The 72,089-nt window shown below is 38.3% G+C and overlaps 1 protein-coding gene across 1 annotated transcript; it reads right to left on the reverse strand.

Annotated features, from left to right (window-relative positions):
• Positions 1-19,794: 19,794 nt before the first annotated feature.
• Positions 19,795-41,482, reverse strand: LOC118995195 (oral-facial-digital syndrome 1 protein-like). The gene is made up of 3 exons (XM_037058132.1): positions 41,477-41,482; positions 22,848-22,853; positions 19,795-22,787 (listed from the first exon to the last, which is right to left on the reverse strand). Exon 3 carries the CDS (start codon positions 22,776-22,778, stop codon positions 19,806-19,808), a length of 2,973 nt encoding a protein of 990 aa, XP_036914027.1. The 5' UTR covers positions 22,779-22,787; positions 22,848-22,853; positions 41,477-41,482; the 3' UTR covers positions 19,795-19,805.
• Positions 41,483-72,089: the final 30,607 nt, after the last annotated feature.

Genomic DNA, 72,089 nt, shown 5'->3' on the forward strand with positions numbered 1-72,089 from the left:
AGTGGATTAGAACCCAGTCACCTTGTTAATACACTCCCTGGTTACTAAACTAGAGTTATCTAAATAAAATACTAATGAGGTGACCCAGTCCTAACCTGATTTTGGCCCCCACTACAGGAATTAATGAGGTGACCAGGTTTTAGCCTGCTCTTGGCCTCATGTAGATGTTGGGTTTCAAAGCAAGTGAGAACCTGTTTTTAAAAGGCTATTAAAACATCAAATCATGAGCCTACTTGTTTTTTTTCTTTCTTTTTAAAGGAACATGAGTGAGAGATTTGTGGTAAAGAATAAACTAGACAGAGTTAATTAGAAACCCCTAATATTAATCTTCCACATTGTTCCAGTGAATTATTTTCAATTTAGCACAATATTTTAAATCCATAGTTTCTAAATTGAATCCAGCAACAAGTTTTCATGGAAAAACTAACACTAACCACAATAAATTAAGTACCATGAAAATACTAAAACAATTCAGAATGTAGTCCTTCATGTAAGCACTTACAGTGTGCTTAATGGAAGCTGTTTAGAAGACAGTGCATTTGTAGAAACTTTGAGGTATAGTTAGACCAAAAGATCGAGAGACAAATAAAGTTTTCAAAGATAGCCTTTTACTCACAGTTCTGAAGTGGAGGAGACACGTCACGCTAGAAGGATCCCCGCAGGGAGACATCGGCAAGGAGACGGGTGAAGGATGACTGTGGGCAGGAGCTTTTTCACTGTTTGCTCGAGAAGGAGCAGGTGAGGCAGGGTAAGTGGATTTAGGATAGTTTAAGTAATTTTAGCATATTTAAGACATAACAGCTGTGCCTTGTTGTCTGGTACCTTGCCCAGGGGTGATTAGGGCAAGTGGATAGTGGCCAGAGCATGGCAGCCTGATAAAGCGGGGGGCTGGGCGCGCACTCTGAACTGGTTGAGGTGTATTTGAAAAGCACTCTTGGTGGCAACCCCTTTACCTACAAGAAACTGGCTGAATCTGGGAGGAGTGATCCCGCCAGAGTCAGCAAGGGCCCCCTAGATGTCAGCACATCGTTAAACAGAAAATAAAAGACAGAGTTAATGCAGAAACAGTGACAAACCTGGTAAATGTTAACAACACAATTTGCCACTAATATCTGTATAATACCAAAAAAACTGAAAAATTTGGAGAGATGACTCTCAACTGCGGCTATACATTGGGATCACCTGGGGAATTATAAGTACTGCTCTGAGTCCCCACCCCAGATTTTGGCTTTGTGGAGAGGCAGCTAAGCATCAGGGTTTTGAAACCAGGTGATTTTCATGTGTAGCCCAAGTTAGAAACCACTGATTTAGAGCAAGAGTAAACAGGACAGGGGGACACAGGCACATCTGGACCTTGAATGCCCAAGAGCTAGCCAGCTTGTTCCCGTCCTTTGCAGTGAGGGGTGGGGGGAGAAGAGGGGAAGAAAACGAGTAAAGAATAACGGATCGAATACACACTGAGTATCTGCTATGTGCCACATCCATTATAGGCACTCCTAAATATGTCAAATATGTCATCTAATTTTCTCCCTAGAACTATGAAAGAAAAATGTAACATAAAATTCTTTAACTTTACTGCAAGGAAAATGAAATACAGAAAGGATAAATGATATACTTACAACTCACTAATATGTTGAAAAATACAACTCTCTTCCAAATTAGAATTTAATTATTTTTTTAAAGGAGAGAGGGAGAAAAACATCAATGTATGGTTGCCTCTCGTGCATCCCCTGCTGGGAACTGGCCTGCAACTCAGGCATGTGCCCTGACTGGGAATCGAACCATGATCCTTTGGTTTGCCAGCCTGTGCTCAATCCACTGAGCTACACCAGCCAGGACTGAATTTAATTATTTTTAAAGAACAAATACTATTTTCTTCCTAAGTAACCAATATTTTTTTAATCTGATAACCCAAACATAACATTTTTGTATCTAACTTTAAATATTTCTTACCTTGACCAAATACTAATTTACTATCATTGCAGAGAAATCTGTGAAAACTCCCATAGTTATATTTATAATCATTTTCTACCCAATATCTCAGTATCTGTTAGGCTTTTACGTCACCCCACAGTCTGGTTATGGCTACCCTGGGATGACAGCTGTGGGCATTGGACTGGGGATGGGCCACCCTGGAATGCTAACATTTTGTCTATAATGATTGGTCTAAGGAATGATCACATGAACTAGGATGGGCCAATCAGAGGACTTCCACTGAGATTCCAGATGCAGATGATAGAGAGAGTGTCTGTTCCTCGTGGACTGAAGGCTGCAAGCATTAGGAACCTGGGCTTCCTTGAAATCTTAAGGCATGAGAGAATGAGGCCAACAGGAAGAGAGATGAGAACACAAATAGATGTTTAGAGAGATCCAAAAGATGGATAAGCTTCTATTATTGTTTGAGCTTCTGGATTTAATTAGGCTTAAAAGCAAACATCTCCACCCATGGGTTTAACAATTGCATGCGCCAATAAATTTCTCTTTTGCTTAAGATGTTTTGAGTTTCTGTCACTTGCAACTATAGCTTACACAGTAAGATGCCTACAAAAAGTACGCATTCTTTGGGGCACAGGCATGTCCAATTTAATGAGGGTATTACTGAAGAAGAATTTTAACTAGAGTGTACTTTTCTTCTTATAAAGATAGCTATTGCCTTGCAGTGCATAGGTTTTCTAGATCAAAGAGTAAAATAAGGCTGTATGGCAAGTTCTAAGCCAATGATACATTATTTTGGAATGGTCCTTTAGAGAATAAGACTGAGGTCCCAATGACAAATCAGTTAATCAGTCAAAACCAATTACTACTCATCTGCTGTGTGTTAAGAATTACAACAGGTACAGGAAGGCTCAGAGAGAAAATGGACATGACTGCTACCGTCTTGGAGCTCACTGCTTATTGGGAAAATATGGGCCCCAGATAAGCCCTGGTAATGAATACAGGGTAAGCTGCCAAATGAGCAGTATGAAAATATTTTAGGGCTATGTATGTTCAAAGGAATGAACAATAGCTCCTGGACGGAGGTGGGCAGGTATACTGGGGTTTTCTTTTGTTATTTTTTTTTTCTTTTAGAGGAGGGATAATCTGACCTGTAACTTGAAAAATGGAAAGATTTAGCAGAGAGATAATCTTTGCCTACAAAGAGAAAATTCCATATAACATACTCAGCCTATAACAGGCAATACTAGACTGAAGGAAGTAGAATTTAATTTAATGCAGCAGAAAATACCGTTTTCACTCAAATATCAAGCAGATACATTAAAAACATAAGTTCTATACACACTCATGGTTCTTGTCCATTTGGAGTTTTAGTCTATTTCGAAATTTCAGGGAAGTAAACAAGCTGTGGTTTTGAGCAATACCTACAGGGCAGGGCACCTAATGCCGATTAAGGAAAGTCAGAAAAACTAGCATCTAAACTAAAACTTTACTAAAGGCTGCGTGGAAGTTAGCCAAAAATTCTGAAACAAGAAGTGGACATAATGTTCCGAATTGAAGGAAGATCAAAGAGTATAAGGGGCAACAGATGAGATTAAACCATGTAGAGAAAAAAATAAACGAAAGCACAGAGCATCTGTTCTCCAAGAGACGGACCGGCGCGGGGGTCCCTGAGATCCTTTCAGAGAGTCTAAGAATCCAGTACTTTTTGTGATAATGCTCATATATTACTTGCCTATGAAAGCTCATTTTCTCACAAGTGTGCAATGGAGTACTCCATTGTACATTTGGAAGATCTACATTTTAAAAAATGAGCCAATATCTTCTAAATAATAAACCTTGATGTGGCAAATATCATGCATTGATTTTAAAAACTTATTCAGGGTGTATGATAGGCCCATGTAACAGACTACAAAAAAGTTCACGGACGTGGATTCAGGTTCCATATAAAAACTTATCTTTAAGAAACTACCACTTTTTGAATTTTGATGTAGTATAAAAGCAGCACAATCATAATTATGTAAATGGCTATTAAAATATTCTTCCCTTTTCCCAATGTATGTGTGAGACTAGGTTTTCTTCACATACTTCAACCAAAATAACACATCACAACCAACCGAATGCAGAAGCAGACACGACAATCCAGCTAACTTTGTTCAGCCAAACCCTTAAAGGATGTTCAGAACTGTAACGCAATTCCATTCTTACAGCTAATTTTTTTTGAGAGCATAGAGTTATTTTGCATAAGAAAATGTTTATTGCTGTTATTTTAAAACTAGATTAATAAGTGTTTTAATGTTTCTCAGTGTTATTTTCCAATGTGGTAAATATAGACAGATATAGCCCATACATAGCTCTTTAGTGTCCTTCTAGCTTTTATGGTTATAAAGGGATTTGGAGGCCAAACATTGGAGAAGCATGGGCACAAAAAGTAATACAGGTTTTCTGTTTCCTATCTCCTCAAGGTTTCTTCTTTTCTTGACCTTGTGTGACAGGTGAATCTTCAGCAAGCTCTCTCGATAAATGAATGGCCAGTCGCCTCCACTTCTCTTCACTCACTGTCTCCTGCCGTCCATTGTTGCAGGCTTGAATGAGTAAGTGATGTTTCACATCACTCCCATCTTTCTGTCATGGATCCTCATTTCCCATTGATAAAGTGTCAGAAGTAATAGCTGTTATCATGCCAATTTAAGAGAATTGTGTAAAGATCAATGAGCGACAAAACCAAACTCACAAATGTATCTGCATCTCTGCAGAGCGCTGTGTCTTGATAAACACTGAAATGGGCTGGGAGCCGGTGCCGTTTCCCTGTGGTTTTGAGAGCTTTACATTATAAAAGGTAAATCTTTAAGAAGATAAAAACGTTCAAATATTTGAAGGCAGCAAAAGTTTCGACTTATTCTCCAATTCTGAACCAAATACTTGTGGAAAAGATTGTAATAAATAACCCCTTATCTTTAGAAGAAACAAAAATGTCTGATTTCTTTCTTTGCTTTGAAGCTTCTGATTACTTCTGGCTGTTTGCCCCTCGTTTTGATCTTTGGATAAGGACGCTGTTTCCCGGGCTCCTTTCCTTCTGAGTTCCACCAGGAATATCTTCCTAAAGGCTCTTTACTGGGATTTTATATTTAATCCTTGGCAGCTTAAGGATTCCAGGAAATGTGTAAGCATCCCCTAAGAAGCAAACTCTGTGACCCTCTTCAAGAAGAGGGTCTGGACATGAAATAGAATGGCAGTGGTGGTGAGAAGTAACAGCTACAGCAAGGGCACGGAGCAGGCTCCGCTTCTCACCTCCCTCCTGACCTGCAGCATCTTGGGTCTTCCAGGCCCCAGCCGCCCCTGGGCTGGTTCAAAGAAGGCATAGGTTGCCTGCCCTCTGGAATGGGCGCAGTCCTCTCCTGGAAACAGAGTTGAGATGACCTTATTTTTTTCCACTATAAATGCTAGCAATTTTGATTCCAAGTTATCAGTTTGAGAACATTCTTTTCAAGTCAAAATATAGCTTCTGCCAAATTTTGATTTTAAAAAAGTTCCTTATTCTTTTCAAATGGTATTATTTTTAAGTGCTTGTTTTTTTTCAATTGAATTAAAATCAAGCTGAGTTTTTGTTTGTTCTTACTTGAATTTGCTTGTCAAACCTCTTTAAAGTGATATATAAAGTGTACATAGTTATCTTCCAAAAATTCTCTTTCTCTGCTTGCTTGATAAAAATGGTATGTTTGTATCAATGTTTCTATTAATTTTACATTTTAAAAATATTTTAATCCCCTTTTAAATGCATTAAGGATTTTTAAAATCAATTATTTAACAGCTGAAAAGAATGATGCACAGCTATGTATACAATCCATGCGTGTCCTTACGTCCATCTGGTGTCTCTAATCAAAGCCTTTTCTTTCTGTAGCAGAAAGCAAAGTCAGTCACTTCTAATATAAACTATCTGTCCTCCTTCTCTGAATATATGGTGTATAAATACATAAGATTTCACTACGAAGAGAGGAATTTACTGGAAGAAAATAAATTTTAAAATGACCACAGCTTCGTTTATAAGAAGTTAAAATGATAGCCTGTTATAATACAACATTCATACTAGCCATATTATTTTCTTAATCTAGGAGGGTACATTAAGTAAACCTGGCTTTTAAAATGTGTTTCATTTTTATTTGGACTGAAATGACTGCACTGTAAACAAATTCTAACTTCCCAGAGAGCTAAATCTATAAATAATAATATTCTGATTTTTACTTTTTTCAACAATTGAAAGAAAACCAACAAATATGCCTGCTGTTTGGAGCAATTTCTCCCGTTGCTGCTCAGTGATGGAACTGCACTGAAGGACGTACTGACGTCCTTTGTCTAGCCCTGTGAGTTCCCTCTGGAGGTCACAGCTGGACAAAATGCACACAGGTCTTTGTGCTAGGTTTGAAAGCCAGTGGGGATTTCAGGTGGGTCAGAAGAACTTCAGTGAAGAGTACCATCCCTCATATTGCACTTGGGGGGGGGGATGGTGAGCAACACTCTGCTTTGGTTTCAGAAATCTTTGGCCATTTCAATTTAACTTCCTTTAAAGTTTTAGTAAAAATGCACTGGACCCTGCGTAGTTGCCTCCTGGAATCTCAAACGAGGTGCTTTTCATCATAGGTCTTTTACCTCCTGTGAAAAAAACATTTCCTGAATACACTAGGGGAACTTGCATTTATTAGAGGGATTTTTCAGAAGAGCAGCCTAGGTTTCTAAGCATCAACACTAGACACACCACTCCCCTCCACCCCAGCGCCCATCATCACCAGAGTTTTATATTCTTGTCAAGTGTGCCAGTTGCCAAATGAAGTATTTCTGTGCTACTATGGCTGCAAATGTTGTAATGGCTTCCACCAGGTGATAGAAATACTGCTAACGATTAGATCTGTCCACACTGTGTGTAGGGAGGGAGTCCCTCAAAGGGGCCTGCGGCTGTTTGCAGAGTCTGGAATCACATATTCAGAAATGATTTGATGTTCATTTCCTTCTAGGATATGCTATTAGTGATATTCTCTGAATAATTTCAGTATTCCGTTTCATAAAAAAGGTCAGCCAAGTATTGTAAAAGCAAGATCTCCAGTTGGGAGAGGTGAACCTCATATTGTTCTTTCACCAGGAAAATCCATGCAGTGACTACGGTGATCTTCACAACTATGCTGTAAAGCAGAACCTATTGTCATCTTCATTTCCCCAGGACTAGTTAAGTAACTTCAGCCATGGCAAATGGCTAGGTTGAGGAGATAAAGCTACAGTTTGACCGAAGGTGTCCAGCTCCAGAGTCTAGGCTATACCTTGTTGGAGCCTCCTCACCATGTACCTGTTCTTCAAGGCTTTGTTTGTAAACTCTTGATGCTCTGGGCCAATTGTAATCTCTTTTCTGAAATCTCGTAACACCACCTTTAATCTTTCTCCAATGCCAACTCGCTACTCTGGTTTTTACTCTTTCTGCAGTTGTCTTTTTTCTCCGTCTACGCTGAAAGGTCATCAGGCTATTAGTCACATCTAATGCATTGTTGTAGAAAAGGGCACTTACAAATCTGGTGGCAATTCACAAAACAGCATTCATTTTAAAGTTATTAGACTGACACGTTCTCATTCTGCTAATATTTATTAAGATCCAATGACATTCCAGACCTGTTTTTAGGAGTTACGGTGATAAATCGAACTTCAGACAAATTTTTGTCATATAACTAAAGGATTAAATGTTATGAGAGTTGTAGTCATGAGTCTTCCATTAATGCACATCTTATTATTAATGGTCAGCTATTAATAGAAAAGTATGTTGCTGTTCTCCTTTACATCGTTACTGACAGAGTAACTCGGTCAATGTATGTGAGGAGCTTTCTGGGGAGCATTTTAGTATGAAATTTAGAGGCATTATAGATGGAAAAAACCCCAAATCATTGTACAAGAGCAGTGGACCAGCAGTGCAAAGAATATAGAATTTTCTGGTTTGAATATGGGTAACCACTTGGAATGAGCTTCAGATAATATTGCGAACCATGGCAGGAAGCACATGGAGACACGGAGTTCTTAAGAAAAGCGAACCAGAATCCCAGTTCTGTTTCATTCATCCAGGAGATCAAATATCCTCCCTCATGGGTTCAACTTGACAGGGAAAGGTGAAACTTATTTAACATCATTACTTTCTGAGTTAAGATTTGTTTTTCCCGAGGAACTCTCTTTAAGGTGCTGTCCAGACGAGACCCTGCTTAGCAGATAAAATTAAACTAAATAGCCTCAAGTCGTTTTGACTGCTGATGCATGAGCTTTGGAAATGACAGTCTGGCGTCATGAGAAACGGCAGTTCCATCGGGGTGACTGTGACCGTGTGGGGTGCACCGCTCTGATATCTTCCACTTGGCCCATCTCAGCGGAGAATGTGTAGCCCATTCAAATTTGCCAAACAAATAAAATAATCTGACAGCTTGTGAGGGTGGGAAAGGATGTTGGTTCATTTCCCTAAAGACTTATCTCATAGAAAGGCCATATATTATATGAAAAAGAAATATACTGTAATTCAACATTTCTCTGCCAGAAAAGGCAGCCAAATTTTTATATTGTTCTGGGAAGAAAATGTTCTTTCTGCATTTTCCATTTACTCCTTCCTTACCAAGCCTAGGACTTCACTCTTGGAGATGGAAATGATATTGCGACATTTTCAGAGAATGAAGCTTTAAAGTACAAAGAAGTCTGACTGCATAAGCCACCAGCTTCCCCCCTTTACTCAGATGAGAGCCATTGCTGTCTGTAGCTTCTCTGCTCTCGGTTCTGGCTCCTTGGTTCCTACATCATCTGTTTCTGTCTCGTCTGACCCTTCCCCACACGTTGGTATTCATTATAATAACATGTGGGCTAAAATGAGCTCACACTGATTAACATCGTGTGTGTAACTCCATAGGAATTTTATTATAATTGAGCAATAATTCTTGTATACCTACTTAAAAATTTTATCCGGAAAGCAAATTATAGTAGAATATTTCCCCAAGGCTCTTAATAACTATCTATTTTTAGGAATTTTCTCTCTATGCTGGTACTCTAAACTAATTAGCTCAGTAGTCTTGACAAGAAAAAGAATGAAAGCTGTAGAGCTTGTTAAATAAAAGTCATTTTCACTCCAGACCCGGGTTTGTTAGTAGCACTGTTTTCCTATTGTGCCACCAAGGGCATCAGAATCATCAGAGTGGAACAGATAAGACATTCAACTGAAAACCAACAATCTGCTAAATACATATTTCTCCGTTATTTCACCATACCCCACACTCTTTATACATTCAGGTGGAGGGTGAATAAGCGTTAGTTCTATTCAGTAGGTTCCTCTGGATTATTTTCTTGTTTATTTTGTCCTGGATAGGTTGCAGAAGGGGATGGTTATTCACAGCAGATCTCAGGACAGAGAGGTAAAAAAGGAATTAGTATGTACTTGTTCCTATATAGATAATAAAAAGTGCTTTACATATACCCTCTCATCCATGAAATAGTTCATATCGCCCCTTATAGATGAACAAACTGAGTCTTCAAGAGGATACCGCATCCCGGTCCACTGCTGACAGTTCGTACCTGTCTAAATGCTACAGTTCCAAACGGTGACTTTTGAAATAGAAACTGCTTTCTTCTCCACTCTACCCGCTCTTCAAATCACCCCCTAAACATTCCCCCAAGAGACACAAACGTGTGCATGCACACACTTAGTGAGTTGCACACCTGCAACACAAAGCTCAGGGAAACCCTCCACCTTGAGATGGAAATACATTTGAACATCCCAACTAGCGACTCTCAATAGAATAGTTTAGCTACCAATGTGATTCATCAATTATCTCCCCCAAATGGTATTTCTCCACCCTCTAAAGCTGGTGTTGTCCCTAAGATTCCTCACAGCTCCATCTAACCATCTCTACCTCTCTCACACCACCAACTCTGTGACTGAATTCTCATGGCCACATTGGACAATATTCCTAGGGATTCTAACATGCAATAAGTCAATTAGAGCAGGTCTGGGGGAAAATGACCTTGGCAACTCCCCCTGCATAGTATGAGCCCAACTGATGACCGAACAGAACGTTTGCTTTCTTTGTTCATTGTATTATTTTCCCTGCAATCCAATGAACTCTTTTTCTCCTATTTAGTTTTCTGCCGAGTGGTGTATCACCTTTGTCTTTTTTCAAACTAAATAGATCAAACAACTCTAGATTGTTGTCAAAAGACAACAAAGTTAAATCATTTGGGGGGAGGGTAAACATAGCTCTAACTAAATCTCTACTGGGCTTTGGGGAAAACGAAAATATGTTCCTTCTTCTTTCAAATTGGCTGGCTGGCTTTATTCTTTCCTCCTTGCATGACAGTAAAACTGCATTTAAAAAAAAAAAATCAACAGTGTGGCAGAGTTTAGATAAAGCAAGGCAATCCTGGTCAGGTTTTTCCTCTCCTGGATGAAGACAAGCAAAACAGTACGTTTNTAAACATAGCTCTAACTAAATCTCTACTGGGCTTTGGGGAAAACTAAAATATGTTCCTTCTTTCAAATTGGCTGGCTGGCTTTATTCTTTCCTCCTTGCATGACAGTAAAACTGCATTAAAAAAAAAAATCAACAGTGTGGCAGAGTTTAGATAAAGCAAGGCAATCCTGGTCAGGTTTTTCCTCTCCTGGATGAAGACAAGCAAAACAGTACGTTTTGTGTGGATTTTTCTCCACCAAGATGGTCACTGGCTCTGCTCTACATAAATGTTATTAAACTCCACATTAAACAGCCTGTCTATGTGGGTACTGAGCCCAGAAGTGTCTGACAGCTAATGAATAAACATATACTTTATTTCTAGCAGGGCTTTTGAAAGAGTACGGTGCCTGAATACTTTGTGGGAAAAAAAGACCCATTTATTTTGTTTAAAAAACATATATGCTCAAGTGGAAACATAAGAAAGCCAGGCAGTATGTCACTCCAATTCCTGAGTTTAGGAATAGGTGAGTCTGACGATTCTGCCTGAAGAATGTCAGAGGGACTTGGCCCCGTTTGGCTCAGAGAAGATGTTCCTGCCCCATTTCCAGGTGCGAACTCACTCTCGCGAGCCTCACTGGTATCACTGTCCATCTCAGGCACTCTCCTGAGCATTTCTCTCTTTTTCAAAACATAGGCATTTGTGAACACAGAATTCAAAGAGCTTTTTCCAAAGCACAGCCAGTTTAGTCCTTATTTGAAAACAGAAACATGGTTTTTAAAAAAATCTAACAAAGATAGCAGGTATACCCAATATTCAGTTTGGAGCTAGAATTCTCATTCTGTGTGTGTGTGTGTATAAATATCCTTATTTTATATTTGTAGGATTACATTGTTTTACTGTTTTATGAAACATTTACATGCTTAGGTTAAACCACTTACCTTCTTTAAGCATCACTGGGAAATAATGAAGGGTTACTTACTACTTTTTCATTTCACAATTAACAATTTTATTATCCACATTTTCAGAATTTATCTGGGACATCTGAGGCCATCGATAGCCAAGGATATTAGCACAGAAAACTACTGACTCTAAAAGTACAGCCCCAAATTATATACTCAAATAGTGTATATGGAAATAAACTAATAAAGTAAGTGCCATACAAACATATACATACTATATGCGGAAACAAAACAAAACGCTGCTTCGAACCCTGGTTCGAAGAGTAGGATGGTAAACTCTGCTGGTTTACCAGAGTAGGATGAACTTGTTCTGAAACTACTATTTAGTGGATGGCCGAAACTGGCGTCACCCACCAAGTACAACGAAGCGTTGAAAGCTGACCCCCTGTAACAGCGTGGACCTGCTCGGAGGAAGGCCAGAGCAGTCACGGTTGATGACTGTGCTGTGGACAACATCCTGGGCTCGTCCTTGCATCATCACCTTGGCACTGGGCCTGCGGTTAACAACTGGTCAGCCCGGACTGCGAGCCTCTTGATGAACTCTGTGCTTTAGAACAAAGCCATCATTCTAAGGAGCAGTTTAGTGTGTTATAATGAAGTGGACGAAGGCAGAAAGTAAAGGGAGATACAGGCGCTCTGCTGGAAAGCAAAGTCATTAAAAATAATGAGCAGTCTTTCACTTCCTTCTTTTTATTAACTTTCTGCAAAGGACAACCCGGCAGTTTATTTTTTAGCACAGTCTCCACTTTTATAATATCCGTTAGCAGATGGCTGAAACTTTCCCACAACATGCTCCGTAATACCACCCTGGAAACCTCTCAGGACCCTGTCCTTTCCCCCTTCTTTCTCTGTGCATCTTAGAATTGGATTTTTCAATAACTGCCCCTAAACTAAACAAAAATTTGCCATCTCTCCCCACCTCTTAAATATACAAAGGTGGCATTTCAGGGGAGAGTTGAAAGCACAGGGAAGGGCAAAGAAAACAACTTTAAACCCTCATCCTAAAGTGCTATCCGTTCCAAAGTTCTCCCTTAAAATGCCCCTGCTATACTAATTCACGTCTAGGAATCTCTAGGAATGGTTTAGGCACTTAATTGTTGGCACTGTTCTGCTATTCAGAATTCTGATAGGAGGAGAGAAGGCTGAATGAACCATGTGGTTGGTAAAAAGCCAGGATTTTAGTCTTGAAGAGATTTCTAGAATGAATGATGAAACGAACTGCTCTGAGTTAGTACTTTGTTCCCTCGGAGCACTGCTGCCAAATAGCAGAACTGAACTCTGATAATTTTCCCTGTAGTTAACAACTTAAGCCAAGCCTTTGATCAAAGGGAAGGAAATGCAAGGGCTAAAACCTAGGGAAATTGTCAGCTTGACCAGAAGTCTCTGTGACCTGTGGATCCAAGTGACCCAGGCCTCTATTCATCAAAGGCCAAGAGAGGAAGTAGACACTCAAGCACTATTTTATGTCAGGCATGTGTTGGTTACGTCATTTACACTATTTAATTTAATCCTCACACTAAGTTCAAAAATTTGGCATTTCTATCCATGAGTGAGATATAGAAAGTCAGGATTTATTCATATAGTCAGTCATTCATTTAACAACTATTTCTTGAATAGTGTCTATGTTCTGGGCATGGTACTACATCCTGGGGAAACAATGACAAGGAAACTGCTGGCCTTCACAGAGCTCGCAGTTTCACGGGAATGATGACATCATGCATTAGGTAGCCCGATGAGCATTACGGACAGGCAGCTTTAGGTGCTTGAGCAGGTAGAGGAAATGAAGAGTTTACTTACCATACCATTCAGCACATGATAACTGGAAGTCCACAGGTTAGACTAACTTTGAAGTCCACTGAAAGTGTTTTGTTCAGGAAACCAAGTAGGCTCTTATGGAAATATTCTATATCTGTGTTACTACATGGACAGGTAGCTTTTGGGCATCATGTAACTGAGGGACTGAATGTTTAATTTCAACTCATTAAAATTTAATTTTAATAGCAACACAGGATTGGGAGCTACCATATCTGACAACACAGTTACAGGTAATTTCCACATGGCCAAAAGCATTCCGAAATGTGCCACCTCCACCACCAACTTCGGGGAGATTTGGGCATGAACCAGTCTAGGAAGCTTAAAGGAATGTGTTTCCGCTGGAGTCATGCCGACACCCCTCTGATCTAAGAGGAGTCTTATATTTCTGTGTTGGCTCCAAGGAAGATACAGGAGTTTTGAGAAACCAAGTCTAGCCCTGGCCCGGGGGCTCAGTTGGTTGGAGTATTATCCCGTAAACTAAAGGATCGCAGGTTCCATTCCCAGTCGGGGCACATGCCTGCATTGCGGGTTCAGTGCCCAGACCGGGAGCACATGGGAGAGGCAACCAATCAGTATCTCTCTCTCACATTGATGTTTCTCTTCCCCCTCCCTCCTTTCCACTCTCTCTAAAATCAATAAGCATGTCCTCAGGTGGGGGGAAAGGAAGGACGGAAGGAAGGGAGGGAGGGAGGGAAACTAAATTCAGTTTAGACTCTGAATAGATTCAACTCCACACAGACCTGGATTAGGTCTTAAACCAAACTATTCTACTGGGGTTACTCAACCTAGACAAGAGCGAATTCCAGCTTTCCCTGTAACCCCTCATATATGCTGGGTCCCAAGCCCTGCTATATCTCAGTTAGAGCAAGAGATGGAAGGGCAGATTAACCTCTGGTTATGTCAGTTGCCTAAAGAGGAAGCGGATTCAAATCCTCAGCTCCCAAAGGTAGAACAGTGGCTACAGAGCACATCACAGTCACAGGCCCATGCAGGCGGGCATCTACACACAAATACACACACACACGGGCATCTATACACAAATAAATACCTGTGGGTGTCGGTGTCTCTATTACACTTGGTGACTAACATGTGCATGATATACTTATTTTGTTAATATTCCTCATCAGGGAATCGAGTAAAATAGGTGATTTAAGCCCAAATAAAAAATGTAACGGAAATTACTTTAGATCCATTTGCAAAGCACCTAACGCATTAACTGAGCTTGTTTTAAAATAAGAAAATGCTATCTACCAAGCAATAAATAAAATTAGTCCTGTCAGACTTGTTAAAATTATTCACAAGAAAATTTATTACATTTCTGCCAACTTAGGTGCTCATATTTGGTACGTCTCTTGACCTCAGAGACATATTCTTTTAGCTCCAGACTATTAATACCACACAGACAGATGTACTTCATATTTTCTCTCAGATAAACTTTGGGTTTCTCTCCCTCTACTTTGGACCTACTGAATGCTGCTTCCTTAGCCGGCCACTTGACCTCACATCCTCTCCCTGAACGAGGATGCAATGCTTCTCACGCTACTGCCCTGTATTACTCACTCAGCCATCACCCACAGACCACTGCCTCCGCACCCACCGCGGGGTCTGGCAGCCACATCAGGAAGCAAAGGGAATCAGTCACAATGATGTCTTCTCTTATTTTTAAGGATAGGAAAAGAATCAGACTATTAAAATTATAATACATATTGTATTTTAATATGCTAGGTAGTTGGCAATTATCCCCTAAAAATTGGTCTTACGCAAACACTATTCAAAAGAAAATTGGCTTGGGGCATGACTAACTTCAGATCGTTTCATGAGATAATAGTAATAAAAGCTTCCGTGTTTAAAAGCCTATGATGTGCTAAGATATTTATCATACACGGTCATTGTTATATACAGTTTTAACAACAAGCAATAAAATATAAGCAATAATTCCTGTTTTTCAAGTGAAGAAACATAATAACCTCTATGAGCCTAAACAGCTAGTCTAAGATCATGTAGTTTGGAAATCAAAAACCCATCTAACTGCTAGAGTCCTTGCTATTTCCGTTTCACTGCTCTCTCTCTCTTCTGCCATTCTCTCTCTCTTTCTGTGAGTAAGTTTCCTGGGAGGACAGAGAGAGAAAGAGAAAGGGAGTCGGGGCGGGGAGAAGAAGGAGGGAGGGGGAGAGGGAGGGAGAGAGACAGAGAGAAGAACAAGAGTGGAGGAAGAATGCCAAGTTGTCTAACTTTATTGGGTTACTAGAAAGTGATAAAATGTTTGCCTTTCAATATATGTCCTCTTACCTTCACTTAGTACAATACTAAAAAACAAATGAGTTTACTGAATGAAATTTAAAAAAAATCTGTTCTCAAAATATTCATTAGACATATAGTTTTGAGTGGATATTATGAGCAAACATTGTGTAAGTGCTGGAACACTGGGAAGAACAAGAAAAAAAGTTGCTTGCCTTTGAGAGCTCATACTGTGGTGGAGAACATGCAATGAACAATGTAAGTCCAGGCAGTGCTGAGAGATAAAAAGCGAGTAAAACACAGTAACGTGATCTAATGCTCCAGGCCAGGGCTGTCAAACTTCTTTCCACCTGGGGTCACATCAGCCTCGCAGTTGCCTTCAAAGGGCTGAAATAATTTTAGGACTGTATACATGTAACTACTCCTTAAGCAGAAATTACGTTTGGCCCTTTGAAGGCAACCGTAAGACTGATGTGGCCCCTGGTGAAAGTGAGTTTGGCAGCCCTGCTCAAGGGTGCCTGAGAGATCAGGAAGGACTTGCTGGGGAGATGGTCTTTGACTGAAGAGGAAAATGCTACGAAGGGACCATCAAGATCCGTGAGGAGAGTGTGCCAAGCAAAGGGCACATCATGCTGCATGAGCCGTCAAGAAAGGGAGGGATCAAAGATGTTTCTTGGAGTGTGGTTTTGACTATTTACTGAGATTGCAAGACTCAGAAAAAGCAAATTGTGTGATGGGAAATCAAGTTATATTTAATTTCCAAAAGGCATTGCTATGATGCTTACTTTTACCAAGTTGACTTGAAATAAAATATCTTAATTCTGGTAGTTTTATATAAAGACTTTATACAGTCAGTGAACCCATCAACTATTTTCATTTTGAAACAAAACTACAACAAATGTTTATAATTTTTTCTTTTAAAGTTAGCTCTATTGTACTAATTTTAATTAAGGAAAACAGAAATCTTTGGAAATGTCATTTTTACTTTTTCAGACTCTCCACACTATTTCTGAACTACTCAATCATATTTGAACACATTTTTAAAATAAATTTTGTGTTCAATAAGAAATTCAGTTTTCTGTTGGATCTACTCAAAAAGGTACATAAAAGGTCATAATAAATCCCCCCCCCCCCAAGGGCCTATGATTTTTGGATTTGGGGAAGATTATGAATTAGTAAAATCTGTCTTTTAAAAATGCAGTGACTTATAAAGTCAGTTCTGGAACAAATAATTACATTACTATAAAGCAAAAATTGCTACAAAGGTAGCAAGATGAATCAGCTATCCTTTGTGGAGAAAGAAGTAAAATCTCTTAACTCACTTTTGGAAGGAAAAGAGTTTCTTTAGCAGGCNCCCCCCCCCCGCCCAAGGGCCTATGGTTTTTGGATTTGGAGAAGATTATGAGTTAGTAAAATCTGTCTTTTAAAAATGCAGTGACTTATAAAGTCAGTTCTGGAACAAATAATTACATTACTATAAAGCAAAAATTGCTACAAAGGTAGCAAGATGAATCAGCTATCCTTTGTGGAGAAAGAAGTAAAATCTCTTAACTCACTTTTGGAAGGAAAGGAGTTTCTTTAGCAGGCCAACTTTAGGGAGGTGGGAAGGACATTCTGGGACAACACAGGCACAAAAGCTTGGCTGGCGATGATGATGGGGATAATTACTTCGAGAACTTAATCTGCCACGTGACTGGACATGACTGGACAATTTAACATTCCCAAGTGTATGTACCTGAAGAAAAAAATCATCTGAATGCCTTGGCATCTGATCCACCTTGATACTTTGTTGAGTTTTATACAAGCACCTTTGCTTTCCTAGTTTTAGGATGACTTCAGAACATTAGAAATAAAGAAGTTTTAAAAGGGCATTGACTTTTAAAGTCATTATTTGTTATCTTAAAACTGTTCCAAAAAATTACTTGACAATTGTGAACTCTATTGTCCATATTTGGAGAGATGTTCATTTGTTAGTGTTCTGAAATTTATGTAGACAGAATAACTGGCAAGTGACTGCAGTTTTTATTCTTTAAAAAAAATTTAAATTTATTTAATTATATTTTTCAAGTACAGCTTTCTATTACTTCCATCCCATCCCACACCCCCGTGCTCCCCCTCCCTCCCATTTTCACCCTTCTTAGTTGTTGTCCATGTATCCTTTATATTTGTTCTTCTAAATCCCCCCTATTTCCCCTGAAATTCCCTCCCCTCTCCCCTTTATTCTTTTTTTAAAAATATTTTTATTGATTTGCTATTACAGTTTTCCCAATTTTTCCCCCTCTATTCCCCCTCCACCCTGCCCCCCAACCCTCCTGCATTCCCCCGCCTTCGCTCCTGTCCATGGGCTGAATATATAAGCTCTTTGAGTCCTCTGTTCCCCATACCATTTTTAATCTCTTCCCATCTATGTTAACGTCTACTAACCATGCTTGTTCTTCCCTGTAACTTTTCCCTGCTCGCTATTCCTCCCTTTCCCCTCCCCAATGAAATACCTCCATGTGATATCCATTTCTCTGATTCTGTTCCTATTCTCCTTGTTTTGTTTTCACTGTTTTTTTTTCTTTTAGGTTCATTTGTTGATAGTTTTGAGTTTGTTGTCATTTTAGTGTTCATATTTTTTATCTCCTTTTTCATAGATAAGTCCCTAACATTTCGTATAGTAATGGCTTGGTGATCATAAACTCTTTTAACTTGGCCTTATCTGAGAAGCACTTTATCTGCCCTTCCATTCTAAATGGATGCTTTTTAGGACCTACATCCAAGTAAGTAGTCTTAGGTGTAGGTCCTTGCCTTTCATGACTTCAAATACTTCTTTCCAGCCCCTACTTGCCTGCAAAGTTTCTTTTGAGAAATCAGTGGTAGTCTAACGAGTACTCCTTTGTAGGTAATTCTCTCCTTTCCTCTTGCTTCTTTTAGGATTTCCTCCTGATATTTAATCTTGGGTATCTTAATGATGATGTGTCTTGGTGTGTTCTTCTTTGGGTCCAGCTTCTTCGGGACTCTCTGGGCTTTCTGGAAGTCTATTTCCTTTGACAGATTGAGGAAGTTTTCCTTCATTATTTGTTCAAATAAGCTTTCAATTTCTTGGTCTTCCTCTTCTCTTCTGGCAGCCCTGTAATTTGAATATCACAACGTTTCAGGTGGTCCCAGAGGTTTGTAAGAGTTTCTTCACTTTTGGAATTCTTGTTTCTTCATTTTTTTTCTGAATGTAAGTTTATTTTTTCCCTTTGTTCCAAATTGTTGGTTTGAGTCCTAGTTTCCTTCCTGTCACTATTGGTTCCCTGAATATTTTGCTTTATTCCACTTTGGGTATCCTTCATTTGTTTTTTTCATTTTTCAACCAAGCTCAATCAGTTCTGTGAGCATTTTGATTCCCAGGGCCTTAAATTCTCTATCAGATAGGCTGGCTATCTCCTCCTCACTTAGCTCTCTTTTTGAAGTTTTACTGTGTTTTTTCATTTTGGTCATATTTCTTTGTCTTGGTGCAGCTGATAAATTGTAAGGGGGTGGGGCCTTAGGTATTCTCCGGGCAGGGCAAACCACCCTGCGGTGCTGTGGCCATGCCTGTGGGGGAGGGGCCGGAGAGGGAACAGTGCAGCCCACCTGCTCATCCCTAGTGTACTTTACACGAACTCTTGTGTGAGACTGGGAGCTTCTCCTACCACAGCAACTACTGTAGCCCACAGCCACCTCTGAATCCCCTTAAGTCAGCCTCTCCCTCACAGCCCATGGAGGTCAGTGGGCAGCCCACCCCCAAGATCCCCGTGTTGTGGAGGTTTTTCTGAGTCGGCCCACGTGGTCCTCTGCCTTACAGGTCTGGTTGTTCTGGTTGATTTTTTCATTAATTCCTTGGTTATTGGAGTTCCGTGCAGTTTGCTTTTCTCGTAATTTTGGTTGTTTATTGATTTCAGATTGGCTGTTATCCTCCTTTTGGATATGAGAGGAAGAGAAGGGTTTCTACCTACACCTCCATCTTGGCCAGAACTCTGTAGATTTTTTCTCTAATTAGATATTTTAGCAACACACAGTTATCATTAAATATATCATTTTAATATGAATACCTTGTCATTGTAACTACTCATGCACTTGGAGATTCTTATAACAAGCACATTCAGATACAAACATAATTTTAATGTAAAGTATATCTTAATTGGTTTTTTAAAACTAGCAATTTAATGTCTATAAGTTACTAGGGATACTGATCTTATTTAAAGATAATTATAAAATCTAAATAATTTTTAAATGTGAAGTCTGTATAACTTTGTCAATTTCTTCTGATTAGTAATTGTAATTAAAAAATATCTTTTTTTACATAAACAATTTTTATTGAGAATTTTGTCTTATTACAGAGAAGTCATAGGCCTTTCATCGTTACATGAGTAAAAAGCTGGCCAGCATATGCAGTTACCAAAAGTCATCTGGTTCTTCATGAGAAAGGCCTGTGAAACTTCCATCTCTGTCACTCAATGGCAGTGTGTCCACTTGCGAAACTTCTCTGACAATCTTCATTGAGCTCTTATCGTCCTTCTTCTGGTTCTGATTCTCCTGGATGATTTTCATGTATTTCTCAAAAGGGTTTTCACCACAAACAGATCTGTCTTTCACTTCTTGAATACTCACTCCTAATTCTTTCTCTATTTCAATCTTCAACGACTCTTCAATCATCCGCCGTGGCTGATTGAGTTTTTCTAGTTCTCTCTGTTCCCTTTGTAAAGCTTCTTGGAGACTCAGACTTTTTTCTTCTCTCTGCTCTTGTTCTTTCACCAGATGCCATAGTTTTTCTTCTTTACTGTCTTCCCCAGTTTGTTTCTGATCTACACCTGGGTAGGGAGAGGAGACGGGTCGGGCAGGAAGAGCGGCCGTGGCAGCATCCAAGTGAGGCAGGTCACCAGCAGGGTGGAGGCCATCCGCTTCTGAGTGCTTTGGCATGTCCCCTGCATCTACACGAGATTCAAAGGCAGATTCAAGTTCTTCATTATTGTTCCAAGACTGCTTGTCCAGACCTGAAAATGTGGTTCTCTCTTGGGGTTCAGTTTGTCTTTGATAAAGACTGGCCTCCTGCTCCAGAGGGCTGGAAAGCAAATGGATGGAAAGGCTGCGCCTAGACTTAGCAGCTGAAGGCTGCAGCATTCTCTCAGGACAAGGACTAGAGGCAGCAACTTGGGATCCACCCACACCTTCCAGGTGCATTTCAGCATCAAAGGTCCATTTAGTTCTCTCAAGAGTAGTGGTGGCGAGGTGTCTGCCAGCACCTCTGTGGGGTGGTGAGGCTGTTGTGCCCAGGCACACTTCAGTCCTTCCCGCCGCAGGCTGCCTGGGCACAGCTCCTTCCTCTGTAAAAGTATGTCTTTCTGAGGAACTTAACATGATGCTCTTGAGAGTTCCTTGCACGTGCAGGGGAGGTGGGCTCTGGGATGCTTGTGGGCTTCCAGAGTGGGGCCAATGATGAACTCTTTGACAGTAATCTCGGAAAGCTTTCTCTAAGCATTTGGCCTCATGCTCTAGCCCTCTCACTCTTGCCTTGGTGTTGGCTACAAACTCAAGGTCAGATTCAGGGGAGCTACTATCCGTGCTTGCACTTGGATAATTTATGATTTTTGGTGTAACTGTGCCTGCCGTCAGCTGTCCCTGTTTGAGAGGATTTTTCAAGAAATCCCCACTTGTTCCACCACTGGGTGACACCGTGGATCCATTGACCAGAAACGGCTTTACATTGCGGCACACTTCATTCTCCAGGGCTGTCTCAGTTTGTTTCAGCTGCATTTGTAAATTGGCCACCTGCACAGTTAACCTCTTTACAGAGGCTTCGTACTCTAGTATCTGGACCTTCTGCTTTGCAGAATGCTCAATTTCACTTTGCAGCTGCTTCTGCAGAGCTTCCTTGTGGGTTTTGAACTCCTTGTGCCCTTTCAGGATAGCAGTTTTTGCTTCCTTTAATTCTTTCTGAATATTTAGCAGCTCAGGAGATGGCTGAGCTATGTGGTTTAAGAGATTCAAGTTTTCATTTCTACTCTCTTGCACTTGTTGTTTAAGTAATTTATTTTCTTCCTGAAGCTCTTGTTTCTCGTCTTTTAGAAGTGAATAGTCATTCATTTCTTTCATCTTCTCATTCAGCAGGTGGTTTTGCTTTGTTATGGTCAAACACTGGGCTCTGAGAGACTCAAGCTCAAGCTGAAGTTCTTTCACACGATTTTCAGAACGACTAAGTTCTTCCTTTTTCAAATTAACAGCTGTGAGCTCCTCTTGCAGATGTATAGCTTTCTCTTTATTCTTCCTTTCCTCTTCAACCAGTCTGTTAGTTCTGGCAATATAGTTGTCCTTCAGCTCTAGCTGACACCTTAGAATTTCGTTCTTGAGCTTCTGCTCATAGGTCTCCTCCATACTCTTTACATTCAGTTCCCGTCTCCTAAGTGCATCACTCATGCTTTTATTTTTTTCTTCTTGCAGCCGCTGGGCCAATTCAAAAGCTTCAATTCGTTGCTTCAGCTCTCCTTCTCGGCCTCTTACCAAATCTATATCTTTTAGGAGAAGCTGCCGTTGAGCATAAATTTCTTTTGTTTCAATCTCCTGGTTCTTTTGAATTCTCTCAAGGGACATCTTTTCCTGAGAAAGGAGGGCTTCTGATTTTGCCTGACAAGCTTTCTCAATGTCATTCCAGAACTTTGCTAATTCTGCCTCAGACTTCTTCTTCTCTTCCTGTTTGATTTTTTCTATTTCATAATTTTTAAAATGCTTCAACTTTTGTTGCATTTCTGCCTGAAGCTGCTGTTCTACTTCTTTCTTATATTCATTTAACTTTGTTTCTAAAGATGCTAACTTTGGACGCGGAGGGTAAGCATCTGCAAACTGATCATCAATAAGCTGAAGCTTCTCGGCAAGAGAGTCTTTGCTAAGAAGTGCTGGACTTGTCTGAGTGTCCATGTCACGAGTCTCTTTGATCTCATGGTATTCTGCCATTTCTTTTAGAAACTCCATGAGAAAACCCTTTTTGTTTTCTTTATTAAATCCTGAAACCAGTGATTTGTAGAGACTGGATTCAGGCTTGATTTTAACGAGCTGTAATAGATCCTGCATAGTAAACACCTGATCCTCTGCCAAGCCACTTTCTGGGAAGAACACCGAAAGTGAACACTCATAGCCACATCTCCGTAAGTGATCTGCCACTAGAGAGTTGGAAGCGCCTATTAAGAGGGCGCTCCCTCCCACTGAAATGGACTGGGGCTCTGCTTCTCCGCTCAATACAGGGTGCATCAGTTCCTGAATGAGGTGCTTTCTCAGCTGCATCTTTAGCCTGTCCAGTATACCCCGGTCCTTAAACATCTGGTACAGCCTTTTGCGCAGCTCATCTTGAGTCAACACATCATATTTGGGGGGCATGGTGGATTCCTTCCTTTGGGTTCTTACAGGTGGGTGGCGTCAGGCACTGGCCAGGGGGGCAACTCTCACTGCAGGCTGGAGGGCGGAGACAGTGACCTAAAAATATATCTTTGATAATAAGAGTGGTCTACATAAATTCTCATTAGCCTCTTAACTTAGATTTAGTTGCTCATCATTGTTTATAGAGTTGAATGACCTCTCCTCATTATCCTAACTGTAAAAGCAGTAGAGTATGTAAATTATTAGAAAAATGTCCTACTTATAAACGATGTATATGAAACATCAAGTGAATTAACATATGCTTTTATGTTATTAATCAATTGATTAAACTCCCCTAAAACTGCAAGCTCACAGGACTGACCTCCCCTTTAAAGCCTCCAAACAATCACTTATATTTAGTCAACAATGTAGCTAAGACAACAAATGCATCTTCTCTTCGTTTCCTTCTAGAAACCTGGAGGCGTTTAGTTATCCCTGCACAGGCCCCAGGTTATAGCCCGTCTGTAATACTATTTACACTGATATCATTAGAATCCCAAATCAAAACCTGGGGTGGCTGAGCCGCTCGGTATGCAATGCAGTGAAAGATGAGTTTTCCAGACTACAGTTCTGAGGAAGAAAACCTGTTGGAAAAGAAAAGAGGGAAGGATTTCAAGGTTTGTTTTCTTTTGTGACCTGGCTTTTCTACACTCCTTTTTCTAAGATGCCATTTGTACATACAAATCACTTGAGTTTATTTTTAAAACCCACACAGAGAGATATTGTTTTGTTGTGGTTAAATCCTAGTCAGGAGAAGCTCAGAGCCTGCCATTGTGAAAGGAAATGAAGGCTGGCTGAGTCTTTAAGAGACCTCAGTGTACACGTGGCTCCTTTTATCCCAGGCTCGTAATAGTTGTGATTTAGCCCTGAGCTTATTTCCAAAGGTAGCCTACTGAGAAAATCCTCCAGTACCTAACCCAAGGCACATTAAAGAAGGCTGGTGCCACAGATGAAGCAAAGTTTGTTACATTGATAAGCAAAAGGACAAAGGCACTTTTCTTCATCATTGGAAGCTCCTTCCGTTGTACCAATATGCTGTATTGCTGACATCATCCTACATCTAAAAGATCCGAGGCAACGTGGACAAAATGCAACCAAACATCAAGATGGACCAATGGAAAATTAGCTGACAGTCTGATGGGAACTCTTTTGTAGGTTGTCCCCTTATCTCTCGCTGATTTCTCAAAAGAGACCTTACAGGCAAGAAGGGGCTGGAAAGAAGTATTCCAACTCATGAAAGACAAGCACCTACATCCAAAATTGCTCTATCCAGCAAATCTTTCATTTAGAATGGAAGGGCAGATAAAGTGCTTCCCAGATAAGGTCAAGTTAAAGGAGTTCATCATCACCAAGCCCTTATTATATGAAATGTTAAAGGGACTTATCTAAGAAAAAGAAGATAAAGATATGAACAGTGAAAGGAGAGCAAACAAACGCAGTTCTTAACAACCACACCTAAAACAAAAGTAAACTAAGCAAACAACTAGAACAGGAACGGAACCATAGAAATGGAGATTATGTGGAGGGATAGCAACAGGGGAGTGGGAGGACGAGAGAAGGGGAAGAGGTACAGAGAAATTAGCATAGATAGTAGGTAGAAAATAGGGGGAAGGCAAGAATAGTATGGGAAATGTAAAAGCTAAAGAACTTAAGACACATGGACATAAACTAAGGGGGGGAATGTGGGTGGGAGAGGGTGTGCAGGGTGGAAGGGAATGAAGGGGGAAAACGGGACAACTGTAATAGCATAATCAATAAAATATATTAAAATAATGGATCAATGACAAGGGGTTAATATCCAAAATATATAAAGAACTCATACGACTCAACACCAAACAATCCAATAAAAAAAATGGGCAGAGGACCTGAACAGACACTTCTCCCAAAAAGACATGCAAATGGCCAACAGACATATGAAAAGATGCTCAACTTAACTGGCTATTAGGGAAATGCAAATCAAAACTACAATGACATACACTACCTCACACATTTTAGAATGGTCATTATCAACAAGAAAAGTACTAGCAAGTGATTGAGAGGTTGTGTAGAAAAAAGAATCCTCATTCACTGTTGGTGGAAATGTAAACTGGTACAGACTACAGAAAACAGTATGGAGGTCCCTAAGAAGTAAGACCAGAATTACCATATGACCTAAGAAGCCGTCTTTGAGCATCTACCTGAAAAATTTGGAAACATTTATTAGCAAAAACATATGTACTCCTTTGTTCATTGCAGCATTATTCATGGCAGTGAAGACATGGAAACAACCAAAGTTTCCTTTGATAGATGTTTGGATAAAGAAATTGTGATACACCCTGGCTGGCATAGCTCAGTGGATTGAGCACGGGCCTGTGAACCACACAATCGCGCGCGGTTCGATTCCCAGTCAGGGCACATGCCTGGGTTGCCGGCCAGTTCCCAGCAGGGGACTCACGGGAGGCAACCATACATTGATACTTCTTTCCTTCTCTCCTTCCTTTCCCCTCTAAAGATAAATAAATAAAATCTTAAAAAAAAAGAAATCGTGATACATACACGCATGATGGAATACTACTCAACCATAAGAGAAGATGAAATACTGCCATTTGCAACAACATGGATAGATCTTGAAGTGAAATAAGTCAGACAAAAAAGTTAAGAACCACATAATTTCACTCAATTTTATTCAATCCTTGAATTGACTCTGTTTTGAAGTATTGTTATCATCATATTATAGGTGTGAAGCTGAAGCACAGAGAAGTTAACCACGTTATCCTAGGACCAATACCGTGAAAGTAGAAAAGACAGATTTCAAATCCCCATAATGTATCTCGGTGTCTGTACTTGTAAACACCATGTATACTCACTTTCTATTGTGTAAATGATTAATATAGTTCCTCTAAATGACCAGTCTTGTGTAGTAAGATGAATAGAACTTTGGTTTAAATTCTGATTTCATCACTTACTAGTTGAACCTTTAGCAAAATTATTCTGTCACAGTAAAGTTCAGTTTACTCATCTCTAAACTGGAAAGAGTAAAACCTTCATTAGAACAGTTGTTATAAGAATTAAATAATAATAATAAAATGATTACTGTTGTACCTGGAACATACTAAGTCTTTGATGAACATTAGTTGTGCACTTTAAAATGCCTCTCATTAGCATGATGAGGGTAATGATCGTATCTGGCTGTCACAATTACAATAATAATCACGCTTGCCAACTACTACATATGTAACAATCATAACATGGAAGGCATGTTTTTAGTCTCTTACATTCATTCATGCAGTCCTCCAACTACCTTCAATATACATGAGATCAGTATTATTATGACCTCACTTGGTAGGTAAGGGAAGAGGAGCAAATCAGGTAACTTGCTCAAGGTCACATCCAGAGACAAAATGGTAGGACCTGGACTTTCTCTCAGGCCACCTGGCTCGGGGGTTAGTGTGCTAGCCACTTTGTGCATTCTTGGCATTTACTAGGATTTCAATAAATGTTTGTAGAGGAATGTATAGTTCCTTAAATTCTACTTATTATTTCCTTTGTTAGCTTTAAATCTTCTGATCTCTATAAAATGTGAAACCTGATGGTACAGTATTAAAATTCTCTCACTTGAAATTTTATGAATTTGTTTATTGGTCCTACAAAGATAACATAGTTTGATAGGAGAAAGAAAATTACAAACAACAAAAATGACTGTGGAAAAGACCCAATTAAAAAACTACACTAAACACCAGACTCCAATTTTGGGTTCCCATCTCATTAGCCTGAGAATCTAATACTTATTATGCATTCAGGGTCAGAAACAATCTTTCTGATGGAAAAAAGAAACCACACCCATTTTATAGACTGGAGTGAAACACAACATAGTATTTATTTCTAGAAATTTATGAAAGTTTTCAGTAAATAGATAAAACACTAATCAGAAAATAATTGAGTGTGATTCATCTTTTCATCTAGACTGTTTTAAGGAGGCATCAAATATAATCAATAACTTTAAAAACTTATTAGACTCCTTAAAAAGAAAGTCCTCTTTGATCAAAAAATAGTTTTGAATACTTCATCTCAGGTGTCCCTCAATTTATAGTCAACTTTGAAAGTTCATCTATCATTGTACAAGCAGGCAATCTGAAAACTGTTAGACACAAATACTAATAAACTTTATCTTTAAAAATTAAAAAAATATTTAGTACTATTGTTTAATCTCTATTATTTCTTCTAAGGGTTTACAGTAAAAGTGTAAGTTCAAAGCAAACTTCTAAGTATTTTCAATTTTTTTTTAATAAGAGAAAGCTTATTAAAATAGTCACAGAGGTAAAAAAGGTGAGCCAGGTGAGCTGTGTGGGCTCAAGGAGGGCCCTTGGAGCTTCAGAGAAAGAAGGGCAAGGGTCACATACCTGGGAAGGGGAAGAGAGGGAAAGGAAAGGCATGGGTAGACTCCGGAGAGTGGGCACCTGGGAAAGAAGGGGCAAAGGGATGGGCATGCTCCAGATGGGGAGAGAGTGCTCTTCAATGATTTTTAAGAGAAAGCTTCCCTGGTTAGACTTACTTATTCTCCTTTATTGATACCAGTGAAACAATATTTTATCACATTTACTGTGTTGAGAAACCATGAACCTGACAAATGGAAATAGGTTTAAGTATATTATCCTGCCTGGTGGTAAGAATTTCTTTGAGACCTGAGAGGTTGCCTAATAATTCAAAGTCATATAACTAGTAATCTCTTAGCTAAAAGTCATCTCAGGGCCATCTCCATCCAATGCCTGAAGTATTGACTGCTACACATACAGCCAAGTAGCAAACTATCCAAAAACTGTTGTATGGGAAAGGGGAGGATCTGAAGCCTGTCAAGCCTTTACTAATACTAACAACTCAGAAGCTGGTGCACACCAATTTTTATAGCAAAAGTTCTTCAGGAGAGATGTGGGAAGTGTTCGTTCTTTAGTCTAATTTTGAATTCTTGGGTGAAGAATAGTATCTTGGACTTGTTTCAGAGCTAAAAAATGAGAAACCAAGTACAATGCACTCTAAACTTAAGAAATACTCTCAAGTGTGAAATTCAGAAGTTTTTTGGAAAGACCATAAGTTATACAATGGCAAGATCATGGGTTCTAAGTAGGTAATCCTGAGGTGAATCCTGCCTCCATCTTTATCGAATCTTTTCTTAAAGGTCCTCACCTTGAAAGGGCTGCTGTAAAGACTAAAGGAAGTACCACATGTAACGTGCCTGGCCCAGAAATCTCAGCCCAAATCTTCCATTGCCAGCTGTCTGGCATTGGGCAGCTCACGTACTTTGCTGTGCTTCAACTTTAATTGCTCTGTAAATATAGGAAATATAATATAAATTTGGAAAGTTTGTTATGAGAATTAGGAAAAATGCAGAATTTCTGACATTTAGAAAAGTACCTAAATGATAATTGTGATCAGTACTAAGTCTTAGGTCCACCACATATGTTGTATGTGAACATAATGTGTTATATTCAAATTTTATTCTACAATTTTTCAAAGAGCTTTGGCAAGGCTAAAATGTAAGAGATAAATAACTCATACCTCAATGATGTTGATATCTATGAAGAGGAAAAGAGTCAAATAAATCTCATAATTTTAGCTTAAATTTGTTCAGATGCAATCAAACTACAGTCCCAGAGTAAGGCTATTTTTAAAGGTCAGCCTGACAATGATCTCTTTTAAAGTATCTTCAGAAATGTCACATTATAGAAGAGGCACAAACTCCTTTCGGGTTCCGAGTTAGTCAAGAAGAAACCCTTATGATGTGAAAAGCAGTTTTCCTGTTTGTATATTCTGGCTGTGCCCTTTGACTGTTTGAAGAGCTCGGTCAACATCACAACGATTCATGTTTTCGTCCCAGCAAAGGAGGGTTTCATGAAGTCTTTCTTGGTTTCACTACTACTCAACACAATCCTGTTTGGCAATGAGCACCATCTGAGCATGAGAAACGATTTTTAAAAGTGTGCTGTTTTGTTAAAGACTGTAGGAAAAATATTAAAAATCTGACTTCTAAATATGAAAAGCTTATTTATGTTCTCCCCAAATGGAAGCAAACAAGATGTGTATGCCAACTACAAGCTGACAGGGTTTCACTGCCAGTCCCTATGTAGATACAAGATGGCCACAGCAGACCCAGATCCTTCGTGTCCATCAAAGAGTGTTCCCAATGCACAAAGTCCCTACATCCACTTGGATCTGGGACTCATTGATGGGCTGTAGTCACAAGCTCATTCTTGAATTTGTACTAAAGGGATGCACTTTGCTCATTGGTTTAGGCCTAGGTTACAACTCCATTATTACAACTGGGCAATGAGGTCCATCAAACCACACAGGCAGAGAGCGGGAAAGAGCTGGATCTCTAAACCAGTCAGGAGTGACTGCCAGATGAGGAGACAGGGCCCCAGCATGGCATCAATGCCTATCACTGGGAATTCACACTATCTACAAAGCCAGCGTGGTTTCTCTCCTATGACTACATACTTAGTTTCTGAGGACAGGGTTCCACCACAGCCCCTGACAAGCAGAAGGCATTCAAACGGTGCATTTAAGGGCTTTGTTCCTCTTTGATTTCCCCTCAACACATCAGCTGAAGTGATCTTGTAAGGGCACAAGTTATGCCTTGTGAATCTCAGTGTCTTTCCAGTTCATGCCAAATACAAGTAAAAGTTATGGCAAGTGACGCAAAGGGCCCTCCACAGCCTGGTCTCCCTGTTAACTCCCTGTGCCCATTGCCTGCTATCTCTTTACCCTGCACTCGCTCCAGCCCAGCCAGTCTCCTCACTGCTGCTCTGCAATGCCAGGCCCGCTGCTCCTCCCTCTGCCAGGAGCACTCTTCTCTCAGACAGGCAGGAGGCCCACTCCCTCCCCTCCCTCAGGTAGTTGATTCCCTTCAGGGAGCCTTTCTCTGGCCAACCTATCCCATCTCGGTTGTATCCACCCCACGGACTCTTATTCTCTCTTCCCTGCTTGATTTTTCACTCCAGCCTTTATCACCATCTAAAATACCTATGTTATTTATTCTTCTCTCTCTCTCCCCCCCTCCCTCCCTCCCCCCGACATCACTAGATTATAAGTGCTATGAGGTTTTGAATGTTTCACTTCACGACTCTATTCCTAGCACCAAAATTATGTCCAGCATGAATGGATGCTCAATAAACATTTACTGAATGAACAGATGATGTTTCACTGCTTTCATTCACCTTCCAGGCCTTACAATAAGCAATGTTTCCTGGTGTTCATGCCCTGGGACAGCGAGGCACTCCTATTCTGTATTTTGATAGCACTTTTGCCATCACTGTGGGCTCCATAATGTAAGTGCCATTAAACTCACTCACTCTTAGGCTTGGCACAGAAAAGATGCTCAATAAATAAGCAAAGGTAGGCAAGTGAACAATGTCCTAATAATAACACACAATAGTGATTGTTCATAAAGATTTCAGGAAGCCTTCCATTGCATCAAATTGTCAGTTATTGCAGAGAGAAAAATAGGCAATTTGATTATGTAATTTTTTTGGCTGTTATTTCACTCCACTCATGAGAAGTTAGGTGTTCGCCCTGATGGCTGAGCCTACTGCACGTCAAACCACAGACTCAAACGTTTTTCAGTCATTTGTGTTTTCTATCTTTCTTTTAGTGTCCTCAGCCCAACACACACACACACACACACACACAACCTGAGACAGCTTATCATCTAGTACAGCGTATCACAGCAATATATTCATTAACATGAACATGCCAGCAGAAAGTATAAGACTTCTAAGCATCTGTTTCTTTCACGAAGTGTTCTAAGAAGTGGAATAAGAGGCAGAAGCCCGGTCTAATGCACGGCAGAATGGGAGGGAGAGGGGAAGGGCCCACAGAAGCAGCAGCCACACAGACCCTCAGGGCCTCCCTTGGGCTGGGCACCCCAGGCTGGCCTCCGGCATGACTCCATTCGAAGCCCCCTCAGAAGACGTGGCGAGTGTTACTTCCGACCCGGCCAGACTCAGCTTAACGACTGGAACAGGCCAAAGCCTGCTAAAGAGCCCCATAGTAGATTCAGCAGTCAGGGAGTAGGGGAGGGGAAAGAGGAAATAGGCAAGAACTGAAACCTGTTAAAACAACATTAATTCCCCATCTGTGTCATCCTTTATCAATGGAGCTCACATTGAAGACTTGCGAAAGATCTGCAATTCTGAAAAGGATTTTCGGTGCTGGACATTCTTTCATACTCAATATAAGACATAGATTAACATTAGACTTCTAATCATTATGGACCTAAAGATGTTAGAATATCAAAACTCCCCCAAAAAGAGATCTGAAATACCCTGACACTAATATTCTAGTCCATGAAGACTATATGAGTGGTTTGAAGAGATTGTGTGTCTATTTGTATATGTGACTAACTTGTAGAGGAGAAATACATTTATAAATGTCAAAGAAATTGGAACAAAAGCCAGATGCATACGGAATAACACTCAGAAGCACAAGTGGGTAGTTCAAAACACCAGCCTCCAATACTATTTTTAAGAGTGTTTAGGTAAGTATTGATTTCTTAAAATGGCAGCATTATATACCTATAATATTGAGAAACGTCTTGATTCTGGGTACTAATGATAACAATGTAACTGTTGCTGAGTACTCAACATAGGCCATCAAGACATTTAAAAATGATGTAGATGCCTCATTTAATCTTCGTAACAGGTGACCTCACCCCATCTGGTTCCTGAGACATCAGCTCTCTCACTGCACTTCTCAGGGAGTGACAGCCATTTGGGAACATCCAGGTTTCCTTCCTGAATTCCCATTCTCTGATGACTTGTGAATCCTTGTCATCTGGGCCTTGGCTCCTAGTCATACCTCAGACTGTGATATTTGCTCTGACTTTGGCTCCTCCTCCCATGCAAGAAAAGTGACTTTGCTTTACACTTCTAATGTGGCTTATCTCTCTGAACAGGTTTGGGGTTTGCTTTTTTGCTACAAACTGAGGATTGGCTCTGATTTTGACTCCATGCTGTTCTGCAGCTGGGATAAAAGTGTGGATTTCTAGAACCAATGTGAATACTGACAATTCCATACACAAGTACTCCATATGCTATATAGTGTCTTGGAGACACATTTCCCCCTGTGGACTGGGACCAAGATTGCCTGTCTTTAGAAACATTCCAAGTGAAGACTTCTCAAAATGATTGAATGCATCCTTAGACTCTTCTCAAATCTTCTCAGAAAGTTATAATTTTGCACCAGGTATTTGCAAGACTCAACTTGGCAAATATTAAATTATCCTTCGGCTATTTAAACTTTGCTGAATTGTAGGCTGGAGATGTACGCAGGTGGTACTGCCTGACACCCTGAGCCAGCCACTGAATTGTTGGGGGAGCTTGAGCACCTGCCATTGTCAACCTTCTTTATGTCTCAGCTGTGATTTCATGGGCGGCAGCAGCACCATGAGTTACGAAAGGCGGGGCGGGGGGGGGGTGTCTCACTCATTGCTCTCTATCTAGACTTAGCTAAAAATGTGAAAGACAATTATGATTTTGCCTTTGAAATTAATTCAGCAAATGCTTGTTAAGTATAAATTATGTTATAAGTAGTGTAGTAGGCTGTGGAGATATAAGAACAAATAATAATAACACTAATAATAATCGTTCAGCTCTTTGCTAAGCATGGGAGATTATTTTATTTGATCCTCGCAACATTATGATAATTACACTATGAACATTCTATCATCTCATCTTATAATGAGGAAACTGAAGCATAGCAAAGTAACTTGTTCAAATTCACTCAGCTAATAGGTATTGTAAAGCAGCTGAATTTTAATTTTGACTTCAGTCTAAATTCAGGGTCCTCACTTTGACCACTCCACGCACAAATGTTTATAGAACAGACAGATGTGCAAATAATTTTAGTACTATTTATTTTTATTCTTGACCCATACATTTAAAAAATTACTCTTTCATAGGTAGTCTTCAGCTCCACCACCTTGGGTGGGGTTAGAGGGCTCTGCTCCACAACGCCCACACATGAGCCAAACTTGTCTGGAAATACTGGAGGTGCTCCTTTTGGGCTGGTACAGAGCAGAACCCATAGAAACATCTGGTGCACAACTGTGTCACCTTGAACTTTTTACTATAACTTCTGATGACGAGAGCCCCAAAGTAAAAGAAACCATGGGTGTTGGTTCATTTGCAGCTGCAAATGCTGAAGGGTAGTCACCTATTATTTCTCTTCCCATCAGTGTTTTAGCATTAGAGGTTCACAAGAGAGTGTTGCCTTGATTTTCAAACTTCTACCTAAGACACTGATGGCTATCAACCACTGGGCATCACTGTCCTTAAGTGGCGATTTTTATATTCCATTTCAGTTATTGAGGCCTCTGGCTAGTGTGGATAAAACAAAGGGTGTCCTGTAATAAAGCTGACAAGTACAGTGACAGAAAAGTAACCTCACAGGTGACCTGATAATAAACCCCTAATGGGGAAGGTCATGGTGGGTGGTCATGCTCAGGCCTGTCCCTTTCTAGTAAAAGGGTTATCTTCACTTTAAGCAAGCCCTGTGCGTTGTTCTTGTGCACCAAGGTGAACTGACCTTTGGGACGCCAGTGAGCTCCCTTTCACGGACCCCTGGAAGGCAGAACCATGCTCGGGAAGAAGACCTTGCTTCCTGGCACTGTCATTGGGTTGCATCAAATAAACTCAGTTTGACTCTCATAAAACTTCTCTACAGGTTTGGACATTTTTATGTCAACACTAGAAAGTTAAAGGCAAGAACCATGCCCAGATAATAAAGAGCTTTATAGGTCATGTTAAAAAGTCTAGACCTTCTACTTTATATCATACCATCTCAAATGCTCCACACCCAAACTAATATGGTTTCTTCCAAGGCCTAGTCACACACTTATACTAACATTTAATAAAGACTTTCTCCTTGACCAAAATGAATCAGCTCTTCTGAGTCCTTTTTGACGAGCCCTGGACTTGAGCTCTGTCCTTGGCCTGCTGTTAGATTTGTAGCAAGAGTCCTGCCAAGTCTGTTTAATAAAATAAATCCTGACCCTTGACATTTTATCACTTTGGCCTACCTTTAGCAAAAATCCTGTCAACTCAGGTTAGTCAGAACCCCCTTAGATTCGATATTTCCTCTTAGTAATTCTCTATTCACTGTCCGTCACCCTGGTCCTTGGGTACAAATTGCCACCTGTTCTTGTATGCAGAGTAGTGCCCCATTTCTCTCCTCCCCTGCAAAACCCCCACGGAGGTAGCTCCTCTTGAAAAAGCCTTCATAAACATCTTTAAGAGGTGTCATGAAACAGTTTAACTCTCTCTTCTCTCTCTTTTTAATTAATCTTGAAGAGAGAGAAACAATGGTTTGTTGTTCCACTCATCTATGCTTTCATTGCTTGCTGCTTCTGCGTGCCCCGACCAGGGATCGAACTCACAACCTTGGTGTATGAGGACGATGCTAGAATCAGCTGAGCTACTCAGCCAGAGCAAAATTATAACAATTTTCAATGCTTTTTTTCCTGTTTCATTAAAAGTATCTTTTTTAAGCTAAGTGATTTGTACAGAGTTTTGATTCATCACAACAGATGTGCCATGTGTTTCTGCAGAATTTTAAACTTCATGCCATTAACTTTTTGAGTGTCACTAACTAACTAAAGAAAGAAGAAGCTGACTTTAAATAAATAAATAAATAACATAAGTTGACTTTTAAAAATACTGATTCAGTAGAATTACAGATGCTCGTCCACCCCAACTATTGGGTTATGTCCCACGAAACCCACCCTAATCCAAATATTCGAAGTCCAAAAGTGCATTCGATGCTACACTGTGGAGCAGCGGTTGCTTACCTGCTGTGCTTGTGCCCGACGGAGCTGTCACGCGAGAGTGTTGGACTGCACGCCACCAGACCAGGAAGAGATCAAAATTCAAAATCAGAAGCACAGTTTCTACTAAATGTGTATCACTTCTGCACCGCTGTAAAGTTGAAAAATCATTAGTTGAACCATCCTAAGTCAGAGACTGTCTGTATACCTGGTAAAGCTCCTCAGAACGTTTTATACCTATATGACCAGAAACCTGTCAGGTTCTAGAGTAAAGATTGCAAATAAACTCATAATGATTTTTAGTTTTCTTTGATAAAAAAATCACATTCAAGAGTGTAAAAAACGTCTATAAGTAAATTCAATTAAAATCAAGTTAAAGAGCTAAGCAGCTTAAACTTGAAAAAGAAACAAGAAACCAGTGATCAGTAACCACTGGGGCTCCGATCTCTTTCCAACCTGACATCACATTTCTTAAACTGTGTCCCTGCTGGAGGAAAGTGGTTTAAAAATCTTTTTACCTTAAGAAATGCTCACATATTAGAGATGTTTTAAAAGCTGCATTTTACTCCAGAAAGTGAGATTTATTATAGTTATACCAAAAAGTATTATTTCCTGTTACTAGAATTTTCATGTTTTAATTTTCTCACTTTCTGAATATACATTTGGTAGCTTATAACCAGATGGTCCAAACCCAGACAGAATGTAGACCTGATGAATTGTAAACATTCCACCCTCCAGCCTTAATCTTATCATTTAGATCTTTCCTACCAGAGTCTAAAGCCACATTAAAACTATTACCTGGAGGGCATTTCTAACTGCTAATGAGATAAACAGGATATGTTAGTTGTAATTCTAAAAGCTTGCATAATCTGACAAGGATTTCAGGCAGCTCACTCACTGTTTTCAGACTTTAGGATCAGGTCTCCTCCTCCGGTTCCTCCCTCTCCTCTCCCCCTCCCCTGTTCCTCCTCTTCTCCTCGGAGAACCTCCTGAGTAGGAGCAAACTCATTCTATGTGAAGTCTGTAAAGCCTACCTTTAATGCTGGCATAATCTGGACAGACCTCTCTTAAAATGATATTGTTTTATAGGTGATGCCAACTTTCACTATAGGGAGCTGTGAATTAGCTTTTCTCTAGGTAAGTGACAGATAAAAAAGAAACATTTTTAAAGATTCTGGTGTGCAGCTTTCTGAAACTCTGATTTAATTTTCTGTAATTATGAAAGAAATCAAGTATCAAATATAAAGAATAATAATCACCCATGTACCCAGATCAATTAAATATTGGAATTTTTGCCATAATTTAAAAAATACTTTTTAAGTAAAATATTTCAGATTGTTGAAGCCCACAGTGGATGCTTTCCTGCGTTTTCTTCCCTTCCCAGATGTAACCACTTTCTTAAATTTGTTGCTTGTTATATACTTTTATCAAAAATGATGTATTTCTTTCTTTTTTTTTTTTTAAGATTTTTTTTTGCCCTGGCTGGTGTAGCTCAGTGGATTGAGCATGGGCCGGCGAACCACACGATGGCAGTTCGATTCCCAGTCAGGGCACATGCCTGGGTTGCAGGCCAGTTCCTACCAGGGGACTCACAAGAGGCAACCATACACTGATATTTCTCTTCTTCTCTCCTTCCCTTCCCCTCTAAGGATAAATAAATAAAATCTTTAAAAAAAGATTTTTTAAAAAGATGGGAAGGGCGGAAGGGGAAGGGAGGGAGAATGAAAGGGAGAGAAACATCAGTGTGTGGTTGCTTCTCATCTGCCCCACCCCCATACTGGGAACCTGGCCTGCAACCCAGGCATGCACCCTGACTAGGAATTGAAATCGTGACTCTTTGGTTTGCAGGCTGGTGCTCAACCCACTGAGCCACACCAGCCAGGGTTATTTTATTAATAATATATTGTATCTTTAAAAATTCTATTCAGGCCCTGGTTGGTGTAGCTCGGTGGATTGAGCGCAGGCCTGCAAACCAAAGGATCGTGGTTCAATTCCCAGTCAGGGCACATATCTGGGTTGCAGGCCAGTTCCCAGCGGGGGACCCACAAGAGGCAACCATTCATTGATATTTCTCTCCTTCCCTTCCCCTTTGGAGATAAATAAATAAAATATTAAAAAAATTAAAAATTTTTCTATTCTGTATATGCAATTTTTATACATTAAAAAACTAAATGCTACATATGTTATTTTGGTTGGTATGTTTTTAATGTTCAATTGTGCTTCACATTCATTTTCCCTTGCTGATAAACATTTAGGTTATTTCCAACTATTTCCTACTATAAATAGTTAGGACTTGGTGCTCCCAAGTTGAACAAAAACAATTTTACAGAACTTCAGCATCAAACAAGGCCATTCTGTGACTGAGATACATCAGGAAAAAAACCAGGGTTACTATATAATTGTGTTTGAATACAGACAAAAACATGAACACTATTCAAACAGCAAAGATGACCAAGCACCCCTCTATCTTCACTAATATGAATGACTGCTTCTTCTTTACCAATTGTAGCTTTAAATTCATTCTAGGCCTCCTTCTTTCTACATAAGCTTTAATAAACTAAGTATACAATTACCCTTCTTCCAGACAACATCCAACTCAGAGCAAAGCTACACTCTGACACCCTCCCTCTATCACCTGCACAGCCCACACCCACACGTTCTTTCCAACCTCTCTCAGGAGATGCCTCACCATTCACACAGTGAACATTCTCTCTCTGCACGAGTAAGAAACCCAGATTGTTCAACCTGAAGTATGTTCCTGGGGCCAGTGGCTGGAGAGCACCAACACTAATGAGGTCAAACATCTTTTCATGTGTACCATGGTCGGGATAACCATGGAAGGTGCACACTCATTTGGTTTTCAAGATAGTCAGAGGGGGATGAAGCTGTGCTCTCCTCGTGTTTGGGGTTAGTTCTGAATTGCCTGTTTGTGCCCTCTGACCATTTTTCCACTGCACTGTTTTTCATTTTGTTGTAACTTCACAGTTCTTTATATTTTCTACATATAAAACCTTTATAGAGTATACTGAAAATTTGTTTTTATATTGTCATTGATTTTTAAAAATAATTTGTGATTCTTGTGACCTACTTTTTTTCTTACATAAAGGTTATAAATATAGCCTTTTTTCTATTTCTATTTCTAATATTGAAGTTTTGCTTTTTTTACACTTTGGCCACTAATCTCTGGGAATTTATTTTGTGTAAGATAAGAGGTATCTATATATTCCACTTTTGTTTTCAATTTGGATAAGAAACTATTCTGAAAAAAATTGGACAGTCTTTTTTCCCCCATCCATTTACACAGCTGTACCTGACATTTATCGAGTTTCCAAAGATGTGTGGGTCTGGTTCTTGATTCTGTCTCACCCCATTGTTTTGTCTATCCCTGCACCAGTATACTCTTTTAATTACTATTATGTCCTATTCTTCTCCATCATAGTACTTATTTGGTAATAAATGTCTTTTTCTATAATGTTTAACTTCCTTATTGGATTTAATGTTCTATGTGGTAGGCTCAGTGTTTTCCACAGTGCCTAACACACACAGTAGGGATTCAGCATACATTTGTACAAGTGGAAGAATAAATTAATATTAGAATATAATCATAACACTAAGTTAGATGATCTGACTTGTAACTGCTTGTGGCCTCCTGCATGTCAGGTCTCAACTCTTTTAATTTGGGCAGATTACTGGAGTTCAATAATGGCCTTCTCCATTTACTTTTTCCTATTTTTGCTATGTTTCAGGGAAACAAGTTGCAAGTCTGTTCTTATCGCTTTTTTTTCAATTTCATCCCACCTGTAGTATATTATTGAACAGAAATCCTTAAATTTTCATGCAAGTGAAGATTTGCTTTTTTTTTATTTCACACTCTCTAAAGTTCTCCCCAATAGTTGCATCAACTTTTTCCTTTTTCTCACAATAATCATCTCACTAGTAAATGCTTATATAGTAAGTACCACAGGGCAGGGTTTGATCTGGAAGTACTTTGGTAGTAGCTTATCTAATCCTCCAAATATCCCAGGAGATGTATTCTCTTAAAGCCGTCTAAAGACAAGGAAACTAAGGCACAGAGAATGTAAGCAGCTTTCTTAAGGTCACTCAGCTAGTTTGTGGTTGTAACAGAATTTGAACATAGGCAATCTTGGTTTAGTGTTCATGCTTTTGAGGAAAAAGATAGTTTAAATATCTGTGTTTATACCTTATTTTATATAGACATTGCTGATGCTATACTTTAAAGTGTAATTCTAATCTTATAATTTTATAAAGGTAATTTATTAACTACATAAGGGGGATATTCAGGGATGGTTCTTGGTTCATTGTGGAAATTGCAGGGCTGGCCCCTCCAAGCCTATGTGGTTATGGCTTGAAACCCTAAAGGAAAACAGGTCCTCTCTCAGGCTCTACACAGTAAAAAGTGTCACGTGCACATAGGCACAGATACACATGACCTCTCTCCTCTGAATTACCTTTGTCTTCCTCCAGAGTAAGATGAGTGTTCAACTGGAAAGCTCCATTTTGCCTTCTATGGCCTGGTACCTGGCAAGTGAAATCAGGAAAGGAATCAATAACCACCACTGAACTCACTAACCCCACTAATCAACTTGCCAACCCCTTAGCATAGCTTTTAACCTTTTTTAGGAGCTATTTCTTTAGCCTGCTCTTAAGGTCCTTGTGTGCATGAGACATGGGGTTGAAGTTAGTAGATTTGGTTTACATTGCCCAATCCCCTGTTTTAAGCATACAAGTCCCTGAATAAAATTATGGTCTTCTCCTTCCCACAGCTGCCCAAAGCACGATTTTGAGAGGTTCTATCAGGTAAAGTGGGTCCTCGCTGGTCTGTCCTTGGGCAAACAACTTTCACATTTATCTGTCAGTTGGAATTCCTCATAATCTCTGAGCCAGTGCCACCTCCGTGCTGTTAGGGACTTAGTTCTTTAGTACGCCTTCACTCTGATTTCATGCAGTTGAGGAGAAAGTCAAGTTGAACACGTGCTCTATTTGCCATCTTGAACTGGCAGAATAGAAATAACTTACAAATCCTTGAGAAGGGTTTCAAATTCTCCTAGATATGTTGTATGACTTTTCCATGTATAGAAACATCAATTTATAAATTTATAAAAGAATATGCCAAACAGAGCCATCTGTTCTGACATAACTAGAAGTATGCCAAAGATCACAGACTAGGTAGCATTTTGTAGGAGCTTTTCTTGACTTCTCACCTGCTAGTGGTACATTCTGACACTTGCTCTCACTTGCTCATTGCATGGGGAAATCAATACTCCTGGGTAGTGGAATATTTTTTCTAGATAAAGTAAAACTAATACAGTAATATGTATTTTTAAAAAATCTGTCCATAGACCTTACAATAGTTAGTTTGATGTATCAACTTCAAGGCATGGGAAATTATTTTTAGTAATTTTTTATTGACTATAAAAGTGGTTCATATTCATTATACAAAATTCATTATGCATACAAGCATAATGAATGAAATTAAAATAAATGTATCTTCTAATCCTATCATTGGAATGAGGAATTTCTTGACTTTCTGCTAAGCCTGTGACTGCTCAGTGTTCCATAACAGAACCAAGAGAGGCCTCAAACATGTTTCTTGCCTGGTGCTTTCTCAGTGCATACAGAAAGCCACCCTAGTGAAGACTTAGAATTAATTTTTTTCTCTTCCAAATCATACCTTAGGCTTTAAAAAATCTGACAAGTTGTAATTTTTTAATATACTCTCTTTACTATTGAGGGGGGCAAAATAGAGATTCTTCAGTCATTCTGTACCTACTTTAAAAGTCAGCAATTCTGAACCTGGTGTGTCTGTATTTTTCCTCTTTTTGTTTGTGCAAGTAAGACTTGAAAAATGCATGTGGGTTTCAAAACTCCTGCTGCGCCAGCCACGATTTCCCATAAAAAGGGGAACATTTATTTGTGTATATGGAGTCCTGGACAGCGGTACTTGGTCAGACGTGAGACAGATGTATGTGTGCACAGCTGTTTGTGTTTAAGGACAGAATACAGACATAAATAAGGTTAGATATCCTTGGTTTGATGCTAGAATATTTTCATACACCATATTCAAAGGAATATCTGTCATAACTAAAAACAAGGGGAAACTTATCAGAAACAGAGCACAGACCCCTTCCCCAGAGCCAGGATAAACAAAACCAATATGGGCCTATCAAGCTATGGTCTTGTAAAATAAACTTTATTGTGCAAAAGAGAACCACCTTATTTATTCATAAAAATATTGTCAGATACTTCCCCAAAGTCAGGTATCCTGTCTTCAATGAAATTCAAGAGTGGAAGTAGATTTTTCTGGCTTGTCTGTCAGTATCGGAATCACTGTTACGTTTAGAGCTAACGACGCTGGAAAGAACGTCCCTGACAGCACGCCGTCACCGTCTTGCCATCCAGCTGCCTTCCCTGGGTAAGGCAGAGGGGCAGCCCTTTCTTCTCTATGAAAAAAGTTCATATTGAAATAAAACTGCCACTTGGATACTACGTTTCAATGGCAACATGATTCCCGGAGAGGTCTTTTTCTGTGTGTGACACCAAAATCACCGAATAAGAAACGACAAATGTCAGACTCAAGGTCACAGAGATTTGCACTGAGTCTTCCAATTTGTTTTATTGTATTGATGACGCAGAAGTTTGAGAAGTGCCTCAGGAAAAAAGCTAACCAGGAATTTTGCAAATTCCTTTATTTATTTGTATTCTAACTCTCTAGCCAAATCCAATGAAGAAAAATCATTTGCATTTGGATATGTGTGCTACCTGGATAAAATAACTGATTTATAAAGTAAAATTTATTCAAATAAAATTCTCTACTGCATAATATAAATAAAACTTATTTTCACACTACCTCTGCCGGGATATTCACATCTGAAACTCCCCTCCACTCTTCATCACTTTCCTCTAAGAAAATCCCTTTAAGAGTTCAGAGCAGCCTTCAGAGTAACTACAGACTTTGTTTAGAAGGTGCTCTTGTTTTGATGAAAATCCTGAAACAACTCCTTTAAAGGGTTTGTTTAAAAGAATTTAAGAAACAGAGATATCCATAAGACTGAAATTCTACACTTTATTTACTTAAGTTTAGACTTTGAAGAAGTGTTTGGTTTTGTTTTCTTGTCAACCCAATAAATCATATTGAGAATCATGGGTGACTTACGGTGCTCAAGACCCGAAGAAGACAACTTAGTCTGTCCTTTTAACCTCTACTCCGGTGATGTGGCCATTATTAGTTTCAATTACATGATGAAATCAGAGGACTGAAAAAGAGAATTTTCGACTGCCACCTTTGCCTATATAATTAAGTATTCTATGTTATATCTAAAAGTGAATACAACTTTTATAGGTCTTCAAAAATTATAGTCTCTTTCATAAAACATATTGTATGTAGTACTTATTTAACATAATTTTTATAATTATATATTTTGTATCATTATATGTACAGAGAAATACAACAGGAAAACAATGGGAAGAGAAAGAACTATGGAGCAATGAAAAGTTCTTTTTTTATTCTTATATTTAAAAGTACTGTATAAAGTAGTGCTACAAATAATTTTATACTATAAAATTAAATGTCTTTTTATTGGCATGGGTATGTATGCATGATAATTTGGAGGGGAAAAACATTCTAAAGAGTTATATATTTCCAAGAGGAAGCTTTTCAAATTAAATTACATTTTGTATAAACTTCTTTAGAGTTTCTGTTCATTTTCTGATCTGGTTATTTTACTCTCGGTCTATTTTCACTAAGAGTATTGTGTCAGGAATAAAGGCTGAAGGCTGCTTGGAGAGGAAGGAAATTTGCCAATTTGCAAGGTGAAACAAGGTTGCGAGTCATAGAAAGAATCATGCTGTCTACGGTGACGCAAAGGGACAATGCGGCGCCCACACCGCCAGCATCACACCTACAACACTGGATGACAGGGGCTTATTTTCTCATCTGTCCCACCCCACCCACTTGGACAATGTTAGTTTTGTGAAAGAGCCAGTTTTCCCACATGGAAAAAAAAAGAATAACATGTCATATTCCATCTGTTGGTGTCACCACACCCAAGGGGGTTCCATGTGGCAGCCCCAGGCTCAGGAGTCTCCAATTCTTCTTGGTGTCACCAAGGCTTCCGCAGCACTGCATCCTGTTCCCACAAGCATGTGTTACAAACAGACTCTTTTCTTTGGTCCCTCCCTCCGTTACTCCACCCCAACACACACACACACACACACACACACACACACACACACACAGACATGCAGCATTCACTCTAAGGTGTCTAAGTCACCAAGCAGAATCAGGAGACTAGGCACGGATTTCTCCCCACTGGATCTGAGCAGCCTCTCTGAAGACCACCCATGGGGACAGTTACCTCTAGGCTCCCTCCCATCATGAGGCTGCGTCCCTGCCATGAATCCTCATGGCTTGGTTATCGGGCTCCTGGCCAATGAGATGTGAGTGTGATGGGAGAGAGAGATCAAGAGCTGTGCCCTCCTCATTGTAACTGAAATATTCAAAGCATACAGATAACTGTAGATAATGATATAATAAATATGTCTGTAATCATTATCCAGCCCTATTGAATTTTAACATTTTGCCATAGTTGCTTCAGATCTTTTTTAAAACATAAGATATATGTGGTTTAGCTCATTATATCATGTACTTTGAATCCCTCCCACCCCCTTTCCAGGACATATATGAAGATCAACACTAACCAACATTTGCTGGGCATTGGTCCCTCAAATGGCTTTGTACCTCTACTGTGTCTGAATACACCCATAAATGTTGTGTAGTACCGACTTGCTTGCCTTACACACACACACACACACCCACACACACACACATATATAGGTATTATATTTTATATTTAATTACACAATTATTTTTCCTTGAACATTGTATGGTTGAGATTTACAGATGTTGATTTATCTCAATGTTTGTACTCAGAAGTATATAAATAATTTAGAATCTAAAATGTGCCTTTTATAATGTTTATACTTTCTAGAAGGAATTATTTCATTACAAGTAACTAAAATTTCCCCCAAAACATTGCACAGAACTACAAAAACACTTCAAAAGTACATCTTGTTGAAAAAATTGCCAAACTGAATTCCATGTTTGTCCTTGGCCAGCCGAGAAGCAATTACATTATACAAAATTTCCTCAAAAAACAAATCAGCTGACATACGACACTGCATGCCTTATTCATTCCTTACTTGTAAGACACCTATATTCTGGATAACTGCAAATACCCATCAGAATAATGTATACAGAAAAGGTTTCTTCAACAAAAATAATTTTGCTAAGCCAACAAGAAAAAAGCTCAAAAATATGCACGCACTATTATGTTATTAATAGTTGGCATGAAAACCAGTGAGAATATTAATGTTGATGATGAAAATGCCATCTGACACCCACAGAAAGATATAATAAACGTAACCTATTTGTGTGAAATATGTCCAATATTATTTTTTTAGAACTAAGGAGCAAACTACTTAAGATTCCCCTAAATGAATTCGAAAACTTAAAACCACAAGAGGGAGCCTTGGGCGAAAAATCCTCAGATTCAAGTGCTTTGTTCCTTACATTAGTGATACAATGATAGTAAAGAAACAAATACAGGAAGGAAGTGGCAGATAGAAGGTGGAATATCGAATCAGCTGTTTTGTATGTTTCCTTAATGCCCTGTCTAAAAACATACATTGTCAGTTTTGAACCAACAACACTATTTGTTAACTAGGCTCACAAGCTCCCCTGACTTATAATGTACTTACTAGCAATGGCAGTAATGAGAAAAGCTACATCTTATTGAGCTTTTAATATATGTAGACACTAGTACATAGTGTCTACATCATGTACTGTATATAGAAAGGCTGCGTTACATGGTGAATACTTCATAATTTTCTTCATAATCCAGTAAGGGAGGATTTTGTAGTATTTTTCGTTTGTTTGATGGCTATTTTATTTTGTTTGCTCCTTTGTTATGATTGGGAACAATTTAGAGAGGTGAAGATAATTTCCCAAGGTCTCATCTATGGAGTGGACGACCTTGTTCCAAAACAGGGTCGTCCAATTTAACAAATATGGATACAGGACAAACAGTTATTTTGAATTTCAGATAAACAACAAATAATTATTTAGTATATGTATATCCCCAATTCTTGCATATTTATGCGAAATAATTAGTTGTTGTTTATTTGAAATTCATCTTATGTGGCATCCCATGTTTAACTGGCAACCTTACCCTAAAGCCAATCCAGCATCTGAACTTCGCGAGCTCTGTGCTGTTCTGACTCTGAAGAACAAGCAGGTCTGCCCTGGAATGAAGGAGGGGTCAGCCACAATTGTTTTTCTGGACAAGTGAAGGTCAGTGATAAGCATCTAGATGCCTCTTCGGCATTATCCAGTAGTTCAATACTTCTCAAATTCTGGTGGGTATAAATATCATTAAGGTGCTTATTAGAGATAAACATTTTCCACGAGAATCCTTGGCTAGGCCTACAAGTGTACAGTTTTAACAAGCACTCCAGATGTTTCTTATGTAGGCAGTCCTTGGCCTGTTCTCTCAGAAAGAGTGAAATAATTGCCCCACTAAGAAAAAGCAGTAACATTGAAAAATATGCTAGAAAAAGTAAAAATTATTTTAAGAGCAATGTAGACTTCTTTATGAAATCTGATTAAAATTATTAGAAATGAAGTCTGGAAATAAACAAGCTCAGATAAGATCCCATGGAACTTTATGTTGTCCTGACACCCAGAGGTCAGTAATATTTTTTCCCTATTATCTACCTTTTTAAAGATTTTATTCATTTATCTTTAGAGGGTAAGGGAATGAGAGAGGGGGAGAAATATCAGTGTGTGGTTGCCTCTCTTGTGTCCCCTGCTGAGAACTGGCCTGCAACCCAGGCATGTGCCCTGACTGGAAATCGAATTGCGATCCCTTAGTTCACAGGCCCACACTCAACCCACTGAGCTACACCAGTCAGAGCAGTAATATTTTTTTTATTAGCTAACAAATTAAGCCCGATGCACATTTGATAGTCTACTACTGTTCTTTTGCACACTGGCCATGGGAACAAGTACTGAGTCCTTGTGCATGCTCTATACATCAAAGTTGAACGTCCCCCTTTCTCTGCTGCTGAGTTACTACTCGCTACCATGCACAACCATTCTACACACTCACACTGGCCGTTCAGAGAAAGATGACTCAACCATTCCGAACTTCTTCTGGATTTTGAAATTACTGCTCTTTAGAACCTTCATGCAGATTAAAAATTAAAATAAGAATCAATGTAATAAACCAGTGCCACTAAATGTTTTTCTGCTAAATGCTCTGAATGAGCTCAAATCCCAAGAAATCTTAGAATTATATAATTAAATTATTTTAGTTTTCACCTTTCCACATTCTTCTGAATGTTGCCTGTAGGCATTTTAGTATTCACAGTCTTAACCATTAACTCATGTGAAATATACACAATATTTTTAGAAATCTGGTTATTTCAGTCACCTGATAACAAAGTTAATCCAGACTTGAGGAAAAGGTGTTAGACAAGGAGAGGAGAAAATACCAGAAATGCTAAAGATTTTGATGGTAGAATCTGTTGCCTATCTAATTTAACCTTCACAAAAATACTATATAATCACCTTCAGATATAAGACATAATTAAGATATATTAATTAATATATAAGGTGTAATTACCTTAATTTATAAATGGGGAAATTGAGGTCCAGTGAATTAAAGTTACTTGCACAACATTATGCAGCTGATCAGTGAGAGACTCCTAACTTGAACGTGGGCATTTGAACTATAAAGACGGAGCTTTTCCACTAATGATACTATCGTCATTAATTTTTCAAAAGCAAGATGAGAGAGTAATTTTTCACAGGAACTGATACAGAACTGGTGTGCAGAGAACGGAAATAACTTGCTTATGAAGGTATCTTCAAGATGTTAGAGAAAATGCGAAGATTTTAAGAGGGGACCAAACAAACTCACTGGGTATTTGGTAGGTTCAACCCCTGTATCTAGTACTGTCTTGCTCCCATGGGCAGATGGTTTAAGGATGCTGAATTAAGCACTGTATGATCAAATAAGAATATCTTAGCACAGACATGCAGTCTGTAGCAATAACATTAAAAATACATAATTTTTCCTTCAGTATTTAGATGCATAATTAAGAACTTCTACATTCACGTTATCACAATTAATCCTTACAACCATCTAAGGTAGTCATAATTATCAACAATGTTTACAGATATAAGGGAACTTAAAAAGCCTGATTTGTTTTGATATCCCACCTATTAAAAGTCACCAGTTTTGTGAATAGAGTCTACTTCTCTGAAACTCACCTAAGAAACAAAGTTTATAAAACTGGTTCTAATATTCAGAATGGTAGTTTGGTAATACATATCAAAATGTAAAAGATGAATATTCATTTATGTAACAATTTCACTCTAAGAAATTTCCCTAAGAAGTTGAGCATTACAACAGTTTCCCCAAAATGGATATTATTGTGAAAATTAATTAACCCAAGGGACATGATCATACCTATTTTCAAAGTCATTTCTCATCCTTTAGAAAAGAGAACTGTCTTATAGGAAAATACCATAATAATTTGTTCAGGTTGGGGTGGGGAGTACAAGGTCACAAGGAGAAGGACATCTGTCATTCACTGGTAATCAGTTCGGGGATGTGGGATAAAGTACAGAAGAACTAAAGGAGCAGCATGATAAGAAGCTAGAACTAAGTTTAAGAATGACCAAGGCATTTTAATTTTATTTATTCTCAACCAAAGACATTTTTTCATTGCTTTTAGAGAGAAAAAAGTGGGGAGGGGAAAGAGAGAGAGATCAGTTTCCTTCTCAGATGCACCCTGTCAAGGGACAGAACCCTTGACCTAGGAATGTGCCCTGAACAGGAATCGAACCAGCAACATTTCGGGTCTACAGGATGATACTCCAATCAACTGAGCCATTGTGGCTGGAGGTTAAGGCATTTTTAGCAAAATGAATACATGATGTAAAATGTGAACTTGTTTGCCTTGCTATGATAGTTTCCTTCATCTTCTCAAAACTCCAGTGCCTCACACAAATGATCACTGCGTGGAAGATTTTTGGAGGATATTCAGGAAGGCTCAAGTTCTGATCTAAACAGAAAAGGAATAACATAAGGAGAGATGAAATGATCATTAAACCAATGCAGCAGGAACTCAACCAACCAGTAATGACAAAAATAGGCAGACCCTGTGAATACACAGAAATTTTGAGGGAGGTACTGAATTCCTCACAATTTGTGAAATAGAAATTGGATCAATTATGTCTAGCTCTTAAGATGAAAGTTGTCACCTCTTCAATTTTGAATTATGTAGAAAGGTGATGATTTTATATATTAAAACAAAAAACCACAAAAATGTCAAATTTTCACTTACTAGAGCAAACAATATCTGACTCTCAAATAATAAATATTGAAATTATGAGGCAAATTTACTTAATATGCTTGAAAGAAATTAAAAAGAAAAGTATGCAAATATGAGTTAAGTAGAAGACTCAAACAAAAATGCCAAAAATATCTGAAAAAATATTTCAGAAATCTGAAAAAATTAATGGTAAGATAATTAAAAAATGGCAATAATATTGATGATTGACTTCTTAACAGCACCTATGGAAGCCAAAGGATTTTCACTAAAGCAATTCTACAAGCATAGCAAAAATGACTCCAGACAGAATACTGGAATGCAAAGAAAAATGATTCTAAAGACATTGGTAAATTTAAAAAAATTAATAATGCTGAATTTATGGATAATTAAACAGGATAGAAAAAATACTTTGAAAATTGGTGATATGAACTTAGGGTTTGCCTGTTAATTTCCATCATACATGGGACTTATGAAAAATAATTGTCTGTTTAGCCACGAAGATGGTGTCACCAAATTTTAAAGGCTGATGCCACAATGACCTCACTTGTTAACCTTAGTGCGATTCAGAAATCAATGACACAGAGACCAAAACACAAAATTAGAAAAGCTCTATATATTTGAAAAATTCAAAAACATACTTACAATCAAGGGAAATTAAAACACATTAAAACTGAATAAAAATAAGAGTTTTATCATTAAAACAGTAAAGATATTGATAAGAGGAAGTCATTTTGTATCTCAAGCCATGACACTTAAGCCATAAAAGAAGAAAATGATAAATGATGCTTTGTTTCCACTTATATACATTTCAAAAATAGGAAAAACTAAACATATACTGTATACATTGATAGATTTTCCCAATTCGGTAAAGAAAAGGGAATTATTAACATAAATCTCAGAGTAGCGTATGGTTCCTTCTGTTAAGCAAGGAAAGGGATGCATTAGAACATGGAGTTCTAATTCCCAGTATTTTTCTATTTCTTAAACCAAGAGGTGGATTCCTGCATATTCATGATATTGTTATTATTCTTTAGCTTACACATATATTTTATATTTTGCATATGAATAAAAGTTTGAAACAAGTCCATAGAACAATTCTTCCATGTATATTATATTTATATTCTCCTTTTCTTCCTCCTCTTCTCTCCCTCTCACCATGCCTCTCTCACCCTCTCTGTCTCTCTCACACACACACACACACATCCAAGGATATATTCCAGGTACATTAGAGTCAGTGTCTATTTCCAGTGGAGCTGAGAATCAAGGGCACAGAAAAGAAAACAAAATGAAATTAACCAATAACAGCGGAAGCAAAGGACCATTAGTAATAAATACTGTGTCACAAAGTGAAGACTGTGTAATTGAACCCTCAATCCTTGTGATTCAGAAAAAAACAGAAGACAACAAAAAATACAAATTAGAAAGAAACAAGAATTTAAGAAATTTCCTTCTCAGTGAGACCTTGCCTGACTACCCCTATTTAAATAAACTGCACTTTAAATCCCTTATCTCCCACTGTCAAATCCACTGCTCTCTCTTCATCTTGTTGCATTTTCTTTCTTCTTTTCCTTTCTAGGGCAAAAATTTCTGTTATTTTTTATTTTATTTTTTACAGAGTGCCTTCAGTAAAGCCTGACATATACCAGACAATAAAAATAGTACCTGGTAACAAAGCAGGTTCTCAGTAAAATTTTTTGAGTGAATAAAAATGCTTTAAAAATTTGGTTATGAAGTACTGAAGGGTTAGAAGAAAATGATGTGGGGTTAGGACTGTGTTTTTAAAAAATAAATGTGTCAGGCCCTGACTTGTGTGGCTGAGTTGGCTGGAGCATTATCCCATAACTGAAATGTTACAAGTTCAATTTCCGGTCAGGGCACATACTTAGGTTGTGGGTTCAATCCCTGGTCCAAGCCTGTATGATCCCCAGTCCTGGCACATATGGGAGACAACCAATCAATGTTTCTCTCTCCCTTCCTCTTTCTCTAAAAGCATGTCCTTGGGTGAGGATAAAACAATTTAGAATAAATTAGTACCAAGCACTAATTCTTATTTAAGTGCTCATAGAAAGGATCTTCCAGCAAGAGAGAAGTTGAAAACATATGAATCACAAAACAACAATGGAGGGACCTGAGAAGTCAGGGGTGGTGGGACCTCATTCACACGGGAAAGAATTGGCCTCTGGAAAGAAGAAAAATATTTTCTTTTGTTTAAGAGAAAAAAAGTGCAAATACATGTGGGTGTATAGGTTTAACTGGTGTGAAGATAAAGGCAGGAAAGGGAAGAAACAAATTGTCCTGAAAATATAAAATTTACATCATGAAGCTTATATTTTATATCTAATGTCCTTTGAGTAAATTTTGTAAACTGCTACAGAAAAAAAACAACTAAAAGTAAAATAACATTTTCTTTTCTTTTAAAATTTTATTTGTTTAATTTAGAGAGAGGGGAAAAGAGGGAGAAAGAAAGAGAGAAACATCAATGCATGTTGCCTTTTGCACACCCACACTGGGGACTTGGCCCACAACCCAAGCATGTGCCCTGACTGGGAATTGAACCAGCAACCCTTTGGTTCGCAGGCTGGCATTCAACCTACTGAGCCACACCAGCCAGGGCTAAAATAACATTTTCTTTAGGCAATCTTTCCAATGGGAGGAAATAGACAAATTTTCTCGAAATTTGAGAAAAGAATAGTGCATGGCTTAATTCATGTGCCCTTAATTCATGAGAATTTGTTCCTTGCAGAACTCAAACCCAGTTATTCTGATGCCAACCTAGAGCTGGTCTGGAATTCATTCTTCCCATGGCAGCGATGGTACACCACACACAGAAACAGCAAGAACATGGTTATAAATTGTGTAACTCGAATACCCCGGCTCAATAAATGCTGGATTTCTTCAATTATCACCCAACAAGACAAAACTCATAATGAACGTTAAGAAAATCTACTCTGAGTGAATTTTTAAATTTAAAGATTTTATCATCATAATGATCTTTCCATGCTAATCATTGCAATTTTTTTAGATGGAACTTAGATTTTAGCTGGCTAAAATCCAAGTTATGTCCTTGTTAGGAGTTTCAAACATAATCATTCAGTTCTTGGGGGAAAAAAAGGTAAATGAATGACCCAGTTTGTAGAAACTCTTGAATTTCTTTTAGAAAAAAAGATGACTGAAAGGAGCCATTTATGGGAGCTAGTTCCTCACAAAGGTGCCTCCCCCACCGAGAGGGTAGAGAACCTCCCACCGACTGCAAAGACGTGGAAGAGCCCTGAGAAGGAAGAGGAGGAGGAAGGCAAAGGAGAGATGTCTGAAAAAGTCTACCCCCAGGGAAAGAGATATTTCAAACTGAAATCTATCCAAAAAAAAGTCAAAAATACTCTGTGCTTAATTTATTTCTAAGCCAGAGGTGTTAAAACAGAACTCAGCAACATTTTGAAACTCTGTGTGCTACTGGATTTGGAGATCAATTCAGATTTCCAGGTCTGGTGAGCCAAACCATAACCCCTGTAACAATCGGCCCTAGATGGCAAGAACTTAATTAATAATTATCTTTATTGTTGAACCAACTTCCAACTTAGGACCAACCCAGAGAAAGCCGAAAATGTACCCCTAACCAGCTACATAGGATACCCCGCTTCTCCTTAGCCCACTTTCAGCTTCCCTGTGCCAGCAGCCTCTCTGATCAGAGCACACCAGAAGTCCTCCCTTTTTCCACTACACAGCTTTCTCAATCCTGTGCCTGCCTTTAGTCTCTGCCAAGACGTAAATGACAGTAGCTGACTTTCTTGCTACAGCAAGATTGGAATAAATAGCCTTTGCTTGTCTTCTTCCGGTTGGTCTTTATTTATTTCCACATGTTCTGTTATCATTTCCACTCCAATCAGTTCTTACGGCACCTTCTCTTTCTTCAATAAGGCCTTCTTACCTCAGTCTGCCTGTGGAAGTCCCTCTCTGCCCTCCCCTCCACGCCTAGTTACTCTTTAGATCTGAACTCCATGGCCCCTTCAGCAGGGTTCCAGCTAAGTAACTAGGTCAGGTTCTTCTAACAGCAAACACTGCTCCTTTGAAGATGTTCAAAGTGCTTGAATCAAATTAATAATCACCTACATATTTTAAGGTTCACAAGGGCAAGAACTGTGTGTTTTGCTCACCATCATATTCTGAGGTTGAGGGTGCTCACTCACTATCTGCTGACTTGACAAATGAAATAGTGATCCCCACATTACTACAATGTAGAAGAGATATAATGCTTAATACTAGAGGCTAGGAGTGATGGTCCTCAGGAGTCTCTAATCTTCCTGAACCATTCACCTCTCCAGGAAGGTCCAATAGTTTAAGCACTCAACACACCTTTGCACTGCAAATTTTTAGCAACCACCTACTCATGAAACCCATGGGTATCTCCATCTTTTCTTAGGTATTGAACAAACTCTTTGCTTCATTTTAGACTTTGCTATACACGTTAGTGTCTCAAACAGACACGTTAGTGTCTCAGTGTCTCAAGGCTAATTGGGGTCCTCTGTGCCCCCCTTACCTTATCTATACTTCTGTACATTCTGCTATAATTATTTATGTGCATCTTATGCCCTTCAGACCTTGAACTCCTCAAGATGAAAGCCTACATCCTGTTCATCTTTCACAAAAAGAAAGTGCTATGTAATTGAATAAATCATTGAGGCACAATAATCCACTTGTTTTACTGTGTGCTAACCAGGTACCAACAGATCATACTGTTATTTCATTTACCACCACCATACCGCTGAAAATTAAACCGCACTATTTTTCTTTTGTGGGTGAGAAAGATGAGTCAGATAGATGAAGTGTCTTGTTGGAGGTCACACATCAAGTTAGTAGAAAAGGTGGACTCTGAATTCAGACATGTCCAAATTCTGCCCTCTGAACCCCATGCTATATTAAATATAGAGTCTATATTCAACTCAACTATCTAAAGTCCTAGTATTATCTAATTTTCTCATTGCCATTTAATATAGTTCTCATTTATTCCTGAACTCCTTTCATTGTCTATAGACACTTTGTTTAGGAAGTACACATAAATTCATGAACTATAATAGTAAATTTTATGTATTCCTCCATATTTATGCTAACATATCATTTAAAATATATTACTTAAAAAGTTGCACTTTTAAAAACATAAAATGTCATTCCTTCAAATTCTAATTCATAATTCAAATGTATATACTAAACATCACTTTTTAATTTTTTCATTAGTATGAATATTTTAACACTTTTTTCTTCTTTTTTAAAAGTCTTATTTATTTATTTTTAGAGCGAGGAGAAGGGAGGGAGAAAGAGAAGGAGAGAAACATCAATGTGCTAGAGATACATGGATTGGTTGCCTCTCGCACACCCCCAGCTGGCAACCTGGCCTGCAACACAGGCCGGTGACCTGACTGGGAATTGAACCAGTGACCCTTTGGTTCACAGCCCATGCTCAATCCACTGAGCTACACCAGCCAGGGCAGTCATCTGGATTTTTTAATTTGGAAAATAGAGCTTGCTTATCAGTAAATTATTGTCATTTATTTTCCGTACTTACATATATAATGGATTTTTAGATAGTTACATGATCAGTTAAGGCCTTAGAGGTGATTTAACACATAGAACATCAAAGCTCACTGTCGACATTAATGTGATTAAATAAAAAGCAGTAACGTTTGAACTGTTCTCAGTGTGCTATTTGCAAAATGTAAAATACTCATTAAATGTAACCTCCAGTTTATAATTGACTTATGTCAACACATGAACCAAACACTACCATTTACTTCTACACGTTTTTATTGAATACATCATGAGATCAAAATGGCAGTTAGAATACTTTATTCTATCATATTAAATGGAAATATGAAGTTGTTGCCTGTATTTAAGAAGGTAATAACAGGCATTTTACATTTCTTTTCTCAGCACACTATATCAGCTAAAGCTCAGCTAGTATTTCCTACTAAAAATAGACCTCAGTATGAAAAGGAAAGAGGCACGGAAGAAACAACCTTTCTTTCCTTTTAAAGAAAATTTTATGTAGGTTTTGTATCCTTCCCCTTAAATCTTAGAATATCTAAAGTACACTTTAACTCTTTCAATTACTCACTTTCTTAGGAAAGAGGACTCACATATTTTTATTTATGTAGTTTTTTAACATCTGGTGAACACTATGAGGAGCTAGTCTGTATAATCCTTGAAGGAAAATAGACTGAGAATAAGCAAGGACTGTAATCACCAGCCAAAGATGTGAATAACAGAAGAAGTCACCTCGGTGATATTTCCCCATTTTCCTTTTCCTTTTTTTCTATTCTTCCCCCCCCCGCTCCCCCCCCACACACACACACTTGCATGATTAGAAGCAAAGTCAGAAACAAAGCATCTGCGTATGTGCCCTACTCAGCACTTGGCACACCCTGCGTGCTGTCCAAGAGTGAGGAAGAATAACGAGAAGGTGTTTTGTTCTCTGCTTACTCCTCCCCTTAAGTAAACTGCCCAATGTTCATGACTTGGCATTGCCATTGGTGGGAGGAATCACACAGAAACACACTGGAGGGTGGATGGGTGCAAAGGAGGTGTCATGAGAAAAACCTCTGCAATCCTGATGGGGGACATGACAATCACACAACAGCACTTTGTTTGACCAAGCAGTGTTTGTGATTTTTAAAACAGAAAACTTCCCATCTCTAATTTCATAGAGTCCAAGATGTCAATCATTTAGAAGACGCATTTTGATTTCAGAGTTAAAATGTGAAAAATGTACTGTAGAAATAATACAATATGGTGAGTATCTGGATTTCTGGCTTCTTTCAGAAAGTTGACAAATTTGACCACTTTAGGGCTGTGAACCTGCATGTCAATAACAGTTTCTGTCAAGCAGCGGCTGCTTCATTTGGTTTCCTTTCCTTTCCTTGCTTCTCTTCTTCCCTCTGATCCTTCCCTTTTCTGCCATTAACTTCATATATATTCATTTAGCAACTACTAAAAGCAAGATAGTGTCCTAGGCTTCGGAGAAACATTGGTTAATGAAACAGGCAACATTCTTGTCTTCAAAGAACTGACCTCTCAGCTGGCAAAGGCAGACTATGCGGGAGTAAATCAATAATGTAATACTTTCAAAAGTGGAAGGTGCTATGAAGATAATAAAACTAGGACATGGGATACAGAGTGATTTGGGAGGTGTGTGGGTTATTTCTGATGATGTCATAAGACATGGAAGAGAAGACCTTAGACCTTAGCCTTTAATGATGAGAAGGAGCTAATTCTGCAAAGATTATCTCCTAACTTTCTGGTGTGTGTGTGTGTGTGTGTGTGTGTGTGTGTGTGTTGGTGGGGGGGGGCGTTTCTGTTTCCTTTGGCAGACTCTTTCTTTCCACTGACTTCCTAATATTCCCAGTGCTTTGCCTTGACCCTCTTCTCATTTTTATTTATTTTTGAGGATTTTATCAAAGATGTAGCTATGACTTTAACTTTGAAGATTCCATTGTTTTCATCTTGAATTCAATCCTCTGTCCTGAGCTCTAATTCTTCATTAGAACAGATTGACGGCTGTAAGAGGGGAGGAGTGGGTGGGGACTGGCTGAAAGAAAGTGAAGGGATTAGACAAAGAACATGCATGAAGGACTGTGGACATGGACAACAGTGTGGGGATGAGTGTGGGAGTGGGGGGCGGGCTGGGGGAGGGGAGCAAAGGAGCAACATCGGGACAACTGTAATAGCACAAACAATAAAATATTCTAAACAAAAAATAAAAATAAAGCCATGTTTCACCTGCCTGGAGACAGCCATCCCTATCTGAAAAGTTCACAAGCACTACACATTCAAGAAGACTCAAGTTGACTCTAATTATTTACCTTACCCTTAAGTTTGTCCTTCTTCTAATGACAATAATAACTATATTGTATGCATTATTTTATTTTAATTTAACAAATACTTCTATTGTTCTTACTATGTTCATGACACAATTCCAAATGCTTCACAAATGCGGGACACAACTGCATATTCATTGAAACAAGGGACTATGTGTTTTAATCTCTTATCTCCTGTTTTTTAGCATACAAGGAATATTCAATAAATGTAAGTGAGGAAAAAATAAATCAGAAAAGGCATCAATGTATACAAAAAATGTAACTATAAAAAGTTAATAATAGCCCTGGCTGGTGTAGCTCAGTGGATTGAGCGCGGGCCTGCGAACCAGAGGATCGCAGTTCGATTCCCAGTCAGGGCACATGCCTGGGTTGTAGTCCAGTTCCCTGCAGGCCAACTCCCAGCAGGGGACGCACAAAAGGCAACAATACATTGATGTTTCTCTCCCTCTCTCCTTCCCCTCTAAAGATAAATAAATAAAATCTTAAAAAAAAAACCAAATAAACAAACAAAAAAAAAGTTAATAATAATGGGTGTAGTGTTGGATATATTGGGTTAAATATATTATCAGATTTCACCTGTTTTTTTTTCACCTGTTTTTTCTTACTTTTTTGATATAGCTAACAAAAAATTTTAACTTACATATATGACACATTATACATTTCCCATGGATGGTGCTATTTTAAGATACACATGTTTGTGTGTGTGCTGATATACATTTCACATTTCTTTTGTTCTCCTACATCTATTTTTATCTCCAAGTCTTAGTCCTTGTATCTTTCTTAATTTTCTTTATTTCTCTACTTCCCCTCCACCAGTCATCCTGACCCTTTCCGCTCTGCTTGGACCCAAGGATGATGATCTGACCTCCACTTTCTCCAGCTCCCTCTGTCCTGTGAGCTGCTAACTTCCCACCACGTGTACCCTCCAGAACCTAACTTCCAGTCAGTGCCGCTCTCACTGCTTTCATCCTGCACAAAGGGAACATCACGTAAGTATACGAACTGGAACTTCGACAGCTCCAGAGCACCTACATGACTGGACCCTCACTGCTGTCTGGTAATCAGGTAACTTGTGTCTGATCAGCAATTCTTATTTTTCTCAGTAATAAATAACTTTCTATAATTTAAGATTTCTCTAGAGAAATGATCACCATAAATATGCATGATGAGGTCCAGAGACTGGCTTGGAGGGACTAACGGAGGCAAAACTCTTCAGAACAGCATCATCCATAAGAAATACAAGGTATTAGATATCTAATTTTCAATTTTCTAGTACCCACATTGAAAATAGTAAGTACAATAATAATTATTATACAGTAATAATAAAGTAAAAAGAAAAGTTTTTAAATTAAAAAAAAGAAAAACATCATGCCTAAAAATGCCTATCTAATTTAAGATTGTCCTTGATAAAGCAACAAAATAATATTAATTTTATTAAATCTTGATCCTTGAGTACACTTAAAAAAATAGTAAGATGAGCCCAGGTTGGTATGGCTCAGTGGATTAAAAACCAAAAGGTTGCCAGTTCAATTTCCAGTCAGGGCACATGACTGGGTTGTGGGTCAAGTCTGCAGTAGGGGGCGCATGAGAGGCAACCACAGATTGATGTTTCTCTCTCTCTCTTTCTCCCTTCCTTCCCCTATCTTTAAAAACATTAATAAATAAAATCTTTAAAAAACAGTAAGAACAAACAGGTGAAATCTGACATTTCATTAAATCTAATATAGCCAAAATATTATTTCAACATGTAATAAAAACATAATTTAACATCTGCAATACATAATAATAATGAGGCATTTTACATTCATTTTCATACTAAGTCTCTGCAATCAGGAGTGTATTTTACACTTAGCACATCACAATCAGAGCTGGTCATATTGCTAATGCTCAATAGCCACAGGTGACTAGTGGTTACCACACTGGACAGAACACATCTAGGACTAAGGTGGTCAGGGAACAGTGACGCTTGGGCATGAGATGTGTTCATACATGGCTGCTGAAGTCTCCTTGGAACTCGATGGGACTCAGGTGCATAGAAGAAAATGGTGCATCAGATATGAAAGATTGTGAGGCCCTGAAGGAGGGAGAGGAGGTTAGAACAATCGTGTGTGCCTCCTGGTCACTGTAAGGTTACTGAAACGGAACTTTGTTCCTACCTAGTTTATCTTCATGATGGTTTATGCCAGTAAAAGTGTGAGCACATACAAGGAATTTTTCGCAAGTTTTTCAAAGTTTTCTTTTGGGAACTAAATGTTACAATGGTCCTTTCTTCGAGCTCTAATCACTTAGAAGTTACAAATTTATGTTTTGCTCTAAGAAAAACATTGCCATAAAATTTCAGATCTTAATTTACAAAGGCCCTCTGAGCCTCCTCATATCTGGAGAGTAGCGCCACTGCTGTCCACACAAAAGCTTTGTGGAAAGTGTGAGTGTGTGGACACAAGTGTCCGGTGAATAAGACATTCCAGTGGCTCCCTCTTCTGTGCCTGTCTGCCGTCTATCAGTGTGTTGCTGTATTTTTAGACAAAAACAAATGACAGATAGCCAAGTGCATTTAAGAACTGGTTTTTGATATAAGGTTGCATGCGCTTATTCTCCTCCTTAAAAGAAGCAATAACCTAAGTCCTTTCAGTACAGAATTTCAATGGACTCTAGAAAATGAAAATGAGTCCCTGCTGTCATAAAAGTACAATCATGATGCTACATTTTTAAAAGTCTTGATCATGTTGTCGAGTGAAGGTCACATCCAAAGCAGACCTCAGGCTCTTTGAGAGGATGCCACGTGTGTGGGTTTTCATGTCTGTGTTGTTCGTCACTGCATCTCTGATGCCAATAATCAGTCCTTGGTTATGTGATCAAAAGTGAACTAAAAGTTTCCCAAACTATTTTTTAAACTGCTGCATCCATGCATTAAGTTTATTCAAGAAGGAGAATTGATTCCAAAACCAAAAATAGACCCACTAAAATTCTATCATTTCTTTCTCCTCAAAATCCAATTATTGATGAACCACTTGAATGCATACTGACACCAGAAATAAGACAAAGCAAAAACAAAGCAACAAATGATATGACTGATTTGGTGGACATGAAGCAATTACTGGCTTCTGACACAGCATGCGATATGATAAATACAAACTATTATTTCTTACTGCTGGTATTTTACCTTATGACATTGCATCTGTGTTTAGCAAAAAATAAAAATAAAAAAAAAATAAAATAAAGAAAAGCCAGATGGCATTGAGAACTTCAATTGCTCTCACCATACGAGAACAATGACACATACATTACACATACACTGACAAAGTTCCAGCAGTTACAAGGGAGCCAAAAATTCTCATAACCACTTTTGTTAAGCTTTCTAATTAATAGCGTACAGACCCCTTGGAGTAGTTTTTAGAGATTCTTTCTAAGGATAACCATACACCCTTAATTACGTAACCATAGATGCAGCTTTGAACTTTTCTGCCACCCACCTCCAAGCTTAGAAGACTGTAATTTCAAAAACTCCTTCTTTAGGTTACCAGCTGTTGGCTTCAGATTACGTTGCCTGTCTCCCATCATATGGTGAAGATAACCTTTCACACCACTTCATGATGAAAAACGACCAGTAGAACAGCTACCAGGATTCAAGCACATTATAACTTTTCAGCTGATTTTTCCACTCATAATTGACTTTTGTTTCTTGGGAAACCCTTTTCTGTTGTTAAAAGAGATGACTTTTATGTTAGTTTGGATATATTCAAACACCTTTTGTGGAAAGTCTTTGCATTAAAGCACTCATTAAGAATTAGCTCTGGTGACATAGATTATGCTATTAAAAGGAATGTGAATGTTTGTAGCATATGCCACATGAAGACCATGAATAAATATTGATCAACTTTTACTTTTACTTTTGACCAAACAACTTTTACTTTTCTTAGATTGCTCCAAAGGAAATACACTTACTATTGCAGATACCTTCTCTCATTCATTGTAAATCTGACAGCAATACCACAGTTTCAATCAATTATTTACAGCACACAGATTATCAATCTTTTTTTTGGAGAGAATAGCCTTTCATCTACTTACATGTAATTTAAAGAAATTTTCAGAGATTTTTGGTCATGGTGATAGTATAGATTCATGCTTTAAAAATCCTTCCATACCAATCCAAACACATGCTAATGAAAAATAAAAGACTAGATTAAAATATGTAGTTGTATTTTAAACTAAAATCTTTGTGAACCAGAAACAAGATGCATGAAGGATAAAACTATGGCCCTGCTGGACCCTAGAACTAAAAGACACTGGGAGTTGGATTCCTGCAGGGGCAACAAGGACCACCACACACAGTTTGGGGAATTAGATCTAAGTTTATGAAAGGAAAGCTGGACCTGGGGTAGGACTCCTCCACCCTTGAAAGGAGGCTGAAGAATTCTGTGATGGCCGTCTTAAGCTATAAGCTTTTGAAAACTCCTGAACAGAGCAGAAAGAGCTGAACAATAAGCCCCTAGCCCAAACCACCTGCTGATCCAGTGACTAGGTTTATAATTTCCCCAATGTCACATGGGCAGAAGTCCACCAGTGGGTACAGAGGGGGATGGGAGAGAAGGAAATGGTAAGTAATTTCCACCTACTATGAGCACAAACGTGAATCCTCCGATCACATACAGAAAATGTAACATTAAAAAAATGAAGCAACAAAATCAATAAAAAGTTACACTTACTCTTGGCAAAATGCAAATAATATAGAATGTTAAATGACAAACTTATGTTAGCAATCCTCAAATAGATAAAGAAAGGAAAATATCCCTAAAAATAAATTATTATGAGATACGGGTAGATAGCTATAAGTTAAGGTCAAATGAATATGGAAAATTACGAGTTAGCAATCCCTGAAATGAAAAATATAGCCTTTGGATTGAAGAGCTCAACAGACAGGAATTCTAGACTGGACCTAATCACAGAAAAAAAGATGTGATAATACTTAAAGTTCTGCCAAAATAAAGCACGGAGAGATGGGGGGGGAGGGAAGCAAAAAAACTGGAGAGATGATGGTTACATGGAAAGCCTCCAGGAGAGATCTAATAAGTTTCAGAAGTAGGGAATGAAGGAAATTGTGGGGAAACTGTCACAGAGATAATGTCTGAGAATTTCCAGAACTTAAAGAAAAAACCCCAACAATTTCTCAGGCTGAAACAGTACATTAAGAACAGGGTAGAATGGTAAAAGTCTATCCCCCGATACATCATAATGAAATGGCAGGACATGAAGACACAATCTGGAAAGCTACCAGGGAGAAGACAGGTGGCCTATGAAGGTTCAAACTGACTGACAACAGGTTTCTCATCAGCTAAAATATATTTCAAGTTTAATCTGAACTCAATTTTTTTATTAGTGATTTCATTTTTAAGAGCAGTTTATGTTGACAACAAAATTAACAAGGAAGTACAAAGATATGCCATGTACTGCCTGTGCACACGTGCACAGCTTCCACCCTTATCATCAGCATTTACCAGAATGGTACACTTTTTGCCAGGGATGAAACTAACCGACACATCACCCAATGCTCATAATTTATTTTAGGAGTCACTCTTGGGGGCTTATTTCAACTAATAGTATGTACTTTAGGTTATTCTGTACCTTTTCATGGCTCAATAGTTCATTTCTTTTTAGCAGTAAATAATAATTCCATTGTCTGGTTGTATCAGTTTATCCATTCATCTACTGAAGAACATCATGGCTCGTTCCAAGTTTTGGTAATAATGAATGAAGCTATTATAAACATCCGCGTATAGGTTATTGTGTAGACATAAGTTTTCATTTACTTTGGATAAATATCAAGGAATGTGATTGCTGGATCATATGGTAAGAGTATATGTAGTTTTGTAAGAAACTATAAAACTTTCAAAGTGGCAGTACCATTTTGCAATCCCACCAGTAATGTAGGAGACAAAATTCCTATCATGCCACATCCCCACCAGCATTTGATGTTGTCAGTGGGTAGGGTTTAGGCTATTCTTTTTTTAATGGTTTTTAAAAAATTGATTCAGAGAGAGAGAGAGAGAGAGAGAGAAAGGGAGACTGAGGAGGGCATCAATTGGTTGTTCCACTTATTTATGTATTCATTGGTTACTTCTTTTATGTGCCCTGACTGGGGATTGAACCTGCAACCTTGTAGGTTCAACCTCAACTTTATATTGGGGCAAATGCTCTAACCAACTGAGTTAGGCTGTTCTAATAGGTACATGGTATATCTCACTGTTGTTTTGATTTGCATTTCCCTGATTACATATGATCTTGCCATATATTTATTTAACAGTTGTATACCTTCTTTGGTTACACATCTGGGTTTTGGCCCACTTGTCAAATTGAATTGTTTTCTTATTGTTGAGTTTTTTTAAGGACTAATACTACTTTATTTCAAGAATTATTATTATTTTTAAATTGTTGTTCAAGTACAGTTTTCTGCCTTTTACTCCTAACCCAAGTGGGTTTTTGGCCCACTTGTCAAGTTGAATTGTTTTCTTATTGTTGAGTTTTTTTAAGGACTAATACTACTTTATTTCAAGAATTATTATTATTTTTAAATTGTTGTTCAAGTACAGTTTTCTGCCTTTTACTCCTATCCCAGCCCACCCCCCAGCCCTCCCCACCTCCCTCCCATTTTCACGCCTCCCTCTAGTTTTTGTCCATGTTTCTTTTATACTTGTTCCTGTAGACCCTTCCCCTTTTCCCCTGAAATTCCCTCCCCTCTTCCCTCTGGTCACTGTCTGCCTGTTCTCTATTTCAGTGTCTTTGGTTATATTTTGCTTGTTTGTTTGTTTTGTTATTTAGGTTCCTGTTAAAGGTGAGATCATATGGTAATTGTCTTTCACTGCCTGGCTTATTTCGCTTAGCATAATGCTTTCCAGTTCCATCCATGTTGTTGCAAAAGGTAGGAGCTCCTTCTTTCTTTCTGCAGCATAGAATTCCATTGTATAAATGTACTATAGTTTTTTGATCCATTCATTTACTGATGGGCACTTAGGCTGCATCCAACACTTGGCTATTGTAAATTGTGCTGCTATGAACATTGGGGTACATAGGTTCTTCTGGATTGGTGTTTCAGTGTTCTTAGGATTATTGTTGAGTTTTAAGAGCTCTTTGTATATTTTGGATAATACTTCTTTATCAGATGTGCCTTTTGCAAATATTTTCTCCTGGTCTCTGACTTGCCTTTTATTCTGCTGGCAATATCTTATGCAGAGCAGAAGGTTTTCATTTTAGTGAAGTCTAGTTCATCAAGTATTTCTTTCATAGGTCATATCTTTGGCATTGTATCTAAAAAAGGCATCACCATACCCAATATAATCTAGATTTTCTCTTACACTGTCTTCCAGTAATTTTATAATTTTCCATTTTATATTTAGGTCTATGCTCAATTTAGAGTTGATTTTTAATTTTTTGTGAAGAAGATAAGGTCTGTGCTACATTTTCCAACCTTTTTTTTTTTTGCATCTTAATAACCAGCTGTTCCAGCACCATTTGTTGAAGAGACTACCTTTGTTCTATTTATGTCTTTGCTCTTATTCAAAGATAGGTTGATTGTGTTTATGGGGGTCTATTTTGGGGCTCTCTGTTCCACTGATTTATCAGTACACTCTTTTGCAAATACCCTACTATTTTGATTGCTGTAGTTTCATAGTAAGTCTTGAAGCCAAGTAGCTTCAGTCCTCTAACTTTGTTCTTTTCCTTTAATATTGTGCTGGCTATTCTGGGTGCTCTGACTCTTCACATAAATGTTAGAATTAATTTGTTGATATCCCTAAAATAACTTGCTTGGATTTTTACTGTGAGGACCTTGAATCTAGAGATTAAGCTGGAAAACATTAACACCTGGACAATATTGACGCTTCCCATCCATAAACATGGAATGTCTCCATTTTTTTCTTTGATTTTGTTCAGCAGAGTTTTTTAGTTTTACTCACAGAGATCCTGTACACATTTTGTTAAATTTATACCTAAATGTTTAATTTGTTTGGATGCTCATATAAATGGTAATATGGGGGCATTTTCCAACTTTATGAAAATATATATAATTGTCATACAACATATTTAAGGTATACATTGTCTTGACTTAATGCATTTATGTATTGCAAAATAATTACCACCCTAGTGTTAGATAACACCTTTATCCTGTCACATAATCACAGATGACATGATTTCCATTTTTGTGGTGAGAACATTTAATATATATTCTCTTAGCAACTTTCAAATATATAATACAGTATTATTAGCTATAATCACCAGGCTGTACATTGAATTTCAAAATTTTGCTAATCTTATAATTGAAAGTTTGTATCATTTGACCATTATCCACCCATTTTCCCCACCTCCTAGTCCCTGGTAATGACCACACTACTATTTTTCTGTTTAGCTTTTATAAGTGATATCAAACAGTATTTGTCTTTCTTTGTCTGACTCATTTCACTTAGCATAATGTCCTTAAAGTTTACTGAAGTTATTGCAAATGGCAGAATTTCCTTCTTTTTCATAGATGAATAATATACATGAATATTTTTCAGGTACATATATGAATATATTGTATATTATACTATATTTTATATATGATATTCTGTTCATATATAAATAATACATATCTATCAATCAGTCTATATCTACCTACCTAAATCAATCACATTTTCTTTATCCATTGATCTGTTGATGGAGCCTTAGGTTGTTCCTGTATCTTGGCTACTGTGAATAATGCTGCAGTGAATTTAGGGGTACAAATATCGCTTTCAGGCCCTGGTTTTATTTCCTTTGGATATATCCAGAAGTGGGACTGCTGGATCATATGGTAGTTGTATTTCTGTCTTTTTAATTTCTAAGTTCACTTGTACATTTTGCTATACAGAAGAGCAATCGACTTTTATATTTTATATTAACCTGATATGCTGCAACACTGCTATTGTTTATTAATTACAGGAAACTTTTGTGTATATTCTTTTGAATTTTCTACATAGGTAATCATGTCATCTGTGAGCAAAGAGAATTTTATATCTTTCTTCCCAATTTGTATCCCTTTCATGTCCTTTCCTAACCTTACAGCACTTGTAAGAATTTTCAATACAATGCTGAAAAGTAGTGAGAGAGACACCTTACCCTTGTGCATGATCTTAGTGGCAAAGCTTCAAGTTTCCCATTATGAAGTATGATGTTAGCTATAGATTTTTTAATAGGTAGCCTTTATAAAAAGGTAAGAAAGTTTCTCTGTTCCTAGTTTACTGAGAGTTTTTAAAATCATGATTGGTGATAGATTTTATTAAATGCTTTTCTGCATCTGTTTGTATGGTCTGACTTGTCTTTTTTAGTGAGTTGATTTTTTAATATACTTTTTATTGTTTCTCCAGCCTTGTACACCTGGGATGAATTCCACTTGATGTGGCGTATACTTCTTTTTATAATTCTCTTGGATTCAATTTGCTAATATTTTATTGAAGATATTTTTACATCTATGTTTTTCAGTGATATTGGTCTGCAGTTTTCTTTCCCAGTAACATCTTTGTCTGCTTTTGATATGAGGGTACTGCTGGCTTCACAGAATGAGTTAGGAAGTATCCCTGTGCTCTATCTCTTAAAAGAGATTTCTCTTAAAATTTCTCAAATTTAAGAACTGTTATATCTTCTCTGAAAATTAACTGCTTTATCAATATGCAATGGCCTTCTTTATCCCTGATAACTTTCCTTAGGTCCGTCTGAAGTTAATATAGCTACATCTGCTTTATTTTGGTCAATGCTTGCATAGTATATCTTTCTCCATTCATTTACTTTTAACCTATATGCATCCTCATGCTTATGGTGTGTTTTTTTGTAGACAACATAAAGTCAGATCATGTCTTTTCAATGTAGGTGGAAATCTTAAAATCTCAGTTTTTTAATTGATGAATTTAGAGCACTGACATTCAAAGAGATTATGGATATTATTGGGCTATTATCTACTATACTCACTACTCTTTTATTTGTTCCCACGTTCTTTGTTCTTATTTTAGTTTCCCACTATTTTCCTGCCTTTTGTGGTTTTAATTAAACATTTAAATGCATCCATTTTCTCTTCTTCCTTAGCTTATCAGTTATACTTCTCATCATGCTTTTTTTAGTGGTTACCCTGGAGTTTTTAATACACTCTTAAAACTAATCCAAGTCTACTTTCAAATAAAACTACAGCATTTTCTAATTTCTTCCTTCTGTGCTTTGTATCACCGCTATCATTCAGTTCACTTATATACAAGCATACATAACATATAGATGTATTTATACCATGCACATATGCAAATACAATCAGATGCATTTTTTTTCAGTTTTCCTGGATTTCCATCTTTCTGCTCTCATTGCTCACCTGTTTTTATGCCTCTTTATCCATTAGAGTCCTTTGCATATTAACCATAGTTATTTTAAATTTCCCATCTGATAATTTGAACATCTCTGCCATGTCTGGTTCTGATGCTTATTTTATCTCTTCAAGTTGTGCTTTTTTTGCCTCTGGTACGCTTTATAATTTTTTCTTGATAGCTGGCCATACTGCACTACGTAAAAGGAACTGCTGCAAATAGGCCATCAGCAATGAGGTGGTGAGGTGTGGAGGGAAGGGAAGGATTCTGCTGTCCTGCAATTAGGCGTTAGTCTTTTAGTGCGCCTGTGCCTCTGGACTGTGAACTTCAGGAGCGTTTCTCAGCTTCTCGCTCCCTGCATGGGAGGCACAGGATGGCTAGAGTAGGCTGCAGCTGTCGCCCTGTGGAAGGCTAGAGCGGGCTGGAGTTGGGTATTCCCCGCCCCCAGGTCAGTTAGGCTTGGATAATACCACCTCGGGTTAGACCCTGGCTATCCAGTTTCCCTTAGAATCAGGCCTTGTTAAGAATCACAGAACACTCTGGCATATTTTGAAATGATTCCTTTTTCCTCCTCCTGCCAGAAGCAAGAGGTGATTTTTCTCTAATATTTAGCGTGGAAATATGGTCAAACTCCTGAAAGTAAATCTCATAATATTGGGGGGCCTCCTGATGACCAGGTCCCCCTACAGATTTTAACTCAGATTTGTTCACACTAAGCCTCCACCAATTTGTCAATTACAGTTCAGGTAATTTGTCAATTGCAGTTACAGCACTGTTTCCTGGGAAGGTGTGAGCACCTGAGTCTTAGCTCTGATAAGCCTTAACTCTGTACCTGCCTATCTGACTCTCTGATCTGAAGGACCGCAGTTTTTCCTGTGTTCTTCCCTTTCTTATGGAACCAAGAAGAGTTTGTTTTCCAGTCTGCTCAACTTCGTACTTGTTAGGACAGAATGGGCATTTCTAAACTGTTTAAAAGCAGAACTGGAAATCAAAAGTCTGAAGTCAAGCTGTCAGCCCGAGAGGGCTGAGCAAAAGTTGTGGCATTTTGGCACTAGGCCAGCCATGTGAGCCAGCCATGAAGCACAGCCCTTGAAAAGAGGGAAAGTCTGAGTGGTCAGTGATTCTGGAATTGTTTCTGATCTTAAGGGCAGGGAGTTAAGAGAGATTTAATTCAGCTCCTATTGCTGGAAACAATGGTGTTCCACAAGTGGAATTAGAGGAGAATTCTAGAAACTTCTTCTAGAGCAGCATTTTTCAAAGCTATTCCATGGAACGTTCAAGAGTGAATAAAAATCTCTGTCCAATAAACAAAATTGTTCCATTGTCCAATATGATTGGAAACTGCTGGATCAAACAAGGTTAGTTTTCTTCACAATAGAATTTATCAGATGCATATCAATATGCCTTATAAATCTCCAAAATGGTTGTTTAGAATGCAGGGTGTTTAGATTTTCAACCTTCTTTGAATTAGGTCAAACTTTCCTGAGAAGGGCTGAGGAGATAATCCACAGCACATGCTTTGGAAGAAAAGCTTCTTTAGTTTTATCTAGTCTTCATTTTCTCACTATATATTTTGACAAGTCTCTGGAGACATAGGAGAGTAAACAAACAAAATTATTCTCCAGTCACTATAAAACTCACCACACGCTGCCCACCCCCAGTGATTAAAGACCACGTTACTTAGAGTGGAGTCGTACATTTGCCAGATTGCCCTGTAGTTCAATCATACTTTTGTCCATTTTGCCTTCCAGTCCTCTTTGCCTTCACTGATTCAGGGTGGGGTCGTTTTTGCAGCAATAAAGGTCACTTGTTAAAAACTTCGTCATTCTTTACGTGTTTTATTGCTTCAGGAACCTACTAAGAGTGTGAGTTAAAGCAACCCCAGAATCATGTGTTAAGCTATACATAACTGGAATGTTTTATAACATTTTGTGCTATTAATGTACAGAGTGCACAAACGATGAATAATTCATCTGGTCCTCTATTTCGGGGCCTATGAGATGCTTCCCTTGAATAAACAACTAAGTGCCTCTTGGAAAGAGTATTACTAAAAGGAACATAACTTCTGAACTGCTATCATCTTAATGGAAAATTTGACCTTCCCGTTCTGGTTTCTAGAAAGATAACTACAAAAGTCAGATGGATACACCAGTGTAAATATGCTCATATAACTTAATCTTGGAGGGTCATTTAATGTAAGACTTCGTACAGGAAAAAAAGGATTATGCAACAATGATTGAAACCACAACGCAGACTAAAAACTAAGTTTAGCTTTCTATGTAAATAACAACGATAACATCTAGCACTTAAAAAGTGCTCACCATGGCCCAGATGGCTAAGCACTTTCCACACCTGAACCCATTTTACCCTTATGAAAACCCTGTGAGACAGAGGAGGCAGCCTTAATGTCTGGAAACTCTGCAAACAGACATTATAAATGACTTATTGATATTACATTACAGTAGATGATATGTTCAATGTGCTGTGCAAAGTTGCAATGAATGTGGTGCCTTCACTTATTCCCATCAATCCCTATGCGTGCATCTGTGATGTGTTGCCTCAGACGGTCTCTGCTTCTTCACCAAGTAAACCTGTACTCTCAGCAAACCCCAGGAGAGGTCAGTTGGAGGGGTTTGAAATATGAAGAATAAAATTTTGTAACATAACAGCATATGTTTCTGGATTTTATAGCTACTGTGTGATATTTTCATTTTAAAGAAGAGGCAACAGAGGCTCAGAGAAGTTAGTGATTTGCCCAAGGCCACAGAGCTGGGAGTGATGGAAAGATGATGTATACCACAGCCACCTAACTGTAGGATTCATATTCTTGTTGGAACCACAAATAAGTAAAAAAATTAAAACACTATAAAGTATGGTTTTAATATAAATCTGCATTCTCTATGCTGGTCTAGTGCAAATTTTTTACTTTTATTTTCCAAATTATTTACCTATTTATTTGTCCAACTGTGCTGTATAACAGGGGAGACATTTACCTTTATCAAAGCTTTTATTTTCTATAATTGCACAACTGTTTAGGCTTTCAGTGCCAGTCCTAATGACATTTTTGATGCAACAAGATTGCTGCAAATTGCTCATGAGCAACAAGACCAGCCTCTCCCACCACTTTGCAAGCTGATACAACAACATTCTATTTGTTTTAGATGGAAAGAATAACTTTCAGTAGGGTCCAAGCTGAGTAAGAACTGAGTGAATGTGTGGATATCACTGTACATCCTGTTAGACTCAGTTAAATGGCCACCAAGTTTTTGATTTTTTAGATTTCAAAATACTGTTTGTTAATTTCATCACAACTCTCATGCAGGTCACTCTGTGTGTCATTATACTCATAGATGTATACACATACATCTATGGCAATGTGGAAAGAATTTCAAAGAGGACAGTTTTCACTTGTTAACATGATTTTCTAAGTCTATTTTCTCCTTAAATGGCAAATCCCTGAATCTTCTCCCTCTCAAGAATGATGCCTCAGACCAAAAATAAATTTTGATGGCTTATAACCTTCAAGATGAAAAGTCAATTTATTAGGAATACGCTCTGTAATATAGGGTTTCTTATAAGTCCACATACGATAAGGAGATCATTGCCATCAGCTATAGAATTACTGGGGAACAGTTTCCATGGAAAGATGTTATGAATGGTGTAAAATCTAAAGAAAATACAAACTCATATAAAGGGGGGAGCAAGGAAGGAAGAAGAAAGAGAGGGAGGTAGGAAAGAATAAAGAAAGGGGAGATAAGAGAGAAATATCGAAGATTTAGAGAGGAATTTATGCATGTCCACCTAAGAACTGGGGTGAGGGAACAAAGAGAATACCTGGTTTCAATAGAAAACATACTGTTAGAAAAACAGACATGGAAGGTATTATTTTGTTTATTGATTTTTTTGAGAGACAGGGAGACATGGATTGGGTGTTCCCCTTATTTGTGCATTTATTGGTTGATTCTTGTATGTGCCCTTGGTGTAGCAGGACACTGCTCTAACCAACTAAGCTACCCAGCCAGGGCCAAAGGTATTGTGTTGAATATATCTATATTTTTATTGGTTTCTGAAATTCAGTATCTGTCTCAAGAGAAAATCCACTACTTTGAATCAGAAGGAATAAGGGTGCTAAAATCATCTCCACAAGTGACTTGACCGACATATTCCTAATTATCAGGAATGAGTTATCAAAGTAGCTAGATCTGCAACAGAAGGACAGGAAGTGGGTATCGTCGAAGGAAGTAACTGTTCATGCTCAGGTAACCTGTTCTCATGGACTATTCTCCCATAGCAAAAAATCTTAATTTGACTGAGCCTGTAATACTTAATGTTTTTTAAACTCACATATTTAAACTTCTGAGTTTAGCAACCATGCTTTGGAAGCTAATAAATATCTCAATTCCTAGAGGAAATAAGTTCTGTTATAGAGAGGACGGCCACACAGGGCTATGTTTTATGTTTCTGAATAAGAAAACCCCAAAGTCTAAGGTAGCCGTCACATGTTTAAAAAAATTTTAGCTGGAAAGTTTCACTCTGCAGTTTGAAAATAATGAACTATGTCTCAGCCATTAAAGGGGCAGCTTACATCCATTCACTTTCTTTTCACTAAAGTGAAACACTCAGAAGATCTTATGGAAAAATGGAAATACACAATATTAGAACTACAAGGAGCAGCACAGTATTTTAAGAAATGAGCATATTGCCTCTTAGAGGACATTGTGGTATGTGATGTGGCTCATAAAAAGATGAAAATAATTTAAACCAGAAATCACAGCAGTAGCGCAGTAACTGCTTCTCTGGGTTTTGTCATTGTTACTGTTGTTGCTGGTGTTTCTTGTAGTTTGCATCTGGGCCCCATACGTCTATGATACTGCATATACCTTGTCATGTTTAATGTACAGACTCTCGATACTGGACTCTGACTTAGTTGACCAGACTTGACATTTAAATACCTGGGAGGATAATTTCCTCTTGGCTTACACAAAACGATTTGGTGTTACTTGGGCGATGTTAGCAAAGCCACCTGAGATAGTCTTCCTGACAGACCCGTCTTCCTTAAATTCTTCTGAATAGCACACAAAGCACTAAATGACCATTCAAAATCCTTAGCCTGATACTGATGATATCCACTTCATATTGTTATTCATATTTCCCAAGATTTTTGGAGGTACTTCACCAGTAGAAAAAAAAATTCTTTAAACCTCCCAGTCCCTGTATCCCACAAGAAGTAATGATCTATGCTAAATTGTCCTCACTCTTTTCCTTAATCCTCCACCAAATGAGACAATTACATTACAAGGTACAGAACCATTCTTGTGCATTCTGCCATATCACCTGTTTTAGGAGTGGAGATCTGAGAGATGTCTGCTTCACCCAGGCAGTGCCTCCGATGCCAGCATAGGCTTGTGGGTTCTTAATGTGTGTTAGGTGATGATTGATTTATGTACCCCATTTACAAGGTGTCACTGTAAAAAATGGCCAAATTCAGTCTCATGTCTCAAATAGAAATACATTTTACATTTTTTCAGTAACGTCTTTTTATAAAAAATACTAAATAACACTTCAAATTCATCAACAGCTCTTTATGATTAGTTGATATTCTATGACAGCTGAATGTACATGAAATGTACAAATCAACATGTTTGTGTTAGATGAACAATGCACAGATGGTTGTAAATTTTTATCATGGATTTACGGCCTGTATATTTTGTAAGGATTATTTATGGCAACTAGTCTGGAGAGTTCTTCTGAGATATAGAATATTGCAAGCAAAATTTAATAGAACTTCAGAATGTAAAAGGGACAAATAGTAAACACTTTGTTTCATCAATACAGCAAAACT

The sequence above is a fragment of the Sturnira hondurensis genome, unplaced genomic scaffold (genome assembly GCF_014824575.4).
Source record: "Sturnira hondurensis isolate 20B ecotype Veracruz unplaced genomic scaffold, ASM1482457v3 Scaffold0009935, whole genome shotgun sequence".
Classification (NCBI taxonomy): Eukaryota; Metazoa; Chordata; class Mammalia; order Chiroptera; family Phyllostomidae; genus Sturnira; species Sturnira hondurensis.

Coding starts and splice junctions, on each gene's coding strand:
- LOC118995195 (XM_037058132.1), bottom strand. CDS start 22,778: ATGCCCCCCAAATATGATGTGTTGACTCAAGATGAGCTGCGCAAAAGG.